Here is a 72,089-nt window from a genome sequence, read left to right on the forward strand (position 1 = left end):
TTTTATTCTCCCCCACCCCCACCCCCCCCCCCCGTCACATAAAATCTTCGCTCCTTACGCTGACATATAGCTGCCTATACACAGCAAACGCGGAGTGGGGTCGACTGGTGATTGAGAATATACAATTTTGCTCCTTGATAATTCGTTGGAATGATTGCTTCGGCGAAACTTAGTTGGGGCGCCCTGGATAATATGCCTCTGAATCTACCAGAAAGTGTAAAAGTTAGTTTACATTAAATACAAATATGTCTGACCTATACATTTCAGTGAAAACGTACATGACCAAGGCAGAATGATAATGCTGCGCACGTGGCGCCCGATATAGGGCTTCATCTTTGAGTGAAGAATAATCTCGGGGATACCCATTATCATTCGCATCGTTGACACTTTCTCTCGCGATCTGTTACTTACAATTTACATGTATTTGCCATAAAGACGGACAAACGCATGTTACAAAAAACACAAAATTTCGGGAAAAAATGATATCCAATCCAACATCTTCACACTGGTCACTGCACTGCAACTCCCGATTACAAGTGGTGCAACTTTCCAACCAATCGACTTGCGCGCCCTGGAATTCCGGAATTTACATATTGCAATACAGTATGACAGAGGTGCATTTGTGCGAACACAAAGGCCATGAGCGTAAGTTAAAATATAGTTTTGACTAGATCTAGCCCTTGAAATTGACTACATTGTACCAATCCAGTAAATATAACCATCAAAAAAAAAAAAATCCGGCGAAAATAGGGGGGGCGCGCGCCCGGGGCGCCCCCTCTGGATCAGCCACAGCTAAGCAACCATCACACCTCTAGCAAAGTTGCAGTTAATGATATCACGTGACCGTATAAGCAGACAACCTATGACCTTGGCTCCAGGGGAAAGATGGGGACGAAAGGTTTATATTCAAGTGGTCTAATGCCAATCGTCCAACTACCAACTCGTCTATTGTCATGTGGTCTATCATCAGTTAGTCCGCTATCCACATGGTCTAAATACAATTTCGTCCACTCACCATTTCGTCTAATAACCAGTTGGTCCAATCGCCATTTATTCCATACAATTTGTTCTAATTGGAAGTGATAATCGGGCGAAATGAAGGAAAATAAAGTGGATAATAGACCAACTGGTTGTGAGAAGAAATGGTCATAGACGAACTGATGATTAGACGAAGTGATGATTGTACCCAATGGTTATTGGACCAAATGGTTGTTAGACGAAATGTCAATAAACGGAATGGCATTAGACCAAATTAAAGTAGACCATGTGATGAGTGGACGAGTTGGCAATGTTTGGGTAATTGCCATTTGCTTATTTATCCAATGAGATAACGTGATCATATGCGCACTATGTGCGCGTATTTATGTCGCACTCATAGGCCCGTATTCTGAAGTCGGGTCTAACTTAAACTCAGGTTGAAAGTTGTGGTTTAAGTATGGACAGCCAATTGTTACATAAATCACTAACAGTAGAGATATCATACTTCAGCTAATTTGGCTCTCAAATCGTTTATAATTCTCTAGGAAGTAAAACTAAATGATTGTCTTCACCATTGATGAATCAGGAAAGAGCACAGTAAACATAAGAAACATACAACTTAATAAAAAATTTTGATACTCTTGGCTTCCCATACTTAAACCAAAACTTTCAACCTGAATTTAAGTTAAATCCGACTTCTGAATACGGGCCATTGAGTTAAATAACTCTATGGTGGAACTTAACTCTCAGTGAAACAACCCCTAGTTGAATTACACGATTTATACATCATACCTTTGGCGGTTCAGCGATGTTGATGGTCCCGGCTGCTTCATGCTGCTCTTTCAGGCTCTTGTCCTTGCAACGTGCGCATGCGCGTGAGTAGGTATAGACAGCGTAGAGAGTAATAAGAAATAGAGCACCTCCGACACCGCATGCGATACCGAGTATGATCGTCGTCGACAACATGATCGTCCCGGGGTCGACCTAAATGAGATGAAAGAAGATAATTGTCGATTAAATTTGGAGAAAGTATCTTCCGTATATCCAGATATACTGAAGATATACTTATTGCACGCCAATAGAAGGGGCCACGGAACCGGGGGGAGCAAGAAGGGGGTCGTTGCTTGGCCCCTCACCTTTTTAGTGAACGAGTACAAGAAACTTGAAAGTTACTATGATGCAATTGTAATTTCATGCATGTTCACCCCCCGTCCATAAAAAAAGAAATCGCTGCCCCCCGTGAAGAATCAATACGTGCGCTATACAAATTGCAGCATTAGAGTTTATTGTAACGAGTAAAATTTAACGAGTGAAATTCTCTTATTTTTTTGTCGCTTATTCGTTTTATTTTCACATTTTGTGGATAACTCGTTTTAAGTTTGTCTGCGTCCGTCTCGATTTTTGTATATAGTTGTATATATAGTTTGTTTATAATTAGCATTGAAACTAAGTTGAGGGGCTTGCCTTTTTGCAAGCTTTTGCTTTTCTTGGCAAGTCCCTCCGTTCATTTCTTGTTTCTTTTCATTGCTAAAATTACTGCAACAAATTGTAGTTTTGATCAAATTATACTCAACATTTGTTACGAAATGTCATTTATTTGTCTGTAATATCTATTATATTGAATATGTATTGTTACTTTGATTGTATTTTGAAAAAAAATGTTGAACGGAAATAAATAAATCAATATCTAAATCTAGTAAAACTTGGTGCGCGCCATTTCAAATGGCACATTTTTTAAAATTCGATAAAAACACAAAGAGTGGGACTTCCAAATTGCAAAATCATAGGAAGGAGGCGGACGCCCACCCTGTCCCCCCCTCCCCCCCCCCACTCCCTGCCGTGTGGTGCCGCCCCTGCCTTTTTTTCTTACTTATCCTCCCCATCCCTCTCTATCCTCGAAATCACCATGTCTTGCATCGTCAATGGTCGACCCGACTCCGTTCCACACAACAACCTGTCAATCTTACTGGCCGCGGTAAGTGCTAATAATTTACTAAATTGCATTTCCAAATGATCTTAAGGGGCAGGTTCGCCCTGAATAAATTCATGTTGTAAAAATAGCAGAAAAATAATAACAAATATTGGTTAAAGTTTGACGAAAATCCACTGAAGATTGAGAAAGTTACTTGAAGATTTAAGTTTTAGATTGGTGACGTCATAAACGAACAGCTACCCCATGTGTTATGTAATATAAAATGCACAAATTTGATTTTTTTTTTTAATACTTCATGATGACTTTTTTTTGAACCGGTTGAAATGAGTTGTCTATTGATAAAATAAACTAAATAATAATCACAATTCTCATTCTTCTTACAAAATGACATTTCATTAATCATGTTGATTTTTTACCTTACGATATGTAGGAGAGCTGCTTGCATATTACATCACAAATGGAATAATTAAAATACTGATAACTTTTTTATTCTTTGGTGGCTTTTTCTTAAACCTTCGGCAATATTTCTTTATCATTTTCTGCTATTTTTACCATAAACAAAAAACTCTTTGTCAGGATGAACTTCCCCTTTAAACTTAACTCTTTCAGTCCCATAAGGTCGATTGTGTGCAGATTAGCTAATTTGCTAATGGTTTCTACCCGGAGAAGACTTGACATATGGCCCAATATCACTTCCGATGTAGGCCTTTAGGCATACTTTATAGCATAAACAATAACATTTAACATAATAACAATTAGCTCACAACGCATTATGCTCTAATATATCATAATATAATATAATACAAAATATATTATAAGATAATATTTTGTAATTCCCTAGACTATATTGCTTAAATTCTGAAAACGTGAATAAAAGTAAATTTTTATTTGAAGTTGAAATTACTTGAAAAAATAATATAAACAGTTTTGGAGGATTGGAAGACTTTATTTTGGAGTAAAAACCAAATAGATTTTAACCCGTAGCCAATCGTACGACAGCTGCAACTAGAAATTAGATTTGAACATTGGTATTTATGACATTACACAGTAGGATATTCCATGTCTCATTCTTAACACCAAATTCTAATACTTTATATTCCAGAATCGGGTCACAGATCAATCGTAAGGTGATATATAATGATACATTCACACCTAACCCACCGAATCCAAACCGGCCGATATACCGTAGTAGATATCATCGGTCTGGAATTGGTTTCGTTGGTGTGAACAGGTGTGTGTTTCATAAGGCTGTTCGTAAGTTAAGAGCGACTTTTAGAACGACTGATGATCCTTTCTTGTGGAATATCGTATATTCATTGGCGATGGTTAAGCGCGTAAGAAAGGTTCACCCGTCGTTCTTAAAGTCGCTCTTAACTTACGAACAACTTTATGAATCCGCCCCCTGGGCATAACCTAGTCGGTGGCATGACAGTTGCTCCTGCGACAATGCTCCGGGTTTTAATTTCGTCTTAGCATTGGCAGCGGAAGCCAAAAAATTTAGGGGGTGTCCACCTGAATTTTTGGGATGGACACAGGAAAATAATTGGACAAGCGCCCCCCAAAAAGGTTCTCAACCTAAATTTTAGGAGTTGCTAACCAAAAAATTTTTGACAAAAAAAAAAGGTTATCAAAAAATAATTAAAGGGGGGGGACCGTCCCACCCACATAAAATTTAGGGGGGAAACGTTCCCCCCGCTTCCGCCGCCTATGCGTCTTAGATATAGGGTTAGGGTTGCAATAGGGTTTGGTATAGGTTTGGGGTAAGGTTTAGGATAGGGTTTAGTGTTAAACCCAGGATTAATGTTGGTCATTCCATTAGTGTGCGGAATTTAGAGTGGAGCAAATGTCATGGAGCCTACAAAGTCACGAGAAAAGAGATACCCCGTCAAGGCGAATTGGAGAAAGGGGAGACGTGTTTCTGTCTTTGATCAATCTTTGGGGGAAATCAATTACAGTTGGCATTTCGAAGAAGCTTTCCAGTAGTTCGGGCATTTTTCTAAGCTTGTGCCGCAATAGATAATGGCTCGGATCGATTCGAAAGTAAGGTCTGTGTATTTTACAGCGACTCACCCATGGCAAGGGACTAAAAGGTTGCTGACATATAGTTCAAAACATAAGTTCATTTATTATTCTTTATGATATAGAAATGTGCTTTCCTCCAGCATTTCAAAAGTATGAAACAAAATAAGGTCATTATACATTTATTACTTGGTGTGAGGACATAGAAAAGGGCAAATTATATGCAAACCAGACAATCATAATATGATTTTTCACAAAAAGTCATGGCACGTTGAAGGAGGACTCCCAATTTAGTACCCGCGGTCATATTTTGTTCTAATAAACAAGAAATATGAGTATAATTTTTAGGCGTAATTATTATCATTATTTTTTCAATTATTATTATTATTATTGTCGTCATTTCATCTTCATCGTCATCATTATCATCATGAACGTTTAAAAGGGAGGGTATTGGGGTAGTGTCATTCTTTCTTATTTATTTATGTTTAATTTATGTATTTTCTTTTCATTTCATCAACACGTGACTTTTACTTTCCCCATTTGTTCGTCTCTCCCCTCTCGTTCTCTAGCCATTCCTTGCTCTTTCTCCCTCTGTGTGTGTGAATATATATGTATATATATATATATATATATATATATATATATATATATATATATATATATATATGTGTGTGTGTGTGTGTGTGTGTGTGTTAGGGTGTATGTGTGTACATATATTTTTTTATAACAACTGATTTCATTGTTTTCTTTTAAAATATTTTTATGATTCATGATTATATTAAGTTAGTGAAAAAAGTGAAAATATAATGTAAAGTATTATATGTGATTTGAAATGTTAACTTGAAATGTTATGTAACTATTTGTTCATGAAATCAGAATAAGAACAGTATTCGAAACAAAAACAAAATATTTGTCTCTGGCTCTCTCCCTCTGTGTCTCATTTGTCTCTATCTGTCTCTACCCCTGTCTCTCTCTCTACGTGTGTGTATGAGAGTGTGAGTGTGTGTGTATGATGTGTCTCTTCTATCTTTCTCCGTCTTATCCCCCCCCCCTCTCTCTCTCTCTCCTCCCTCCATATCTCTCTCTGATATAAACCAATGTTAACAGTCACGTGTACGATTCATGTTTACAGGAATCGAGGCATCATTCGATCCTTAGTGTATGTTCTGTACCTTAGCTAGTGACATTGATACTATAAGCCCCATGGGCTTCGAAGCAACACTCGACAAACCATTAAAGAACAAGAAAGTTGAATGATTTCGTAATTTTCATTCAAAACCATGAAATTTACTTCACGCTCTATACTTGTATTATTCCAGAAATAGAAATTTCACAATTCTAAGCACCATCTTCTAACAGAATGGCTTCAGATACCGAGTTTTTCGATACCACTTTATATTAGGCCTGAACATCAGTCTTATGAAATGTAACAAAAGGTCGCTTGTTCTTGATAAAAAAAAACAAAAACAAATCATATTTTTACATAAATGCGTACGCCAATTATTACACTCTTAAAATAGTTGGGCAAAAATAACCAACCCTGGGCAACATACTGTCCACACAACTGTTGGTTAAAATTTGCCCAAAATGGATAATAAAAACTAATAATTGGGCAATAAATTTTCTCAATTGGATAATAATTGTCCAGTATATATATAAATATATTTGATACCAATATCATACCATTATACATTACCCAACACAGTGGATAGTATGTGGCCCAACATCTTAAGTATGTATACACGTTCAGAATGCATGAAGTAAATGTAAGAAGATATTGCTTGTGGCTAACTTGTATAAAGCGAGCATAAAACAGAATGATTTTAAAAACTGATTATCTTGTCTTTTTATTGAAATATAATAAAATATTATAACAACACTGTACGATCTGTTGTTGGGTGTGTTTAATACACATGATAATCCTCACATCAGCACGTTCAGGTTTGTAAGTCACAATTCTGGCTGATAAATTTCCAGAAACAAAATAATTGAACATTAGAAGGGAATAAGCCAGTTCGTAGTTCCTTTCTGCGCATGATCAAAATATTCTACGCATGATCAGAAGAAGGTCATTTGTACTAAAATGACATGGTGCTTTAAAATCTAATGAGATAAGCACCAACTTTGATGTCTTGATTATTCATATATTCTTTTTAATTGTCGTTCTCATTTATATCCACAAAAAACAACAATGCTTCCACGAACGACTGGTATTTCACAGTTTGCAAAGTACATTGTGCAACATGCTAAGATATGCATTCAAAGTAGGAATGCAACAAATGCCTTCATTAAGTGTTCATTTGTGTGCTATTCTAGTCACCTGGTCTATTCAATTTCTTCATCCTGCTATGTAAGGCAAGCTTACGTAATATCTTGCTTTGAAATCTGCCTATCATGATGGAAGAAATGAAAGGTCATTTGACCAAAATTGTCCATGAAGTAACTACGAACTGGTCTATAGAGAATTTCGAACTGAAGTGGAAAATCGTCCCCGATCCATTGTTTTCCACTTTAAAATTGCAGATGTGTAAATACCGGTTTACATTTCACTGTTTGCCCTCTTCGAGTTGAATGTGAGAGGGGAGAAACTACTTAAGTGACAATATACCGAGAAGGGTTATGGCGTGTATACTGTACTATGCCTACCGGCTGGAGTCACCTTCGGACAACTTCGGAGGGCTTCGGATTGGCACTATTCATGCTATTCGGAATAGATCTTTTTCGAACGCCGGACAGATGAAAGGTGGTTATAAGTTCTGAACAGGGCAATTTTGACGATGTAAAAAAAAGGGGGAGGTAAAGAGGGTTAAGTGAAAAATTGCCAAATATAAAGCATTTTTGTTGAGGAATTGGGTAAAATGCTTGTTCCATGGCTGGATTTTAACGCAACGTCTCGTTGCGTAATATTTACGCAGAATATGGCGTAATAGTATACGGGCCTTCATTGGTTGATCATGCATATGGGCGAAACAGATTCTAGATGGACGAATGCTCTATTTAGTTACCACCAAGATGAATTCGCATATACCGACTGGCCCATAGTAGCCTTTCTTTCTCTCCCTTCATTCCCCCTCTTCCTCTGAACACTGGAAAAACTGTGGTGTCAAAACTGACACCAATTGGTGTTAATAGAGGACCACACCCTGAGGTGTTAAAATAACACCCTAGAGATTGAACATAACACCAAAGAGTGTATATGTAACAACCATAGGTGTTGTAATAACACCTATAGGTGTAAAACTAACACCACCAATTCAACACCGATGTAAAATGACTGGTGTGGTCCTCTATGTACACCGGTTAACACCACAGTTTTTGCTGTGCACCAAGATGAATTCGCATATACCGACTGCCCTCTAGTATCCATTCTTTCTCTTCCTCATAATTCCCCCTCTTCCTCTAAACCCATTTCTCGAATGACATCATGCGGACTTGGCAAATAATTGAAGCAAGTTATATATAAAGTGTCGTCTCACTTGCTCCAGGCAGAAGCACTCTCCAAGACAAGCGGAGACAATCGCTCTCAATAAATTAAAATGAAAACAAACGTCCTCGGTCCAGACTTCTAAGATTTGAAAAGGGAAGGTTCAGTGCTTACAACTTGAGTCTTAAGTTAGGTCATATTGGTACCGTTTTTTGTTTGAAATATTACTTCTTATTACTTATCTAAAAGATTATGTGAGTCAGACATGAAAGAGAAATACAAAAAGAGAAACGTAATTTATTTCTTAAGTATTTATCATTTAGTGTCCTATTATAAAGTGATGGGCTTTATAGAATAAAAAAGAGAGTCATAAAAAAGGTGTTGTTATGGAATTGATTTGACTTCACAGTGCAGAATTGATTGCTGTAAGTGTGGTGTTGGCTCCAACATGTCCAATGTAGGGAATGTTGATCTGGCTGCTGAACCAAATACCAGCATTTCAAAACGGAACACCAAATCGTAGGTAGGTTTAATTTTTAAAAAAGAAGATTTTTTAGCTGTCTGGAGATGTCAATTGAGTGCCATTTCATATCTGGTGCTGGCCTAGTCCCAACGTCAGTATTGGTACACATTTGATTTGAGTTCCCTCATGGAAGAGAAGCCTGTGTGTGGAATATGTGAGTGCGTGTGTGGAGCATCACATGTGGGGTTATAATACGTATATGGGCAAGTGAATTAGTGTGCGAAGGTGCGTTACGAGTGCATTTGTGTGTGTGTTTTTGCTCAATGTAATTGGGTGCGTTGGGGGTGTGTGTGTGTGTGTTGGGTATGTCCAGGCGGGCCTGTGTGGCGGTGAAGCTTAGGCTATGTATGGATGTGTGTACTGTGTTTTTATGGACACATTTTTCAGAAGTGACGTACACTAAACATAAGAAGAGTTCAACTTGACTAGAAAAATCCTAAACCGAACATCTCTTTATTCCAATGCCTTCAGACTTGAGCAATGCCATAGTATTGACAGTATTGACAAAAAGGGAAAATCTGAGCATTTCAATAAAAAAAAACTCCGGAAGAATCTTATTATGGTCGGCTTGGAGAATATGTAAACGCGTCAATACAGGTCGGTTCATGGACGTAATCTATCGTCGCCACTCCATATTCTGTGCGCTCTGCAAAATACTGAAATAAGCAGGAACTATTGTGTGAGAAGAAGCCTTGAGCATTGCGTGCATCCCCTTCCTTTCTCGCAATTTTAATCACTAGTCCTACAGTCACACACGATAAAACGATTACAAAACGATCGATAGTATATCACCGTAAATAGCGTAATGGAGGTGCCGTGGCCGAGTGGTCTAAGGCGCCTGGCTATACATTGTTTTGTTTTTTTATCTTTTTATCTTGATGTATATAAGTGATAAAATTATCAAATGATGCAATATGTCTTCTGCTTGTTTTTTTTTTTTTTTTAATTCCAAAAGTAAATTTATTAGTACTGTATAATACATTGCCTTGTGTTTTAACGATCTTTCATCTTTTTAAATGCTTATATATAATCACAGAGCCCTGAGGTAGACCAGCTTTTAATGTTAATATTTTGCATATTTTTATCATGTATCTTGCCATCTGTAACTCGTAACACATTTTCGTATTTTTACCTTGTATTTATTCCCTTTTTCTGTATCTCATAATGTCCTGTTACTATGTTTTTCGTGCATAGTATGTATTTTAATGCTGATCAGGCCACTCTGTATAAATATTCGAGAATAAATAAATAAATAAATAAATACATGGAAAGTCCGGGGTTCGATCCTCGGCCGCGGCATATATTCCCATGAGCAAGGCATTTCATCTACAATGCTCTTTTATCCTGCATTCAAATAAATGGAAATGCTTTATGCACTATTGGTAACTAGGTGTTCACTCGTTTGAATTAAAAAAAAAGAAAAGTAATAGATTTGTTCGATCTGTGCCCCGTCTTACAAAGAGTTATACGATGATCCAACCAAACTGGGCGTTGTGGCGTACGCCTGTAATCCAAACTATGTGGGGAAGTTACAGATTGATGCAGAGGTTGAGCCCTGGTCATGTCTTTCGGATGGTGACGTTAAAGGTCGGTCCCAGACGTAAATAATCATATCTGATTGATACACGTCTGACAAAACTCAAATACACACGCTCACAATTAACCTAAATTATATGGAAATCCATCTATGTCATAACTCTTTGCACAGGAAATTTGCAAAATGTCCTTTGTAAACAAAGAGACGCATATAGAATTGTCAAGAAAATTATGAATACGTGAATAAACATGTCTAGAAAATATTTGGATTCAACATGCATTTTATAATTATTTTGACGTTACTGGCTTTCCATAGTTGTGGTTGATCGGATCAATGACAACCTTTATAAGACGGGGACACTGAAGCCGGTTTGGCCGGTGTTGCCGGGTGTGGTGACGGAAGTCTGACCGCTACTTCCCGTGTGATGAGGTTCTCATCAGCAGCGGGCCGAGTTGTGAGGGGATTAAGAGCAAATATTGAAGGAGTAGTTGAAATCTTGAGACATCTTGATCTGATATGAGGTTGGGGGTGGAGAGAGATAGAGAGGATGAAGGCAAGGGGGAAGCTCCTTGATGAAGGCGATGGAGGGGCAAAGGAGGGAGTGGAAGAATGCAGAGAAAATGGATAAAGAACGAGAGAGAACGGAGACACAGAAAGAGAGAAAGAAAGAAAGAAAGAAAGAAAGAAAAAGGAAGGATGGAGGGAAGGAAGGAAGGAAGAAAGAAAGGAAAAAAGAAAGAAATTGAGAAAGTAAGGAAGAAAGCAAGACAGAAAGAAAGTAAGAAAAAGGGAAAGAAAGAAAAAAGAAAGAAAGAAAGGGAGAAAGAAAGAAAGGAATGAAGGAAGGAAAAAGAAAGAAAGAATTGGAGAAAGAAAGAAAATAAGTAAGAAAGAAAGCAAGAAAGAAAGAAAGAAAAAAAAAGAAAAGAAAGGGAGAAAGAAAGACAAAAAAAAGCGAAAAAGAAAGAAAGAAATAAAGGGCTAACCTAAAGGTGCAAAAAGCGATAGGGGAAGCAAACTGACGTTGCATGATGAGAGGGGGAGAGAGAGAGGGGGGGGGGGTACAGTTAAAGCTGGAGTAGTGGGAATGGAAGTTAATGAGAGGGAGTGATAGAGAGAAAAGCAGGGAGGTCGATGGATAAAGGAAATAAAGGAAAAAAAAAACACACCTGTTTTGGCAATATTTTGCTAAATACCAAAACACAACTAAACGAAATCGAGAACTCAAAGTCGAGAGCAAACCCATTTACCCGCCAAAAACGCAGACGGCAGAGGGTATGATACGGTAAATCATTTCAAGAAATTTATTGAATAAACAAATCTGTCAGATTGCGGTGGTACAATAATTAATTTGCTTTGAGTGTTTACAAACAAAAAGTTTTTAGTGATGGTTTATGAGTGGCCTATTCTTTTACGTAAGCCTTGAATACTACACATCGCTAAGAAGCAAGTTAAATTTGGAATATAATTCTCCTCAAGGCGATTTGCTAACATTGATATTACTTTTTAAAGTCTGAATTTGAAGGTCCATACTCAATGCTTGTGACTGCCATATGTTTTGAAATTGTAGGCCCGGCAAAATGTACCCTAAACTCATCATTAAGTGCTTCAAAAAGTGAAAAATAAAGCAAGTGGAAAGACCATCCTATTTTTTATCATATATGTATAATATATGCGTTACATTATTAAACTCATGATGCATTCATTATTTCCATATCAAACTCAACAGAATTCAGGAGTCATTGAAAAAAAGATCTCACTGAAGAAATCAATCGACTGAAAATTGCCGATAATGTCAGAACTATCGTCGAGCGGGTTTTTTTCCAGTCATAAATATGCGACCGTTCGAAAGGCATTAAAATAATCTTCACGATGGGCTCTTCAATCTTGAAGTGCCACTAAACAGTCATCTATAAAACCTCATAATCCACCATTTATTCCAGATTGATTCGGACGTTTAGAACGCGTAGGCGCCAACGAGTGTGAAAATACGCGTCTCCATCCAACTTGCCGTGGGCAGTTTTTCCCGCGTTTTCATTCCGATTTACGTCAAAAATAAAGACGTAGGCCTACTTACTAGTCAAGCATTCAAAGTAAATTTTCTATCTTAAAAAAACAGAACTTTAGGATGCTAAACACGATCTTATAAATGATAAAAATAAAGATAAAGGACAATATACGTGAGAGCACCACAATGACTACTCAAACGTGTGTCATTACTTGCTATAATAATAGGTTCTCTGACGGGTGTCTGGAAAGCGAAGACCGAAGACCGAAGACCGGGGACACGTATCACACTCGTGTGAAAGCGTTTGTAGTTCACGCACGAAGCGTGTACAAAGCAGTGCAAAGTGTGTACAAAACACGTGCGCGGGTTAGAATGGACTTTGGACCTTGCCCCCTACACATGTTCTCCCATTGACATAACGCATGTCCCCGGTCTTCGATCTTCGTTTTCCAGACCTGTTGTTGGGTGTCTGGAAAACGAAGACAGAAGACCGGGGCCATCGCATCCGTCTAGCTAAAATAAACCATTATTATATTCAGATCAAATTCAGGAATATTCTGATATTGATATGTAATGAATTATGATTGGTTAATGATTAATTGTATGGATATCGTAATGTGAATGATAATTGATTGAGCAATATATCGCGCTCAGCTCAGCTGGCATGAAAATTTTATACCATTGACATAACGCATGTCCCCGGTCTTCGATCTTCGTTTTCCAGACCTGTTGTTGGGTGTCTGGAAAACGAAGACAGAAGACCGGGGCCATCGCATCCGTCTAGCTAGAATAAACCATTATTATATTCAGATCAAATTCAGGAATATTCTGATATTGGATATGTCATGAATTATGATTGGTTAATGATTAATTGTATGGATATCGTAATGTGAATGATAATTGATTGAGCAATATATCGCACTCAGCTCAGCTGGCATTAAAATTTTATACCATTGACATAACGCATGTCCCCGGTCTTCGATCTTCGTTTTCCAGACCTGTTGTTGGGTGTCTGGAAAACGAAGACAGAAGACCGGGGCCATCGCATCCGTCTAGCTAAAATAAACCATTATTATATTCAGATCAAATTCAGGAATATTCTGATATTGGATATGTAATGAATTATGATTGGTTAATGATTAATTGTATGGATATCGTAATGTGAATGATAATTGATTGAGCAATATATCGCGCTCAGCTCAGCTGGCATTAAGATTTTATACCATTGACATAACGCATGTCCCCGGTCTTCGATCTTCGTTTTCCAGACCTGTTGTTGGGTGTCTGGAAAACGAAGACAGAAGACCGGGGCCATCGCATCCGTCTAGCTAAAATAAACCATTATTATATTCAGATCAAATTCAGGAATATTCTGATATTGGATATGTAATGAATTATGATTGGTTGATAAGTAAATGATTAATTGTATGGATATCGTAATATGAGTGATAATTGATTGAGCAATATATCGCGCTCAGCTCAGCTGGCATTAAAATTTTATACCATTGACATAACGCATGTCCCCGGTCTTCGATCTTCGTTTTCCAGACCTGTTGTTGGGTGTCTGGAAAACGAAGACAGAAGACCGGGGCCATCGCATCCGTCTAGCTAAAATAAACCATTATTATATTCAGATCAAATTCAGGAATATTCTGATATTGGATATGTAATGAATTATGATTGGTTAATGATTAATTGTATGGATATCGTAATGTGAATGATAATTGATTGAGCAATATATCACGCTCAGCTCAGCTGGCATTAAAATTTTATACCATTGACATAACGCATGTCCCCGGTCTTCGTTTTCCAGACCTGTTGTTGGGTGTCTGGAAAACGAAGACAGAAGACCGGGGCCATCGCATCCGTCTAGCTAAAATAAACCATTATTATATTCAGATCAAATTCAGGAATATTCTGATATTGGATATGTAATGAATTATGATTGGTTGATAAGTAAATGATTAATTGTATGGATATCGTAATATGAGTGATAATTGATTGAGCAATATATCGCGCTCAGCTCAGCTGGCATTAAAATTTTATTCCATTGACATAACGCATGTCCCCGGTCTTCGATCTTCGTTTTCCAGACCTGTTGTTGGGTGTTTGGAAAACGAAGACAGAAGACCGGGGCCATCGCATCCGTCTAGCTAAAATAAACCATTATTATATTCAGATCAAATTCAGGAATATTCTGATATTGGATATGTAATGAATTATGATTGGTTAATGATTAATTGTATGGATATCGTAATGTGAATGATAATTGATTGAGCAATATATCGCGCTCAGCTCAGCTGGCATTAAAATTTTATACCATTGACATAACGCATGTCCCCGGTCTTCGATCTTCGTTTTCCAGACCTGTTGTTGGGTGTCTGGAAAACGAAGACAGAAGACCGGGGCCATCGCATCCGTCTAGCTAAAATAAACCATTATTATATTCAGATCAAATTCAGGAATATTCTGATATTGGATATGTAATGAATTATGATTGGTTAATGATTAATTGTATGGATATCGTAATGTGAATGATAATTGATTGAGCAATATATCGCGCTCAGCTCAGCTGGCATTAAAATTTTATACCATTGACATAACGCATGTCCCCGGTCTTCGATCTTCGTTTTCCAGACCTGTTGTTGGGTGTCTGGAAAACGAAGACAGAAGACCGGGGCCATCGCATCCGTCTAGCTAAAATAAAAAACCATTATTATATTCAGGAATATTCTGATATTGGATATGTAATGAATTATGATTGGTTAATGATTAATTGTATGGATATCGTAATGTGAATGATAATTGATTGAGCAATATATCGCGCTCAGCTCATGCAGCTGGCATTAAAATTTTATACCATTGACATAACGCATGTCCCCGGTCTTCGATCTTCGTTTTCCAGACCTGTTGTTGGGTGTCTGGAAAACGAAGACAGAAGACCGGGGCCATCGCATCCGTCTAGCTAAAATAAACCATTATTATATTCAGATCAAATTCAGGAATATTCTGATATTGGATATGTAATGAATTATGATTGGTTAATGATTAATTGTATGGATATCGTAATGTGAATGATAATTGATTGAGCAATATATCGCGCTCAGCTCAGCTGGCATTAAAATTTTATACCATTGACATAACGCATGTCCCCGGTCTTCGATCTTCGTTTTCCAGACCTGTTGTTGGGTGTCTGGAAAACGAAGACAGAAGACCGGGGCCATCGCATCCGTCTAGCTAAAATAAAAAACCATTATTATATTCAGGAATATTCTGATATTGGATATGTAATGAATTATTATTGGTATAATGATTAATTGTATGGATATCGTAATCTGAATGATAATTGATTGAGCAATATATCGCGCTCAGCTCAGATGGCATGAAAATTTTATACCATTGACATAACGCATGTCCCCGGTCTTCGATCTTCGTTTTCCAGACCTGTTGTTGGGTGTCTGGAAAACGAAGACAGAAGACCGGGGCCATCGCATCCGTCTAGCTAAAATAAACCATTATTATATTCAGATCAAATTCAGGAATATTCTGATATTGGATATGTAATCAGTTATAACTGGCTGATAAGTTAATGATTAATTGTATGGATCGTGATGCATGATAATTGATTGAGCAATTATATCGCGCTCAGCTCAGCTGGCCTTAAAATTTTACTACCATTGACATAACGCATGTCCCCGGTCTTCGATCTTCGTTTTCCAGACCTGTTGTTGGGTGTCTGGAAAACGAAGACAGAAGACCGGGGATCGCATCGATCCGTCTTGCTAAAATAAACCATTATTTTATTCAGATCATACAAATTCAGGAATATTCTGATATTGGATATGGAATCAGTTACGATTGGTTGATAAGTTAATGATTAATTGTATGGATATCGTGATGTGAACGATAATTGATTGAGCAATATATCGCGCTCAGCTCAGCTGGCATTAAAAATTTTTCTACCATTGACATAACGCATGTCCCCGGTCTTCGATCTTCGTTTTCCAGACGTGTTGTTGGGTGTCTGGAAAACGAAGACCAGGGATTTTGTCTAGGTAATTACCACTTATAGCGTGCTACGGACACGTTTTCGTGCAATTGTACTTCGTTTTCTTCAAGTCGACTTATAAAAAGTTATATGTCGCCATGACGAGATATGATATCTTATAAAAGGTCATATAGCCTATGTGGACATGGCATGATTAAGTTTCTCGCCAAGTCGATGGCACTTAAACGTGTAAAAGGGATGGTCCGGGCTGAAAATATTTATATTTTAATACATACAGTAGAATTCACTGAGCAATGTGCCGAAAATTTTATCAAAATCGGATAGCAAGTAATATTAAGTCATTGAAATTTAAAGTTTAGCAATATATTGTGAAAACAGTCGTCTTGAATATTCATTAGGCGGGCTGATATTGTCACATCTCCACTTTCCGTTTTCCTATGTTATTAAATATGACCATAATTTTTACATTATTTCATACTTGTGCAAATGATATGTCTCCCTTATAATGAAATAAGTTGCAGCAATGAATATTTGATGCACTAAATCAGTTGCCAATCTAATTTTTCTAGTTCTTGGATGAAAAAATTGAATAAACCTAATTTCACATACTAAAATACAAAAGAACAAGTGGAGATGTGACATCATCAGCCAACCTAATGAATATTAATGACGACTGTTTCCACAAAATATTGCTAAATTTTAAAATTCAATAACTTTGTTTATATCCGATTTTGATGAAATTTTCGGTATTGTACTCAGTGAATTCTACTCTATTCATTAAAGGCATTGTTTAACTTTGTGAGCAGCCGATTTAAAAAATTATCAAACCAAGATGAAACATGTGTACAAGTGCATGTATTAGAACTAATAAACCCTGAAAACAACCATTATTGAGAATGAAAAGCTAAAACTACAAGGCAAACCCCGATTTTGTAAATAGGCGTCTTATAGACGCCTAAACAGTACACATAACTGTATGGGATGAAATCAAGATGGTGTTTCCGGTCACTTTATATTTCAATTTTTGAAGCACTAAATAATGATTTTCGAACGCAATTTTTTCAGGGCTTCATTTTTGTAACATATCACAGACACAGGTGACAAGTGTGACCTTCTAGCTCAGATTTTTTAAAAGTCAAACCAATGTTAAACAATCACTTTAAGCTAAACATACTTTCAGCCCGGACCATCCCATTAAAAACTCCGTATAAAATAAACCTAATTGTAATAGAAAGCAATGTCATCGACCTAAGACAGGTGGCAAGCGCGCCCTTGGAGAATGTTTTCCATACGGTCGGCGAACATGAAACACTAGTGTGTCGCTTGCTTACTACTTTGCGGTTAAACCCGAGACGTTCCCACGCGTACATTTCGAGACAGCAACATTCAGTACGCGTTTGGAAGAAAATTACCCTGTTTACACGTGCATCGGCTTTTGGTTCAGAACCAAAAGCCGATGCAGAATTGGCTTTTGGTCTATCTTGCACCGCAGAATCGGCTTACCCTCTCTGGGAATCGACGGGCAGACGACATTTGGATCTCTTAGTCTCGCCTTCACCTCTTGTGGGCGAGACAAACAATGAGAGAGAGAAAGAGAATAAAGAAACAAGAGGAGAAAGGAAAAGGACGTAGAGTGAACAAATCTAATCATCCTGAAATAGGGCCTACTATTAAACAAGTGAGAAAGGGGTTAGAAATAAAGAGATGGCAAAGTGAAATGGAAATTTTAGGCGGGAAAGGGATGGAAAAGAGGTCAAAATAAACGGGATGTGAAAATGCTAACATGAAATCTGAATAGAAAACAGAAAAACAAGGGGGAAAAGAAAGAAATTAAGAACACAACAGCTAGTGGCTGTGTCAGGGCGGGGGGCTCCCCCCCCCCCCCTGAGATTTGCTGTGAAAAAAAATTGGCAGAGCAAAAAAAAGAGAGAAAGAAGAAAAGATAAAAGGAAAAGAAGAAGAAAAGATAAGTGGAAAATAAGAGGAGGAAGACGAGTGAATGAAATAATGTGAGGGGAAGACTTCCCAAAAAAAATCTTCCATGTTACTATAAAAAAAAATCTTTGCTTTTGCTTCGCGCCAGAATTGCCTTTTCGATGAGATTCGTATCTTGCTCAATACATGTAGGCTGATATGGAGCAAGTTTTGAATTTATTATACAAAACATAATTAGCTCGGACATCGAGCTTTCAATATTTTTTTCATTCACAAATTTAAGTGCTCTGTAAAATGTCCGTTTTATTGTCTACATATCAGCATTTTTTCTAAAGCTCACGCTGCGTGGTCACATTGTTTGATTTGCCAAGTTCCTATTGTCTATAATGTTTCATTAAAGAATGTATTCAGAAAGCCCAGATTCTAGGTCTAAATCTAAAACATGCGCGATAGCCTGCATGTTCTTTATTTAAAATCTATTTGAATTATCCAGTTTCACATCATAATATCAATAATTGTCTGCTCGCGCCTCACGATCGCATTAGTAATGATACCCAATTAACTATATCTTATTTATTATTTACAAAATATGAATAGTGTCCCGCTTTTAGGTCTGAAATCTCTTTTTTTTCCTCTCGCGCTTCGCGCTCGCATCCATTGATTCGTTACATACCTATCCCTTTTATTGATACAAAAAAGTAATTACCATTCTTTTAGGTCGGAATGTTAAAAAAAATGCTTTATTGAAATATATACCGTCTTCGTGGGTACCTATAAACAGTCCTTAACAGGTCCCTTTTCGATAATGCTAGGACAGTTAATAACAATTTCTGCTCGCGCTTTGCGCTTGCAGTAATTATCTAGTTACATACGCATCTTGTTCAGGTTCACAAACATTGCCCAGAATAGTCAATTTTCAGGTTAAAATATATACATGCAATTCTAAAAATTTTCAGCTCGCGCTTCGCGCTCACATATATGGAGCTTAAAATATCAAGATTTGAAGTTAATATACAAAACATATTTTATCTTGGATATCGAGCTTTCATTATTTTTTCAATTTACAAATTGATTTTTTCTTGAAAGTGCTATGTAGGTCTAAATATTAATATTTTCAGCTCACGCTGCTCAGTCGCATTATTTGATTTGCATAGGTCTACTTCTATATATATTCTTACGTACCGTCCTTAAAATGCATCTTAAACGAATGGTTTACTATCATGATTGCCAATTTGTTTAGAAAAAACACTGTTTTTGATTATGTCATATTCTTTACAATTGTTTACAATTTAGTAATTTTGGTACTTAATTTCCTTCTTTAATGTTGCTTTCATCCAAGAGTAAAACACAAAAAACACCTTGTAATTTTACCATTTAGGGCCTAAATGGTAAAATTACAAGGTGTTCTTGTTTGTATTATCTTTGCATAAAGTTTTTGAGCTTGCTGGAATGTGCACCAATCGTTTCATAATTTTTAGCTTCTTATTAGTTGAATTGTTTTAAAATAACAGGATTATAAGTCCTACTTGACAGTGTTAGTCATAGTGTTGATAGATGCGTTATCGACTTTCAATATATTTTTACCTATAAAGGTGTCTTTTTACGTTTTATCTATTTGCCTGATTTCTTTCCTGAAATTGAACCCAAAATAAATATTAAAAAAATCAGATCAGTTGGAATCGGAGATATTCAACATTTGTGATTATTATGACTAATCGTGTTCAATTGATCTATGAAAACTTAGTATGAGGGCCAGTTTACACATTTTCTGATGAATATACGCATAGCCAAACGGGAGATTTCGGGTGCAAGACCCCCCCCCCCATTTTTCATGATGCAGAAGGCGCCGCTAAACAAAAAAAAAACCGAAGAAAGAAGAAAGTGAGAGAAAAGGAAAAAGAGCAATATCAAAGAGAAATAAAAATTATCAAGGTAAGATAATGTAGAAAATATTTCAAAAAACCTGTGCCACCGACCAAAACTTAGAAAGGGTCCCGCTTCTAACATTGATGCTGGAGAGAAGGGATGACTTTATGGGGGGAAATTGTCCGGGGGATAATTGTCCTCGATGGTTTTTGTCCGGGGGCTAATTGTCCTCGAGGATAATTGTCAGGGGGGTAAGTGTCCTCGGGGGGCTTATTGTCCGGGGGTAGTTGTTCGGGGGGTAGTTGTCCGGGGGGAATTGTCCGAGGGTGATTGTCCAGGGGGTAGTTGTCCGGGGGTAGTTGTCCGGGGGGTAATTGTCCGGGGGTAATTGTCCTCGGGGGTAATTGTCCGCGGGGTAGTTGTCCGGGGGTAATTGTCCGGGGGGTAATTGTCAGGGGGGTAATTTTCCTAGAACCATTCACACAAATAACCATAACTTATCCGCAGCCAATCATAGCAGATGACGTATCCAAGATCAAAATATTCTTGAACTGGTGCTGAATATTATAGGCCTATCTTAGCTAGACAAAATTATACGCGATCCCCGGTCTTCTGTCTTCGTTTTCCAGACACCCAACAACAGGTCTGGAAAACGAAGATCGAAGACCGGGGACATGTGTTATGTCAATGGTAGAAAAATTGCAAATGCCAGCTGAGCGCGATATATTGCTCAATCAATTATCATTCACATCACCATGATCACGATATCCATACAATTAATCATTAACTTATCAGCCAATTATAACTGATCCAATATCAGAATATTCCTGAATTTGATCTGAATATAATAATGGTTTATTTTAGCTACACGGATGCGATGGCCCCGGTCTTCTGTCTTCGTTTTCCAGACACCCAACAACAGGTCTGGAAAACGAAGATCGAAGACCGGGGACATGCGTTATGTCAATGGTATAAAATTTTAATGCCAGCTGAGCTGAGCGCGATATATTGCTCAATCAATTATCATTCACATTACGATATCCGTACAATTAATCATTAACCAATCATAATTCATTACATATCCAATATCAGAATATTCCTGAATTTGATCTGAATATAATAATGGTTTATTTTAGCTAGACGGATGCGATGGCCCCGGTCTTCTGTCTTCGTTTTCCAGACACCCAACAACAGGTCTGGAAAACGAAGATCGAAGACCGGGGACATGCGTTATGTCAATGGTATAAAATTTTCATGCCAGCTGAGCTGAGCGCAATATATAGCTCAATCAATTATCATTCACTTTACGATATCCATACAATTAATCATTAACCAATCATAATTCATTACATATCCAATATCAGAATATTCCTGAATTTGATCTGAATATAATAATGGTTTATTTTAGCTAGACGGATGCGATGGCCCCGGTCTTCTGTCTTCGTTTTCCAGACACCCAACAACAGGTCTGGAAAACGAAGATCGAAGACCGGGGACATGCGTTATGTCAATGGTATAAAATTTTAATGCCAGCTGAGCTGAGCGCGATATATTGCTCAATCAATTATCATTCACATTACGATATCCATACAATTAATCATTAACCAATCATAATTCATTACATATCCAATATCAGAATATTCCTGAATTTGATCTGAATATAATAATGGTTTATTTTAGCTAGACGGATGCGATGGCCCCGGTCTTCTGTCTTCGTTTTCCAGACACCCAACAACAGGTCTGGAAAACGAAGATCGAAGACCGGGACATGCGTTATGTCAATGGTATAAAATTTTCATGCCAGCTGAGCTGAGCGCGATATATTGCTCAATCAATTATCATTCACATTACGATATCCATACAATTAATCATTAACCAATCATAATTCATGACATATCCAATATCAGAATATTCCTGAATTTGATCTGAATATAATAATGGTTTATTTTAGCTAGACGGATGCGATGGCCCGGTCTTCTGTCTTCGTTTTCCAGACACCCAACAACAGGTCTGGAAAACGAAGATCGAAGACCGGGGACATGCGTTATGTCAATGGTATAAAATTTTCATGCCAGCTGAGCTGAGCGCGATATATTGCTCAATCAATTATCATTCACATTACGATATCCATACAATTAATCATTAACCAATCATAATTCATGACATATCCAATATCAGAATATTCCTGAATTTGATCTGAATATAATAATGGTTTATTTTAGCTAGACGGATGCGATGGCCCCGGTCTTCTGTCTTCGTTTTCCAGACACCCAACAACAGGTCTGGAAAACGAAGATCGAAGACCGGGGACATGCGTTATGTCAATGGTATAAAATTTTCATGCCAGCTGAGCTGAGCGCGATATATTGCTCAATCAATTATCATTCACATTACGATATCCATACAATTAATCATTAACCAATCATAATTCATTACATATCCAATATCAGAATATTCCTGAATTTGATCTGAATATAATAATGGTTTATTTTAGCTAGACGGATGCGATGGCCCCGGTCTTCTGTCTTCGTTTTCCAGACACCCAACAACAGGTCTGGAAAACGAAGATCGAAGACGGGGACATGCGTTATGTCAATGGTATAAAATTTTCATGCCAGCTGAGCTGAGCGCGATATTTTGCTCAATCAATTATCATTCACATTACGATATCCATACAATTAATCATTAACCAATCATAATTCATTACATATCCAATATCAGAATATTCCTGAATTTGATCTGAATATAATAATGGTTTATTTTAGCTAGACGGATGCGATGGCCCCGGTCTTCTGTCTTCGTTTTCCAGACACCCAACAACAGGTCTGGAAAACGAAGATCGAAGACCGGGGACATGCGTTATGTCAATGGAGAACATGTGTAGGGGGCAAGGTCCAAAGTCCATTCTAACCCGCGCACGTGTTTTGTACACACTTTGCACTGCTTTGTACACGCTTTGTGCGTGAACTACAAACGCTTTCACACGAGTGTGATACGTGTCCCCGGTCTTCGGTCTTCGGTCTTCGTTTTCCAGACACCCGTTCTCTGACTGTATGAAAATAAACATATCAAACTAATGATAACCTGTTTATAGTATTTTTCAATGTACATGTTTAAGTTACTTGGTTTATTCATCATATCACCCATCTAGGGGTCTGGACTAATTTTATACGTATATTAAGTTTGTGAATGGAAAGAAGGTATGCATGCCTCAGGATATTTGACAACGACGCGTTCTTTGTTGTTTTATAACTTATACAATGTATGTTTTGGCTCCGAGCTATTTAGTCTCTGATTAATATTAGGATACAAATTAAAAGGTGCTTTGGCACCACTTTCACGAAACAAATAACAAAATTGATTGAAATATTGGTGATATGTAACAAAAATGCAGAGGCGTTATGAGCCAAGAAAATTGAGCGCGCCAGATATTGTGTATCGGGAAAAATTGTAAGAAGTTTGGAGCGAGCGAAGCGATCGAACAAAAATTTAATATTTCCTTTTACAAACAAAAACAATTTTTATGATACATCCAACATAATATTTAGAGAATTATATAATTTTCACTCTTCTCTCTTTCCTAATATTTTTTTCTTGGTCTTGATCTTGATTTTTTTTTTGGGGGGGGGCAAGCGCCCCCTTCTGCATGTAAGCCACTGACAGAACGTTATATTGTCAATTGAATATGGTTCCCATTCTCGTTTAATAATAACAAGTCCCCTTTGTTTTACAAAAAAAAAGAATCATGGACAGTCCTGCAAAGAAAGTGTTTATAAGTCATGCCTGTGTGTAATATCCTAGGGAGCTAAAAACATCATGCATGTACATATACACATACTTTTTTGTTTTACCGAACACACTATCGCACATCCCCCAACACACACACACACACCCTCACACAAGGATATACAATTCATAGTGTATTTATGTAAATATGAAAAATTATACATGTTCAATAGCATTGGCAACTGTTTTTATTTGAATATGATAATAATAAACCAATTTACATTTATGTATACACCTCATGCTTGCAAGTTATAGATGTACATTGCCTGCTTTAATCTCTTTGCACTGTAACAAGGAGTATTTTGGTATAGAACACTTTATTTCTGGTTATAATTTATGTCATTTTCATTTAATTAGTGAACATGATATAATACTACAACTGATAAAATGTTTAATGGTAAACAATCTACTCGAAATATCCCTTCATTACTTTATTATTCTTATCAAATTAAGGTAGTACTTTAGTCAATAATTAATCTCCCCCGCCCCCTCCCCCATTGGCCCTATCGGACTGACCAACTAAACAAAAAAAATGAACAGAGACATGATCTTAATCATGAATGCAAACATATGATAAAAAAAGAAAGCAAAAGCGGGGTATAAGAATATTTTAAGCTTATAAAATCAGTAGGAATTTAGAGTTGACAGAAAAAAAAGAAGTGCTCATCGAATGTTGGCTGGGGACTTTTGTGTTTGTAATTAGTTCAAAATTTTGATGGAATTGAGTAGTTCTATGTTGGGAAGAATTATTTGATTGGTTTACTATAAAATAAAGTATATACGAAACACACAAGCATTTTCATTTGCAATTCTGCCACAACGTTGCAGTGCAATCAAAACACCGCCTTAATAATAACATTTAATTTAGACGGTTCATATTTCATTTTAGATTCTGTAAATGTCTGACCTTTATCAGGTTCATAAGCGAACATACGGAAAATTCCCACAGCTTTCATAAACACTCGACGATAATGTGCAAATATTTATTCTGAGCTTAGAAGAATTATTAAACGTTACTCAACGCCGTTGAAAGTGAAAAGAAATTGTGTATGAAAATTTTCTTTTTGAGTTAATTTTTTACAGTCCCACGACTCTCACTGATGACACTAATACTGACTCAAGACCACACGAAACCATCAAGTTATTTTCAACGTCATCTAATACTTTATTTAGATGTTTGCTTGCAGTTATACGACGGCGACATATTTTTGTATCATTATTTAAGCCAACTGTTTATCATCAAACCCAAACTAAACGACCTTAATGAAATTATTGATAATAGATTTCTCTGCCCGATTTCGTGGCACACCAGACATTGATATAATCATGGACCTATAGGTCCTGCAGACCGTCCATGATATAATATACGCACTTGTCCTCGTACCTCTTACCTGAATATTTTCCTATGATAATAACATGTGCATACATGATGTACATTTTATAGTGCAATAGTGTGTGATGATTTAGAATATCCATGGAGCTATTAGCTCTATGGAATATCGCTGTATTTGAATATTATACACGGAAAATGCAGTCTGATTTTTTTTATAACTCGTATATGTGTTAAACATCTTAGACAGCAAAGTTTATTTGTAATATTTTATCTTTGATACATTAAGTTCTAGAGTTCTCAAGGTTAGTTAAACTGTTTACCTACTATAAAGTTCAAGTAAACAGCGTTCCGCACAAAAATAACCATTTTAACTGCGTATAAATACATTCATCATGATTTAAATGAATTATATGATATTTCTTTTTTTAAATATATTTTCTGAATTGTTAACGTGAAAAGAAAATTTGTATTCAAATTTTCATTTTAGATCTGTAAAATCCGTAGATCCATTACCCAGACGTTTCATATTATTTTATTTCTTTCCTTCTGTCCTTAGCATTTCTTTCACTTTATCTTACTACTTTAAGCACTCCCCTGCCCCACCCCCTTGGCCCCAGCCACGCATATTCAATATTCGAGGATTCAACCACTTAGTGAGTCCAATATTAGGTGTGGATATATAATCAAGCGGATTGATTTAGACTAACCATGCAAGATGGCGAGACAAATATTTACCTACCCTGGTATATTTCTAGAATGATGAATTGTTATGATAATATATACTTGTCATCACACGTGGCACATAACGGATAAGCTATTTAAACACGCCTAATACTTTGAACTGGATATAATTGACTTTACATTTATACTTTAACTTTTATACACTGTTAGAAAATTTATCCTTAAAATAAAAGAAGTTCCTGCAGCAGAGTCTCGAGAACACATGTAATCTACCCTTTCCCCATTTTAAACAGACCTTTTCTGTTAGAATGCAGAAAAAATTCCTGTTTTATGAATTTACAGAATGATTCTATTTATTGCTTTCTGTAGTCTTCTTTTTTTCTGTAAAATCATGTTTTTTAACAGTGTAGGTTTCATGATACTATGAGCCTCGGCCATAACATTTACATTGAATCACATAAAGATCTATAATGCATAACGTATTTAATTACTTTATTCCTTCTAAATATTTTATGATAGTTCATTCAAATCGCGGCATGTAGCCGAATTACAATAATTCAGCGATAAAATTGTCGCAAAGAGTAAATTATAAAATAAGACATAACGTCAATTACATTTATCACACAGTCATGCAACGTACCAACAAAAATATCACATATCATAACATATAAAATATAGTATATTATGCGAGCATATCATTAAGGGGCTTAAAGAGTCTTACAGACACCACTTTGATAACAAAATCCTAAACATTGTGATCACAAATAATGGTTAGGAAATTGACCAAAAATATTGTTTTAGTACCTTTCTATCATTATACAACTTTCTTGCGAATACTTCTATTACTACTGCAAAAACTATAGTTTTTTATATAGCAAAAAATCTCGACCCACTTTGCCAATCCACAGATAAAAAAAGAATGGATGCGTTTCCAGTCATATGAACTCTGAAGATGACCTATTTCAAATTTGAAGGTAATCAAATTCAGGCACTTTTGGTTTACCCAGGTGTTCTTGGTGTAGTCTTTACTTGCTAGTCTTTACTTGCTTGCTCTGTTAGGGATATTTCTGTGTATGTATGGGCTTTGTTTGGGGGTTAGGGGGGACCGACAACATGGTTTTCAAGTAATGGAAAAACAGGGTGGGGGAGATTTCTTTTAAAAAAGGAAAAGTAATATAATCAAAGATCTGGCTCGTTAAGCTCCATATTTAAAATATTCAGTTTTATTTTTTTATTATGATTTATGAAGTGGTCTTACAAAATGGGACCTTCATCCTACAAGCTCTGTATTTATTAGGTCTCCTTCCCTTTTCGATTTCATGCTGTTATTGTATGTACTAATTAATTAAGTACTATATGTTGCATATGTTATGCAAAATGAATTATCACTGCAAATATGAAAATATTGAAAGACAAAATGAAATAAATGTATTTTATGAAATGAACTAAATTGAATGGAAATCTATGAGTATTTCGCAATAGCTCCTAACTGAATTTTTGGAGATCACTCCTTTCACATCAAGTGTATTTTATATGTATAGGGGCAGAGATTGTGTGTGTGGATGTGTGTGTGTGTGTATAGTATACGTACTTGTGAGTGAGGATGAGAGAGGTGTGTTTGTTTATCATTAAGATTCCCATTCAAGGGCATTTAGCATAGGGGTCTTTCAGTAAGGCCGAGGAGCCACGAGGCCGAGGGCCCACAAGGCCGTCAGTCTACGAAGCCTTACGATGCAGGAGTGTTTCTTTTAATTTTGATCTGGGATTTTTACTCCTTAATTTTGTCAATTGTAATGTATTAATGTATCGCGTGGTGACCCCTTTCATAAGCATTGCTTCTCTGGGGTCTCCGAACCATCTATTTGTTTGTTTGTTTTTCTGATACTTTGTTGATACTGCATATTGTTTTGTTTTTATCCTTTTGATGGTTGAATAAATAAATGAATTAAATTGAATTGAATTGAATGTCTTTTTCCAAAGAAAAAATATATATACATGTATATAGCCTGCGCAAGGAAGGGAAAGATGTTCTGCGCAAGCGCATATTTTTGCCAAATGTGCTCGTTACATACATTGTCGTCGTAATATGAACCTAATATGTAAAGCTGTCTGCTAGAATGAAAATGAGAAGGGGGTTATCAGAATATCAGCTATAAATTCGAAACCTCAATACAAAATGAGGCGGCCCATGCCCGGGGTCGGGCAGCGAATTTGATGAGACCTAATTATGTAGATGGGAAGTCTAGACTGTCCTTGTAGATAATAATCTGATGGTGTTTCATTTGGCCTGATTTGGTTTGAGAATATAAGCGGTATGCTTCAATCCTTTGTGACATTAGAAAATAATTACATTGCATTATTCATTAATCAACGTCTCTGGTTGTACATAAAACATATGCTTCACAATAAGATATAATTCTCTTGCCAAAACTCCGGGTAAAATATCAGCTGATGACCGATGGGTGAATAGCCACAAATACTTACTGGTCTTGGCTCCACCCATTATGTGCCGGTCCACATAAGTTACATTCGAGGAGTGAAGTTATTGGTAATATTGATAGCTATAACAATAGTAATAATATCAAAAAATTGATTCAATAAATAACAATAACTGCATTAGATGTGGTAACCTTAATAGAAATAATCATAATAATAATGTAAATAATGATTATAATTAGTATTATTGCTATCATTGTAGTAGTAACATTAGATATATTTAAATAATTAACAGCAGCAAGAACAATAACCGCTTGGTACATCGGAACGACGTCTCTGAGCGCTTTAAAAATATTTTGTCTTGGTCATCAGACACAAACCATGCTAACTTGCCTGAAAAACATATGCACTTGATATTGATAAAGTTGTATATATTTAAAGAACGGATTTGAATAAATCAATTTTTGACACTATTTTGAGAAAAAGAGTCATTGATTTCTTTTTATGATTTTTTTCTTTTCTTGAAACCATCTGTTAACTTATGGTTAACTCGTCTTCATCGTTTGTAATTACTAACGTATCAGCTTGGGCCACTGACATCTAGACATCTGACGAGAAAAGGGCCAATTCAATATTTATATTCCATGATCAAAACAAGAACCAACCCCTTAATTCTCTGATATTGACCGACCAACCTTTGTCTAACTTGCATGTATCAATTCGGCAACGTTAGCAAGCAATAATGTGCGGCATGTTTAGTCGCTCCAGGCACGTCTCTACAGCGTTGGGAGTAAGCTGAACATATCGATTGCGCGGTAACATCAACCAGGTATACCCTATGGTGGTTTCAAATTCACAGAATGTCACGAAGGGCAAAGACATCGAGCAAACTTAAGGGAAATTAATCGCAAGCGAGAAATTGTCCCTGACGTATATGAAGGGAAATTTTGAGAGCCTGATCGCAGGCTAAAGTGTCATTGTGATAATAACAAGTAGCGAAATAATTAACAGTAGAGGTTGCTGTTTAATTTTTATGTCCCCCCCCCCCCTCATATGGAATCAAATCCATCTTTCCATGATTGAATCTTGTAATTTAATACTCAGGGTTCAACAGTGCATCAATCAATCACTCTAAAAGACAAAACAAAACATGCACAGGAGCGTTTGAAAAATCCCAATCTTTTCCAAAATGAAGATATATTTATATATATATATATATATATATATATAACCTTAATATTGCACCATATTCTTCTTCAAAGGATGTATCCTACTAATAACATCCGTTCGCTCACTTGTACCAAAAGCATAACCTTGATTTTGTTTCAAACGTGTAATGTCTAACAAACAAATATCATGTTATTACTGGTTTCACCCACTGGCGAAATGGATGTACTGTCCATATTGGATAACCATTGATGTATTGCCTTGCGACAAACACATATCTTCTTTACATTTATACTGATCATTTATACGGGGAATTCATATCGTCAGTATCTGTGAAGACTTTTTTTCAATCTGAGCACGACATGGAAATTTTGCCCCGGGCACCAACCTTTCAAGAGAAAAAATATATCCGTGAATAAAATTCATCGCTATTCCTACCCCGTTCCTCCCCTTGTCTATCTCAAAGAAATTTTAACTTTACATGAAAGAAGCAAAATTCGATCATCGAAGACGATGACCGATAGCAGATTGTTTTTGTTTTATTCGATTTGAAAATGGAACAGTTTTGTAGTTTATTTTTGCTTTCTCTCCATGCTTTACCACAACATAACAGGAGAAAGGTACTAAAATAAATTTTTCATTGCAATCGAAACAAAATCAAAAGGTATCAAAAGGTAACAAAGGGAAAAAAATTAAAAAGAAACAAAAAGAAGAAAAAGGGGAAAAAGATGAAGAAAAAAGAAGCAAAGAAGATACAGAAAAGAAACGGAGAAAAGAGAGAATAAAAAATAAGAGAAGAAACAACAAGAAAAGCATAAGAAAATAAAAGAAAACACAAAAAGAGAAAAGAGGTACGGTAGAAAAAAAGGAAAAGGGAAAAAAAGGAAAAAAACTAAAACTTTCTAAAAATCGGGTGAAAATAACTCAAAATAATACCGCACAACCTTTTATATGTGCTTTACGCAAAAAATCTAACCTATGCTAGAATAGAAAATGTAAGCAAACGTCAATCAAATCACGAGACCACGCCCACATGCCGTCCTAGCGATTCTCGCCAATGACGTCATCAAGCTACCAAATTCAACTTCTGTAAAAAAAAAAAAAATCCGTTATACATCGACTCTCATGTTTTTTTTTCCTGAATTAAACTATCAATCTTATGTCATCGTAAAATCAAAATTATACTATCAAAACTTCACACTTCGACAAAGTGTCTAATAAAGTGTGCATCGCTATTCATGTTCATTTCACATCCACTTTCTGTACATGACACACCATGACACACATACCTATGTTCGTCACGCATACTGTGAGAGCGCTAATTGCAACGCCGCACATGTTCATTACAGTTCAAGAATCTCTATACTATACTTTTACTCAATTATCTAAGAACCTATAGAAAATAAAGTACTTTAATCATCAACCTTACTTCTTTGACGACATTTCCTGTCCAACTTGACACAAAATAAGAAACATTTTCCCTCAAACTTCAGTGAAAAAAATAGAATGGTATCTGCGATCAGCATGATTATCGGCAAAACGTAAGCAGAGATTTCATGGTGGAACGAAAGTGACAAACTTGCAAATACAAGGAATAAAAAGCACTGCAAATAACAATTTACAAGGTTTTCCCTGCAAACCACCAATGTTATATGCAACCATCATGCAGTCACACCAATGACTCTAGTCAACTGGGCCGTCGCCAGTTGCGCCAGGTAGTGCCGGTTCGCGCCAATGCAAAGCTGCTGCAAAATGCATGAAATTTCTTGGCACCATTACGCGCTACCATGCGCCACCCGGCGCCAGTTGGGAGGCAGTTTGAGCAACTGCACGCCCATAAACACCTTTTTCGCTGACACTAGACGCCACAGCAAATTTTCTTTGGCGCTAACTGCCACCAACTGGCGCAAACTTGTGTCATCCCAGTGGACTACCAGCATAAAGGAGCCGATAATCTTTCATCGGTAATAACATCATTATGTTTGATCGTTCTGGAGTTGGTTTTTGCTGATGTGACTGCCGCAACATAAACATGCTTGGTCATATTTTTAATTGATTGATTAATTAATTAGTTAATTCATTCATTTATTTATTCATTCATTCATTTATGAAATGCAGCTTCATTAGATCAATGATAACTCATTTCCAAAAGAAATCATATTGCGTATCTACTATAGTAATTAAATTTAGTAATAATTACTTATTTCAAATGCCAAAATTACTCTTGATACATAATTTTTTTTAATTGGAATTTTGATAAATGGATTACCGCTTAGTCTGCGTCTAAATGTTTTCAATTATCATTATAGCAGTTGCTGGAATGATGTGTTTACTGAACCTCATTAAGAATTACCTCGGGAAACACATGGTTATGTGCATTGGGGGTTAGTGTAGGTAAATAGAAATACAACTTGTTCGGTACGAAATTAAAGATTCCTTATCGCAAACTCGATCCATTTCATTAACTGTACAACAGCAATATTCATGGATCATATAAATAGAACATGTAATTTCAGCTGCAGATTTCGAATATCATTTCTATTTAGAGGTAGTGTATAGGCCTTTCAAATCGTGGATGCCATAACAATAGCGATTCAATCACAGATCACATTTATTGTCAATAACAAAACAACTCTACGTCATGACCACAGTAAAAACAAAGGTTATCTGTTTTAGGTCAGTGTAGTTCATATATACCGTTTGATCTTGCCGATTGCAGCTTTAAAACCCAACCTATTGATCTACATAACTCATGAAGTGGCAACAATTTTACTGACTATAAAACTGAACTTGCGATTGAATTTCATAAACAAGAACATGACAACGATGATGATAAACATGGACGAATTGGAATGGGCCCTCGATTAAGCCGAGTGAGCGATGAAAGCAATAAACCTCAACATATTGCAATAAATTCATAAACGATTCGATTTCATAGAATGGCGATTTCATTTCAATAGAAAGATGATCTACGAAATCAGTACGCAATTATAGAGGAAAGTGGTGGCGCCGTTCACACCAAGAAATCCTCCACCAGACCGATCAAAACTATTTCGTTAAAACCGATGGCATATCATCGGTCGGCTTTGGAGTCGGTTTCGGTGGTGTGACTGTATACATGGTATAGCGTAAGATTGCGACCAGCTACTTGCGGGGGGACGTACACCAGCGCCAAACGAGTTAAGTAACAATTTCTTTCTTTATGTTTTAGCCATATTCTTAGATTTCAATTTAATTTCATTCTGTCGACAAGTAACAGCGAACACCCTGCAATCATTGCGTAGATGGTCGATCGATTTATACTCTGTCAAATCAGTCTTTTGTCACTTTTCAATCAAATTTCCACCCATACGTAAAAGTACATCACCCTCGGGTTTCAATCTTCGCTGTGTATGTGCCCCGGGGGTGTTTCATAAATCCATGCATAAAGTCATGCGTGACTTTGCGACCGAACAATATGAAGCGCCGAGTGGTGGGCTAAAACTTTATGATGACGTCATATCATAGTATTATTATTGTGGATTAATAAATTATTTACATTTAGCCACAAAATAAACTTTGAACTGATAATGACATGTTTCTAGTAGGCAAGTGTGAATGTAAATTCAAAATCTGCATATGTAGACTGCAGCCTGACACCATTAAAAAAGTGAATATATATTTGAATCATTTGGTTTTCTGCAGATCAATTTTGAATTGATTCATACCCATACAACTGACTTTGAAATAAAGCACAAAAATGTTTTTTAATCAACAGCAGTCGCCTAAACCCAAAAAATGTTGAAAAGGGCAATACCATAACACCATTATTAATTTTAAAAAGTCAATTAGCTGTAAATGATCATGATCTCATGTTTGAAATATAGAGGATTCCATTTCTTAAGGGAGGGGGTGAGCGTTGGGACTTCCAATTTTTACATTTTTAAATTTTCAGATTCCAGGCGTTGGAAAGTTGCATTTAAGCTATTCAAATCGGTAGTACAAGCCTACATCCTTATTTTACAAAACTAAACTGCAGTCAATAGATGATAAATGATATTGCATTTCTAATCACTTACACATTTCTTCAACTCGAATTGGGAAGTAATTTTCGGAGAAGGATCTGTTAGACCCTACCGATTTGTATTGCAGCATCGTAATTATATTTAAACCAAGGAGTATACCCCCAACTCCCCGTTTAAACTATATAGAAGGACTATTAGGGGTGTGCTTTGGGATTTCATTCACTTCAAGAGTACCGATTTCAATGATTTTCTGGTGTGAGGGCCTTTCTAGGATGTCGCATCCCGGGAATACGAGAGGGGAAACGTTAACCCTAATTGCCAAGGTTTGTCTCCTAACAGCCTCCGTAGAATCGGTCACATGATCCCGATCTAGTGACGTCACTAGAAAGTACAGCGTGAGGGGTGTTTCAGAAACAAGACGTGTTCATACGAGAATAGGCCTACCTGTGGTGGACCAATTTATATGACATTATTAGGGCATGGAGGAGTTTTCGCTCCAGGGGGGTGTTTCACAAAGATTTAAGTATGACCAACGAACGTAGAGGGCAGCAACACACAAGCGTGTTGCTTTTAGGAAGGTCCACTCGATACGCGCATGCGATTGAAGTCCGCGCACAATTTGGTAGGCATGCCAACGAAACCATGAAACGACGCACTACATTCAAAGATTAATAGCAAAATAGAGGTAAACTAACAGATTGGGACAAGGCTAAATTCCAGAAATAGAAATACAAAAATATAAAAATGATTGATAAAAAATTTACTACATTTTGAATTAAAAAATATTACCACATTTCTTTCTTGTGTTGCTTTAATTCTTCAGTAAAACGGCCATCAAATAAACCAATCTGCTAATTTCACCCGATTTAGTCAAGCTCATTTTGTGACTGCTATTAAGCTCCGCCCCTCACTCAGCGCACTTTTTTAGTAGATTGTAGAGTTGATTTTTTTTCATTTCCTCATTTTCAACATTTTTACTTGAAAGAATTTTACAGCAAGTATCACGCTTCAAAATATTCCAAATTTACTCCTTTATTTTTCCTAAAATATTACGTGGTGGTGAAAACAAATTCATGACTTTCGCATATCAATATGACAACAAATATACGTGAGGTTGAACATTCTTCATTTCAATTTCGCTGCACCACATTAATGTACCTACACAATCCAGCGGCAGTGCCATAGCTTGAGTGTAAGCGCCATGGCTGAACGCGCCGGCGCGCCCCGACCTGCCGGTCGGTGCGGAGGTACGATACGATTGGCTGGAAAATTTTGTGCATGCTATAAATTTTGATGAAATTATAGAATGAAAAAAGCAGCTGTGACATAAACCTCCGCCTCTTGATAGTTCACAAGTCAAGGCGCGTCAAAACATACTACGGCTCGAAACTGGGCCATGTTATTTTGGTCTGTTAATTTGGTCTAACTTTAGACTAGGACTTACCTGGGCTTGAGCTTGGCTGGTGTCCGTATTCGGGATGAGTTGCAAAAAGTTTGGTCGGATTTGTGGATATCACATAATTATTTTATATTTTCATGCTCCGATCCACACTGTAAGGGAAAATTAGGATTCTAACCTTGAACGTCTATCGTTGCAATTGGCAGCCAATGCCAAATCAATGACAGATCAAGTCCATATCGTTCAGGTCCATGTCTGGCTAAGTCGAGTAGCGTCGAGATATCCTGCCAATCCTGCTAGTGCGGCCAGCACTGCTTTCGCGCAGTACGCGCACCGATGTGTCCCGGGAAGTTTCGGCGCGGCCATGCCAGAAGATCAAGGTATTGGCTCTTGCGTAGCTTGGTAGGGGCAGCGAAATTAAGCAGAAAAGGGGTTATACAAGTTCATCGTACTATGTATTTCTATTGACGTGCAAACTAAAAGAACTTTGATTACGTTTTTTCTTACGTTTTTCAAAAAATAAATGATTACATATAAAATAATATTAAGCATTATTTCGTGGAGTTTTCAGTATCATTAAAAAATAATGAAATCGAACAAACGAAAAAAAATCAACTCTACAATCTACCAAAAAAGTGCGCTGAGTGAGGGGCGGGGCTTAAGTGGTCACAAAATCTGAGCGGAGTGGACCTTCCTAAAAGCAACACTGCCGTGTGTTGCTGCCCTCTACGTTCGTTGGTATGACTTAAGTCGCACTTAAATGCCGACGCGTACATGATAAGCAATGGGCGATCTTATTGATAGATACGCAGTAGTGCGCGTCCTCATGGCACGATCTGACCAATGCGGTCAAGCCTTTCATACCGTACGCAACTCGGCATTTTAAGTGCGACTCTAAGTCATACTTAAATCTTTGTGAAACACCCCCCAGGACACACGATGAATTCAAGAACATTGAAAATGTATTGCCAAATGACCGTCATGACAAAGCACACCCAAGAAGTCTTTGTCGAAAATCGCTGAATCAAAGCAGCAGATTCGTCCCGCACGTTGGACAGACGATATATTGCAATTTTTCGTCAGCTCCGAAACTTGGGACGAAACTGCTGGTCCCGCTCACAAACTTTTGATTTACACCTCCTAGCTGTGCTTTGTCATTAGACGGGCATTTTCAATACATGTACTGTGTTGTTGAATTGGTCGTGTGTTGCGGTGCAAAAATCCATCATCGTCACACCAGTGAGGCCGACTTCAGACCAACTTCAGACCGTCTGAATATATTACGTTGGTGGTTCATCTAGTTTTAATTTGGAAATAGTTAAGATGCATGGGAGTAAAGAAATGCTAAAATGTCAGAATAGTGATGTTGATTTTTCTTTAAATAATTCGACCTGAATTCACTTTAATGTAAATCTGAAAATATTTTCTTTGTTGTATAGGAAATTGAATAAGACCCTTGGAGGATGAGGACTATAATTATTGTTCGTTTTATTAATTCATCTATTTATTTCTTTTTTGTCTATTCATTTATCTATCAATAAATGTATTCATCTATTTATCTATTCATTTATTTATTTTCAAAGAATGGCAAAAATATACGCCTGGAAAATATCCCTTTGCAATTCATTTTTTCTTCAAAATAAAGTTAATTGAACAAATATGACCGACCCAAAGTGATCCTTGTTTTTGTTTTTTTGTTCAATATGAACAGAAGTATTTTAGACCAATTTGTTTCTTGCAACTAAATCATAGGGAAGATTTATCATGTTAAAAAAATAACACTATCTATGAGTACATTATTCAAAAATAAAACCTTAAGCACTCTTGAATAATGGGCGTATATGTACAAGCTTAAATTAAGCAGCCATGAATTGCGTTATTTAGGTCTATTGAGCTTATGAGCGTCTTTAACTTTATTAGAGTTCATCTTGAATTTGTTTTCTTCTCAAGTGAATGTATAAGGTACGCAAACAAAATAAAATTAATTGTGACATGCTAATTGAACACGTTCGTTCCGATACTAGCATCAATTACTATTTCATTAGAACATTTGTACTAATCAACCAATTATTGATTTAGTACTGCTGATATGTTACATCATTTAAGAATAGTCTGCAATAAAAAAAAATCTAAAAATAAAACATGCTCATCTTCTAACATTCTTCCATCTCCCTCTTCTTATCATCTCTCTCCTTCGTGTCTTTCTCCTTCTTCTTCATCTTCATCTTCTGACTTATTAATTTTGATATAATTATTCATTATTATTATAAACATTATCATTATTATTATTATTATCATCATTGTTATTATTATCATTATCATTATTATTATCATTATTATTATCATCATTGTTATTATTATCATTATTCTCACCATCCTTCATATTCCTCTACTTACTTTTTTTTTCATTTACTTCTTTTCTTTTTCTTCTACTTCTAGTTTTTTCTTCTCCTCTTTCTTCTTCTTCTATTCCCTCATTTTTCTTATTCTTCATTTGTCGTTTTTTTTTCTTATTTTACTAAAAAAATAATTTTCTTCATATTAGAATGTTGTAATATGACTGCATTTTTATTGTCAATACAGTGATACAATTGTAATCGAAGCAATCTGTAATTTTGGGCGTGCTACGATGTTGTCTGATACAATCATTGCTTATCGGGGTCTGTTTTATAAATGACTTATTGTAATTCTTTCATTAAGGTATATGCCATGATAACACGGCTCAACACTTTATCAGCCAATCAAAATGAAGGTACATTCATCCTAAGGGCAAAGTACAGCAATTGAAACTATTATGAAACAGGCCCCGATGTGTAATGATATACGGATTCGTCGTGCATATAACTGAAATAAAAGTCTAATTTGTGCGCCATGTGAGACGTGCTTTGCCTGTCTGCTCATGAACATGTCGGATATATATTTCGCATAATGGCACATTGGGGATCTAATTAAACTCGCTTGCCTGAACACAGTTGTTATAATATTTTGTATTATGCAAATAGAATCTAGTATTACCTACAGTCAACCCTGTTCGAGAAGAAGATAATGTTAATGTTGTCTATGACGAGTAGACATTAGACTTAAAGTGATTGGTTAACATTGGTTTGACTTTTAAAAAATCTGAGCTAGAAGGTCACACTTGTCACCTGTGTCTGTAATATGTTCCAAAAATGAAGCCCAGAAAAAATTGGGTTCGAAAATGATTATTTAGTGCTTCAAAAATTGAAATACAAAGTGACCGGAAACAACATCTTAATTTCATCATCCATACACTTATGTGTACTATTTAGGTGTCTATAAGACGCCTACTTACAAAATCGGGGTTTGCCTTGTAGTTTTAGCTTTTCATTCAAAATAATAGTTGTTTTCAGGGTTTATTAGTTCTAATACATGCACTTGTACACATGTTTCATCTTGGTTTGAGAATTTTTTAAATCGGCTGCTCACAAAGTTAAACAATACCTTTGATAGGTCTGAGAATGTAATAGATAATGAAGAATATTGCTTGTTCCTCGGGGCAGCCACTTGGTTTGTTAAACTACTCTAACAGCTGGCCCATTATAATATTTAGAACATCGTTGTTGTTACTGCCCTTCTCCAAATTCTAAGTATCAAGCTACTAACTAGTAGAGATAATGTCCAATAAACATATGAATAAGTCCTGAATTTCACGTGGTCCTTTTTCTAAATTAAAACATAAGGAAAACTAAAAATGAGTTAGTTAACGATTATTATGTATATAACAATTATTAACAATTATTAACAATCATTATATAACAATAATATTAATAATATTAACAATTATTATATAACAATTAATTATTATTAATTGTTGATACTATTATTATTAATTGTTAATTAATTATCATTAACAATTATTATGTATATAATAATGAGAGAACAACAATGAAATGGTATTTGAGTTTATCGTGGCTTAGTCGTGAACCAGAATAGCCTGGTGGTTAAGTAGCTGCCCGGAAAGCAGTAGATGGCAGGTTCGAATTCCACTGGTTCCAATTTTTTTTCTGACTTATGATTTCCATTACAGATCGAGCATACAGATCTTAAACTAATAGTAGTAATGACGAAAATTTGTTAACAAAATAATGAAATGACCTTTAATTATGGCGTAATTATGTTAACATAATTATACGGTAACTACGCAACGCATTCAGCAAGCTAATATGGCGCCAGAGCGCACTTTTATATGAATTTGTTTGATCATCATATTTCACATTTTGAAGAATAAATCGATATAACTTGAAATTATATTTTCTTTGACTTCTCCGATTATTTTGTTTTGTTCAATGTACTTTGTTAAATATTGATGTATATCATATTCATATGTATATCCCTGATGTGCGTGTGTGTGTGTGTGTGTGTGTATATTATATATATATATATATATATATATATATATATATATAATATATATATATATATATAATAATCAAACTAAATGAAGAATAGTCAAAGAATGCTCAAAAATTTCACTTTAACTATAGTTTCGTCTTTAATTCTTCAATTCTTCAATTGTAATTGAATATATATATATATATATTCAATCACCTCCCCCCCCCAAAAAAAAAAGAAAAGAAAGAAAATGGAATAATAAATGATAGCAATAATGACAAATAAATAAAGAAAAGTTACAATAAATATGAAAATATGAAAATAAGAATACACAAGCACAGAGACAAACACGGCAAAATTCAAATGCAAAATAATATAAAATGATAATACAATTACTTACAATTAATTAATTAATTTAAGTACAAATACAATAAACACAAGTGATAAGAGATTACAAAATGAAATACAATTCACATTCAAAATAGGCGTACAAACTTAAATCAGAAGAAAATGCGCGTGCAAACACAAAAAGTCACAAACAAAAACCACATACAAGGACATTTCCTGTCCGGATCTAAGTATATCTACTTTAAAGACCATCATTATGCTAAAAGTTTTACAACTATGATATAATCACACTACTTCTTTACTTTTGTAGATTGGATGAAGATAATTTTTTTTATAGTTTTTGACTCTTAAGACAGTCTATCAGGGTACCACGTGACAGAAACATCTGTAATACGGTATTCTTCATTCTCCCGCACCGTTCACAATCCCCTAACACACCCATCAAAACCCACCAGACTCACTCACACACACGTCCTCACACTTCCTCTTCTTACACACACACACACACACACAGAATGCAGTCTTATCGAGTGTCGCGCGCAAAGCGGGATATATCCAAGTTATTGACCGAACGTGTATAGCTGCGGGCAAACAATATCCATCTCCCTCCATCCAACATTGATACCTCCGCTCAACGGAGCTATGAAAAATGAAAATAAAAAAATGAAACCATGACCTTATATAACACAAACAAACGATCGAGGCAGGTAACACACACCAGAGATAGTGCCCATTATCCAGCGACCTCATAAGATGGAATATATCGCTACTCTACGGTTAGGTAATCGGTCGTTGTCACGGGTGATATCATTAGCCGGAAGCGAGATTTCCATCGCAAGTTCAAGTTTTGTAAAAATCTATTTCCGCAGTTCTAAGCGGCGCCAAGGGGGGGGGACGACGCCCCAATGATTTTTTCCAAGTAATAAAGACAGAAGAGAAGAAAGAAGAGAGAGAGATAAATGAAGAAATGAGGAAGAAGAGTTTAAAAAAAAGAATGGTATGGGCCGTGTTACTCTATAATGTCTTATAATTCAAATTAGAAAAATATGACTGCCCCTTTTCTTGCCCTTCCCTCTACTTTCAAATTATTCTCTCACCGTCTCTGCCGTACTTTGATGGAAAGCTGGGTAGAAGTAGTAGTAGTAGTATATGTTTCCTTTACAATTTTGTGTAATGGATTGCCCTTACCAATGGGAGAAATTTGACAAAGGCATTTCATAGCTGCGGGGAAAAGTGAGGGAGAGAGGAGAAAATTCATAAAATCACAATTTGGTTGACATTTCATGTTTTTGTCTAGTTTTAATGAAGAAGAAATGCGATCTCATCTCCCGGTTCTGCAGCCCTCGTATTGACCTTATTTTTACTTTATCTGTAGCTATGACTTAATTTATACCCATCTCTCCGAATTCCTTGAAATTATCAATTTTACATTTTAATCTTGTGAATTAGATTTCCTGACACGTCGTCTTGAGATGTTGGGAATGAAAACGAGGGACGGAAGAAGGGAATAGTCTCAAAGGAAATCATCAAGTCATAGAAAACAGTCTTTCTCCAGCAGAAGTCCACCCAACACCCCCCACCACTCCTTTCCCCTAGTATCAAAATTGACAAAATGATGGTGGCAATATTTTACATCGCGCACCAGTCAACATTGCGATCTTTTTTTTCTGAGATAATAATTGCCTATAGATTCATTATTTCAACTGGATATTCTAATCTCTGTTATCGCTAAAATTCATCTTTTTAAACGCTATAATTTTTAACTATATACAATGCTACTGACCGATTTCTAGCGTGCGATCTATTCAACATGTATAGAAAGCACCCCCTCCCCCTCAATCTTGTCCCTAGTCACCCTCCTCTTGGAGTGAACAGTGCATCCTTTATTGAGTGCATTATAACTCATTTAGGAGTGAACTGGACATATTTTCTTATAGACACTTCATCCAGGAGTTATCCCTCGCCACACTCCTAGAGGAGTTTGATTAGCGCTAATATGTGCCCCTTTTCATATAGAGAGAAGGCTCCGTCACTAGGTAAAATGAGTGTGTGTGCGTATGTGCGTGTTGTATGCGCGAGGGTGAGTGATGGAGATGATACAAAGGAATAGACAGTAAACTTTCATCAAACTGTCCTTTATAATGAGTGTGAATCGGAGCTCTAAGTACTCATCATCGAAAATGTCATCTGGCTCGAATTTACATTGCAAATTTGATTACGAGCTCAGCGGTTTGGACATGCTCCCGTTATTATTACTTCTAGACACACCTTGCATACATCTATCTGTGATGGCTTTCAGGGGCCCCGTTGCAGAAAGAGTTACGATCAAATGCAACTCAAAAAATCTTGCGTAACTTGATTTTCAGCCAATGAGGCACCGGTATTCGGGACTTGCGCTTGATGTATTTTGACTTGCGTTCAAACGCAACTCTTTATGCAACGGGCCCCTGGATGTCGAAATCTAATACATGACATCAAACTCATTGCGGTAAACAGTAGGGAGAAATTCAAGTTCATTTGAAAGTAGACCAAAGAAATTGTGTCACTCCACAAACAAAACGCGTACGCGATCGAGACGTAAGTTAAGGGGAATGTCGCACCAGGGCCATGATTGCTCCGATCAACCAAAACTATGGAAAGCCAGCAACGCCAACATCTAAAATCTTTGTTCAAAATATTTTTCTAAACATGCTAAATATGATGTATATCTATACATCCATGGTTGTCTTGACAGTCAAGAGTGCTTCCTTTTTTGTTTACAAAGGACACTGTGCACATTTTCCTGTATGGCATTGATGGTGGGCCCAGGGGGGCTTAGGGCACTTGCCCCCCCCCCCCACAAAAAATTGTCATGACCCAAAAAAAAGGAAATGAAAGAGAGGAGTGTAAATTATAATATAATTTTCTTAACATCATGACCGTAGAAATCTTTCACAAATTGGATTTTGTAATAAAAATGTCGGCCCGAGATTCCATGTCTGGCCTCTTCAAAATTTTTGGTTCATTACGTCACTGATTTTCTTAAAGTTGAGGTTGATCGAATCCATCACAACTTTTTTGTAAGACCGACCCGAGATATAAGACTACGGGCCCAAGAGTTTAGATCCTGATATCAACAACTATACCATGTATACCTCATTTTAATGATTTCGTTGTATCAAGAAAAGTAATCTGTGATATCTTTGTGCCGTCTTACATATAGTTGCGATTGATCCAATTAACCTCAACAACATGCATTAATGTCATAATTTTATCGAAATAAAATTTACACATGTCCTTTTTTAAACAGGGAAAAGCATGCTGAATTGTCAATAATTGTAACGATTAATGCATGATCGTGTAAATGATGCAAATGTAAATGTATAATTAATGTAAATCGCTTAGACATCTTGATATTAAGCGCTCTATAAATACAACATTATTATTATTATCATCATCATAATATCGGTTTTAGAGAACATATTGAACAAGCGTGCATTCTGGATAAAGGCGTTAGTGGCGTTCCGTAGTTGTGGTTGATCTGATCACTAATCGCAAGTCTTTATAAGACAGAGCACAGAAATTCGATTTCTTGATGTTTTATTGATATCAATGATTGAGATCAATTGATATCAAGAAATATGATTCAGCGGCAAAACATCTTGTCACACGTATACATACATACGTCGGAATATATATATAGCAAATATTTTGTGAAGGTGTGACTGGTCCCTTAACAAAAGATCCTCCAAAAAGCAATCAAATTCCGGAAATTAGTTTCCTACGGTTTGTAATCGTTCCCGTTTGTGATATATGATACAGATAATAGAATGTACCCCTCCATTCCATGTTATTTTCTGTGGTTTTTCTTCTTTATTTTTAGTAAAATGTCCGATACTTTTTGTTAGGGGTTGCATTTAAGGCATGTTGAACCTTTTTGTCATTCATACATACATATAAAATTTGTATATATATGTATATAAATGCACACACATAATATATATTGATCGAAATCGCAAAGCATTTTTTTTGATTGACTGATTGAATTCATTTTCGCACGTCACAATTTACACAAAACGAATTACCCCGATATGAACATAGTATAAAGTATTAGTTATAGTCAGTGTCATAAAGAACCAGAACGACTATTGTAAATGTACACCAGAATGGTTATATGGATAATAGTTGTGAAATACGAAGTAGAATGCAGAAAAATATATGCTTTTGGCGTATGAATGTTTCTGAAAAGGCTTTGCGGTCCTTTAAATACATAAGGAATATGAGTTAAATGGATAAATAGTAAAAATCAAATGCATCATAAGTGAAAGAGTAAAATCTAAGTCAGTTTAACAACAAGAGATGTCTTAAACAAAAGGGAATAGAGAGTGTATTGTACAGTATATGTTGGACATGACGAGGGATCGCATGATGCATACATGTATGTACAAATTGAATTATCGTCCCTTTCTAAAAAATTATTAAATCGACCTTGTTTGATTGAAAGAAAAGAGTTTAATGTTACAAGAGTAAGTAAGGATCCACTCTGATCATGATCACGTCCATCACAAATTTCCAGAATTTCTCACTCTCTTATCTCTTGTTAAAAACATGATTTCTACAATTCTACTCTGAATAGCGGTCATTTATAAGATTACAAAGAAGCCAGATAATAAAATAATCCATCAAAATTTGAATCATCCAATGTGTTGTGCAATTATAACCATGGGAACTTCATTTATTGAAATAAAATAAATCATGATTTTCAAAGTCATGATTTTGAATAACCATATTTCGTTTATCTTTACATCAAACATGGTGCAAAGTAAATTGTAGATCAGTTCATAAATCCCAAATATATAGTTTGTTGGTTACAAGGTACTTAGAAAAAATCATGTGCTTTATTGTAGTATAAGGCGCCTAGCACCTGAAACATCCCCCATCGTTTTTACCCAAAACAAAGTAATACAGTAATTCCCTATAAATTCATCTATATATATATACGTACCTCTGTTAAATTAGAGTCGAGTATTCTTTACAGGAACATTTTCTTACGTATCAATTTACAACCTTTTTTGGAATTTTGTAATTGTATTTTTGTATTGTATTGTACTTTTGAATACAATTGTATTTCATTCATGTTTCGATATAGTATGTTTTTCGTTGTTCTCATTTTTGTAAGCTCATTTTCATGTTGGTAAGCTCATTTTCATGTTGGTATTGGTTTTGTTATCATCATTTGTTCACGGCCTTGCTGAAAAGCAGCTTCTAGCTGAAAGCAGGCTTTGTAAAACAAGATACAATTCAGAATATGGAACTATCTGTCTTTATCTGCACACGGATTCTAAATCAAGCTTCCTTTCAAAATGTTAATGCAACAATTTTCTTGGAATGATGTCTTTAATTACACTTAGATTCTAAATCAAGATTGCTTGAAAAATCTCAAAATCTTAATGAAACAATTTTCTTGAGATGATGTTTTTACATGCACCTAGATTCTATGTAAAGCTTTCTCTCTAACTTTTAATGAAACAATTTTATTGAGATGATGTCTTTAACTGCACTTAGCTTCTCAATGAAACCCTCTTTTTCCGCTTGTTTATGACTAAGCTCAAAGCACGTTTTTTTATCCCACCCACACGGTATAAACAATCATCAAGTTCACCCACCTGCTTGGAGTCACTGAGCCAATCTATCCGTCCAACATAGTGTCGTATGTCCAAATACAGCGCCTTAAAACCTCTCGATGTCCAAATCACGCAGTAATCCCGAATTGCCCTGCATAGAGTAACACAGGATACAGCTTGTTTTGCAGATTTAAGGTCGGTTGCTTGCTACCGTAGATAGAAAAATAGAATGTCAGTTTCCCGTGTCTTTCTGTCTCGCTGAATTTACGCCGCATTCAAGTATAAATCACTGAAAATCAACCATCGGACTCCATCGCCTGCTTCCCGCACGCGATTTGACGAGATACACACACTCGTGCATTGAACACACACACACGTTTTATTTTGCGCACAACTGAACGAGAGAGAGCACCTGGCGCAGAAGATGCCGGCTTGTCAAATTTTATTCCACTATTTTTTTCCCGCGCAACTGCCAATGCGCCTTGGATCATTGAGAAGTGTTAGAACCGGGAGGGTTCTGAGTCGTACGAGAGTATTTTATTCCTGTGATTACGTCGTTCTGAATGCCATATGTTAATAGAAGTGGCCTAGATAACACGTATAACAATGGTTCTCGGTCGAATTCGTCGAATTATCCGGTATATATGTCACCGACCAGTCATCCGGTGTTATGAAGATGATGATTACAGTTAATCGAAACACAGTTGAATTGAATAAACTCTAACCTAATAGGCAAATGAATATGCAAATTATTTATAAGGAAAGGAATCCTGATGGATAATAAATTCTATCAATTCTTGACATGCAAAGTATGGTCTCAGGCGTAAACGTCGTGGTTCGAAAAAAAACCTTGTTTGATGAAAACTTATAATGATAGGGGATAATCTAAATGCGCATTATACTAATTTGGTTCTTTGTGAGCCTAATCATTATGAATAAACGAAATAACATTAGAACAATTTAGCAAATAATAGGCCCGATAACAAGAAAATTTGATACAAGAATACAACAAGAGTATGATAATTATAAAGAAATATAATCACATATAAAAACATAATTATATTTTATAGTACGTATATATAAATCACCCACTTTTCTGCTCATTGTATATTTAACGTGTCGTGCCGCGTGTTTGTATTTAGTCAGTATCATTATCACCATTAAAATGTTTGCAATGTCGTGAGAAAAATTCGAGTTTACTCAGCTGGGTTGGATTCCCGTGTTTTAGCTGTATTGCATCCTGGAACTACCTTATCGTCATACAGCCCTTATTGTTCTAATATAATAATAGCTAATATGTCCATTTATATAGCGCAGTTACTATGTGCACAAACTCAACTGCGATTTGATACTTGGTATCATATTATTATTGCCCCGGCCGGAGCTGAGCCGCCATAGGCGCTAAAGCGTTCAAGGAATAAATCATACCGGGTACCCATTTACCTCACCTGGATCGAGTGCAGCACAACGTGGATACATTTCTTGCCGTAGGAAATTACGCCATGGCTGGGATTCGAACCCACGACCCTCTGTTTCAAATTCCGGAGACTAATCCACTGGGCCACAACATAATATGTTTATTGCTTTGAACAACATACTAATTGATATACATTATTACATATACATCCTTGGTATTTAATGATAATACATTATTTTTATTTATACAGCGTCTTACATACAAAGCGCAATTGTAGGCGATGTCTTCTATCAACCCCAATATTTAAATAATGTTCAAGACACTTCAAAAACATTATTTATGTACTGTAGAGAAGAGACCCCCCCCCCGGGGGGGCAGTCAAATATATTGCTGTACACACGCATGACCACCCCAACCCCACCCCCCAAAAAAACGCATTTAAAGGTTTTTTTCAGTTTTGGACGCGGACTCGTTAAGGGTACCAAAACACAGATTTTCAAGAAAAAGGGTGGTTTTTAAAGACTGGTCAATGGTCAATCGCGGGGTCAAACCCATTTAGGGTATGTTTTTTTTCCCCAAAGTTTTTTTAAGACTAGCCAAACGTGTTTAGTGCATGTATTTACCCAAGCTTTTTCCCGAGGTCATGTTTTGGCGACAACTTATTTAGGGGCCAAAATGTGTAAGTAAAACCCGCGAAAAAAAATAATGTTTAGTGGGTTATTTTGCACACAGAGAAAAACTCGTTTTAGGGGTGTTTGTAAATTACTTGGACACGCGTGTTTACAGCAATATATTTGACTACCCCAAACCACACCCCCCCCCTCCCTCCCCGGGATAGACCGTACCCTGTCGAAATGAAGCAGAAATAAAAGAATTAGAGAGGTACATTTATTTTCAATTGAATTTAAACATACATGTATTTCTATATTTCAATAAAGCATACACGATGGATATACAAATTGAAGTATAGTTATTAGGTCCTACTAGCGCACAATATATTTCAACATTTGCAATGTACCATATGCTGATTAGTTGTATTATTTTAACTGAATGAATTTATCACACTTACAAAACATTAAAAAAAAGTAATAGCTTGATCGCTCTGTAATCGGTTTCGTTGACTTGAGTGTGTAGTACATCTCACTCAGAGTAAATCTATAAAACGCATCCTCCGAATAAAGCACTCAATCATCGCCTATCTTCGAATTTCAATCATAATTTTCAGCGGCGGAAAACCACTTTCAATCACCCGAACTCTTTTCAGGTGTGTTCGCGTGCAATCATCGCTAAACTGTGTTATGAGAGTGCTCTAATAGTCGGTTTCGATCAATTAGCCTAGTTTATTGGCTGATACTCTGATCAGGTCCATGCTCTGATAATACTGTCTCGGTAATTCTGATAATGGTTATAATAGATTCCTCCGGTATGGGCGCCGCCCCCCCCCCCACTCTCACACACACACCCGCAACCACCAACGCCAACAACTTCAAAACGCGCCAATACCCCCATTCTGTCTTTCATTGATTGAAAAATCATCTACTCGTGATTTAGAATAATATATAAAGATTTATTATTATTTAAGAATTAGGTTACTTAGAATTGCTGTTTTGTACGAAAAAATAAAGAAAACCTCCATTATTTTCAGTTATTTACAATATGGTAATAATGAATGCATACAGAAAACATAGATTAACAAATGTCGATATTTCCTAATTTTCGGGTTGATTTTGTTTTGTACGAAAAAATAAAGAAAACCTGCATTTCATTTTTTTCAGGTATGAAATACATAACAATGAATGCTTGCAGAAAACATGAATTAAACAAATATCAGTATTTCCCAATTTTCGGGTTGATTTCATTTCAACTCAACAGTGATATTAAAAATATTCCTCCAATAAGTTTGTATTGCTATAGCAGGATACGTGCTAGCAATACACGATACATGATACACGGGCGTACTAGAGAAGATGCCTTCAAAATATATAGAGAATATATTAACGATGGGAGCACTTTAGAAAAAAAAAGACAAGGTCACATTTGGAAGGGATACATCCTTTGGAATATACCACAAAGAGATACACACATAGGATAAAGAAACCGGGAATTTACTTTTGCAAATGGATTGTTGCCATGGCAACCTATATACGTATGCCGTCGTTCGACTTTCAGGCCGGGCAAGGTGTAAAGTACTCGCCCCATTAGTATAATTCAACACATTTTGACAATGAGAGGAAAAATTTTGTCTTTTCAACGTCCAAGGGAACTGATTACATTATGAGGCTCATCTGCTCTGCAATACTTTTAAAGGATCAAAGTTTGGGGATCTCTCTTGCGAAAGTGGATACATGCCTTGGTGCTCACCCCCTACCCCCAACCCCCCCCCCAAGAAAAGAGGAAAATGGAAAAATAAATAAGTAAACGAATAAATAATTAAATGAATGAATAAATAAATAAATAAATAAATGAATGAATGAATAAATAAATAAATAAATAAATAAATAAATAAATAAATAAATGAATGAATGAATGAATAGATAAATGAATATTTTTCAAAGTAATTATCAATTCATTCATTCATTCATTGATAAAAAGAAGGGGATAACTTTACTGACTAGTATTTACTGACTATGTATAAACTGATACTTGCAAATAGCTCATGCAAATATGAATGCACCTCGCCCCCCCCCCCCCCCCGAAATAAAAAGAAAGAAAGTCGCTTGAAAGAGGTTATAGATAATAAACTGAGTGAAACTACTCAGAATAGCTTATTTAAAAATAAAGTCCCAACGCAACCTTTCGGCAAAAATCGGATGTGGGGAGCGGGGGGTGAGGGTCGAACGAAAGGTGGGGTAGCCCGAAAAAGTGACCCGGCGGGACGTCACCCACCCTTTTTGGTGCAAGCCCTTTATAAAATCCTTAGATTGTAAAAATGTAGACAGTTAAGACTGCCAACTGTACTGTTTTTTCATCAATTTCGGACGCATGTTTAGTACATGTCACTATGGATTTAGACAACACAAACAAAAATAATAGAGAACGGAAAACTATTGACTCCAGTGAATCTATGTTTCAATGCATGTCGTTATTGCATCTAATGAATGACATTATGAAGCCATCACTAGTTGCCATGGTAACCAGTAAGTGAAATAGAGATCTGGGTCAGAGCCGTCGAGATTAAGTTGACGAAACAAGAAAATTATGTTTGCTCAAGGAGACGCAGGTGATAGATGAAAAATGAAAGGCGAATTGATAATCCATTTTGATCATGTTGATTGTAAATCAACCTTCAAATTGTGGAATTATAAGGGAACGTATACAGGTGGAAATTGGATTTGATATTGTTCTAGTTGTTTAAATATAGTCTACGTTCAAAGGCTTGTTTTTAAAATTTACTTCCATTTTTGTCAGCTAGATAATGATGATGAAATATATTAATGTTACTGAAAGCAATAACGATAATCACAATCATTATTATACTAATAATAAAAAATAGCGATAATGGTAATAAAGATATTACTGTAAACAGAAAAATTATTGTGTAGAATATTACTTTACACACATATATTAGATTTGAGATACAAGTGAATAATGAAGTATTTTTTATGCATTTTTGTAAACATAAATCTGTAAATAATATCTTTGGATATATTTACTGGTGTGATATCAATCATTTCAATTGTTCCATCTTTATTGATCAAAAGGAATTTGATTATATCAACAATAAAGCTGACAGTAATAAAACTGTGCTATTATTCTTTATCTGGTTTAGCTTACGCATTGGATATATAAACATGGGCCTGCAAACCAGCATACATTCGTATAATTCCGGTTCGTTATTCCGAAGGTTCGGATTTTCCGAAGGTTTGTATTTCCGAAGGTTCGTTATTCCGAAATTTCGTTATTTCCTTTTCTAACTAACGAACCTTATTTCTTTTTCTGAATAACGAACCTTCGGAATAACACAACAAATGTTCGGATTAACGAACATCGAGGTACAGGCAATTTACGTGTTTCGGAATTACGAACCTTCAGAATTTAAGTGTAACCTACAAACCTACCATCGCCGGACATGATGGCACAGTGGTTGAGCCTCACCATGAGCTTGAAAAAATGGGACCTCTTGCCTTCTTGTTAGGCGCTCTACATAATGGAGAAGGGTAATAATAACACTATGTTCTGCAGCACTCGCTGGGAGAGCAGTTTATAACAGCTGAAGTGTCTAACCATTCTGGATAAGAATTGTTATTATCATTATAACACAAAAATTGCTTTAAAAAAATATACTAGCGAGGGTCAGCGATAGAGCTTAACGTTTCGCACAAAAGAGGGCGCTCGTCATGACTTTGAAATATACGATTGATTGGTCAGGAAGAACTGTCGGATCCGGCTTATCCACTTTATTTGAAAAGCAATGCCAATTGCAGTTGGATTTTTCTTCTTAAGGTATTTCATTATGAACCTGATCAAGATAATTATTCGACTGAAGGTAAAAAAAATAATAATAATAAAAGCAAATGCAGGAATCGCTTGTTCAGTCCGTATCTTTTGTACAATAAAGAATGGTGACGATACCCTGAATAAGCACACAAATTGAGGCATTTTATTTTCATTGTTTTGTTTATCCTTATTTATTTTAACAACTATAATCTGCAGAATTTTTATGACATTTTTGCGGAGAAAACAGATAAGCCACGTGGGCGTCACAACAATCAATGAAGAAGTAATTTGTTTTAAATAGGCACGCCCTCTATGATCATTAAGCGATATACAGGTATATTTGTACGTGTAAAGAAAATCCATAATATAAACATTACGCAGAAGATTGTAAAATAAACACCAACCTTGCCCTTTGCACGAACAATCATGTATCACGCGCGTTATTTACTTCGTCAATTATGTATTTGTGTGTACTGATAATCTTATTTGGCGAAAATAATTACTATGAACTTGTAATAGGTGGATGGGTGACAAATTAATATGTAATCCAATAATTGTCGCCGAATGGTTTGTCGTCACATGGACTTTCCTTTCCTACTTACGAAAGTGACTGGCGCGTATTATAATCTGGAGAAATTGAAAAGCGCCATCATATTCAACTATACTACTTCCTGGGCGTTGCCATGGTTGTGGCGTGCGTCTGCAATCCAAGCTATGTGGGGCAGTTACAAATTGATGTAGAGGTTCGAGGTTCGAGCCTTTGTCAAGTCTTTCGAATGGTGACGTTAAAGGTCGGTCCCAGACATCAGTAATTATATTTGATGTCTGGGACCGACCTTTAACGTCACCATTCGAACCCCTTGACAAAGGTCAGTCCCAGACATCAGTAATTATATTTGATTGATACACGTGTAACAAAACTCAACTGCACCCACACCCACATCCACACTTCTTTTTTCTAAAAGTGTGAATTGCCAGACGTTTATTTTTTGTTAAATGAATTTTCAATCCGAAGGACACAAGATTTCAAGTTCTTTTAAACATGATCAGTATTTAAGGCAAAATGCTAGATTTTTTAAAAAAGATCTGCAATGCAGTATCTCAGGAAAGGCTATACAAACATGAGTTTGAAGTAGTCTCTCAGCCTCTCTCTACCTCTCTGTCTGTATATCTCTATCTCTCTCTCTCTTCCTCTTTCTCACATTCTCACACATTGCACACCCAGACTCATCTCCGAGCATTACAGAGTGAGAGGGACAGAAAAGGAAAATGTTATAGGAAGAAAGATATAGGCAATGGGGCAAAGACTGAGAGGGAGGGGGAGAAGGACGGATGGGGGTGATCTACTAAAACGTTCACGATTGAGCACGTTGAGTAAAAAGACACAGGTATTCGACCAGAGGCAATGTATGGGTTATTATAAGTTCAGTTCAATTTATTTTTTTTTCAGTTCAGTTCAATTTATTTATTTTCTCATCAATATAAAAAAAGATATACAATATGTACAAGTATGAAAATAAAAGAGAAACAAGGAAAACTACTTTAAAGTTCATGAGAACTTGTGAGTTGTAGCTCCCAAACAATGACACAAAAAATACATATGAAAATCAAATGAAAAATATACACACAGCATCAGCAATCACCAGCATACATACAAGGCGGACGGGGGACAGTCAGGGTGTAAAATTAGGCAAGTATTTTTTCCTCGATTACCTTGGAATATTACCTTTTTGATTATTCTAAACTCTATCAGAATGTCCAATAATAATAATACAGTTGTGTCCTTATACCAGTCTTTACCAGTCTTTATATTTTGTTAATTAGCCATTATTTGTGCTTGTGCTTTATTTGACCCCCGCCCCCACTACAAGTATTGAGTTTATGGATTGAATATTTATATTCAATTTGAGGGGGGCATCGAATATATTGCCCGCAGGGGCTGCGGAACTTAATTGGTTTTGAAAGTGGGGGAGCGGGTTGCTTTAAAAAATCACAATCAGATGGTTATATTTAGATTATTGTACACGGTTTTAGAAGGGGGTGGAAGTATCCCCTCCCTCCCCTTGTTCCGTACCCCTTCTCACAGGAACCCCCGTACATGAGAGGATGTACTTTAATACCACTGAGGTGAATCGTAGGGAAGCGAAGCTTTTGAAAGTTAAACACTTCATTGTTAATGCGCTGTCGTCTGGTGATCATCTATTAACTCCTTAGTGTCATTCTCCCATTGCTCTAGGGTGTTTATCTGATTAAACATAAACCTGGGTATTCACGGATTCACGATCACAATCAGACTAAAACACAATTTAATATCATCACAGCTAATAATATCAATTCAAATGTTATAATGACTCATTTTCGCTTAATGGAATTTACGGATTTCACGGCTAACAATACCCGTTCAAAGCTAATAATGATACATTAAAAAAAAGCTTAATATAGAATTTACGAATATCACGGTATACAATAGCAATGCAAATCTTATAATAATAAATTTGAGCACAATAAAGTTTGAAAATGGCGTTTTCAAACGTGAGGCAAGTTGTATTGATTTCCATTTATCTACACCATTGGCGGAAATCCCAGGGGGACAGGGGGGTCGTGTCCCCCCTACTCAAAATAGTAGGGGGGGGGAACACAATATCAAATGTCCCCCTACTAGTTTGGGTCTTTGGTGATACTAAGAAATATATCACTGAAAATGGGAATAAAACGTGCGTTTTGGGACGAGATGACCTTTTTTTTTGCTTGTGAAATATATTTTCGTCGAAATGACCTTAAATTTTAGGTAATACCTTTTTTTTTGCTTGTCACATTTTCCAGATCATTGTCCCCCCTACCATTTGGGAGAGATTTCCGCACCTGATCTACACAATTAAGTTGAAAACGATTTTTAAGCTAACGTACAGAATTTCTTCCAACTCATAATAAATTAATATGTAATGCACTTTGTTAAAAAAACGTACATAATAATTTCAGTTTTACTTGTCAGATTTATAAAATGATTTAGTTCGTATCCTGCAGGAAAGAACACAGTTTGTACACATAGAGGACTATGGGAAAATGTCATTCACACTGTTAAAATACTCAAATTCAACAGTGGAAATGTTATGTTCACATTGTGCACACCTCGACAATATGACTGTTCGCAACGTGTTCACATGGTCGACTAAGCACGATTCACACTGTTGAAATGCTCAAATTTAACAGTGTGAAGGAGATTTCTCAATGTGTTCCACAGTGTGGACATACTGTGGCACACACTGTGAGATACTATGTCCTTACTGTTGTCATGGTTGTATGGATATTGCAAATAATTTGTCGGAATAATTTTACAAATAATTTGTCAGGGGTTAATGTTCTCCCTCTCCATTTTTGCTCTAGCATACTCTCTTACCTTTTTAAACTCATTTTATCGGTGATTTGGGTTATTTGGAATTTTGTTTGCTCCCCCTTTATTTGTGTGACGTTAGCATGTCTAACGAGATGAATATGGCGCATAATAGATATTGCATTTATTTACTATTATTATTATTGTTGTTTTGTCATCTATACTATATAGATCATCTTTATTTATATCAGCTATACAGGGACAAGGGCAACCCCGGTTATGTTTGCAGGTGTAACAAAAAGTAAAAGAACGAAAAACGAAAAATAATAAATTCATAAACAGTATAGGGAAGGGGTCGAGTAATTTTTATGTCTAGGGGCTGGACGGAATCCACTAATGCGCCCCAAATCCATATTAGGCAAATGAGGGCATTTGGCTATTTTGCTGTTTTATCAAGCCTGACTATTTTAGCTCGAGGACATTATATTCAGATTTTCCACAATATCTTTGCAAGTCGGTCAGCATAACGTGTTGTTATATCCGACAGTTCAATAGCATCTACGACAAACCTAAATTAAGTTTCATCATATTGCACTGAAAAAATCATTTTGAATTTGGTAAATAGGTATAGAGCTATGGTATAATCATGATAATATATCCTAAGAAACCTTACCATATTAAGATATTTACCCCTCAGATTTGTTGATTCATACCTAAAAATGATTAACCCATCGAGGGACCCACTTAGCTTATGCTATAGTCACACACAGAGACCGAATCCAGATCGTCCGATCAAAGCACTATATGGTATTTCGACTGAAATGCCATCGGTCGGTTTGGAGTCAGTTCTGCAAGTGTGACCGTCCTGCATGCTCAACCGCCCACTCAAGCACGAAGACTATTCGAACATCTAGCAAACCAGTCGACCGCAGGAGCAGACGACACACCGAGCGTGTCGTGCATACAATCACAGCTGTACAGACAAATAAAATTACTCACCAAAACATTGTCTCGCAGGTCTATCCTTTACATCAAGGAATTTTAAAAGAAAGGAGTAGCATGCAACCTCATCATGAGAATCAAACTACGCCGAATTTGTTGGTTTCTTGTTTTCGTATTTCTACCCGCTCAGCTGATGGTCATAGTCGGTGTTCATTTTATCACTCGTAGAGAGGGGAACCTACCACCAGCCGCGGATAAGTCTGCCGATGGGGCGCCGGGATTGTCGGACCATGTGGCGCTGGACAAGCTTGATGAATATTTGGAGGCCAAGAAGGAATTTGAAATGTTGGTGGAGTCAAATTGGAAGAAGGATCGAAGGAAGGATGAGAATAGTCCGCTGAAACAACATGAAAGGAAACTATCTCATATTGTGCGTGAAGATAGCAAACAAAAAGGTAACTGGTTTAATCTTATTTTATTCCTTAATCACGGGGAGGGGGGGGTGATAAGAGTTCCCCCCCCGCAGGGTTCGTGGCCGAGTGGTCTAGGCGCCTGGCTGACATTTGAAAGTCCGGCGTTCGATCCCCGGCCACGAAACCGTCCTGCGCCCGTTACGGTTAGCAAGGAGTTTGATGGACAGCGTTCTTTGATCCTACATTCAAATAAATGGAAATGGTACATATGCATTCTTGGTAACTAGAAGAAGATGAAGAGGAAGAAGGAGGAGGAGGAAGAAAAGAAGAAGAAGGAGGAGGCGGGAGGAGGGGAGAAGGATGGAGAAGAAGAAGAGAAAAAGAACACAATGAATAAGAACAAGAACTCACAAATGAGAAGGAGAAACAAATGCAGAAGAAATGAACATGATAAAGCTGGAGAAGAAACGAGACAAAGAGAATTAGGAGGGGAGCGAGTAGGGCTGGTGAAGAAAAACAAGAAATAAGAATATAAAACTTAGATTGGAAACAAACTGGCGAACAATGATAGAAAAATAAAGACGGAACAGAAAGACGAAGGAAGACGAGAGAAACCCACTTCACAGTTGAGCTTTAAACATTACCCGCCATTTCAAGGTTTCCTTTCCACATTTGAAAATAATGGGAATCCCGTGAATGACTATACAAAAATCAATCAGCTTACAGGCTTCTTCGATAACTTTTGTAAAGAATAATTGAGATCAAAAGAGAAGTGAATAAATAAAGGGCAGGAAATATCGACTGTGTAACTAGCAATTATATCGTAAGTCTTCATAATCATTGTACTTTGCTTCGCGATATAAAGAAATTGTTCTAATACTCTCATCCAATTCCTAATCATTTAATTTAAATCGAATCTGTTTAACTTTTCTTCAAAAAGTTTAATTACTAAAGGGATCCCATGTATTTTTGTTGCTCAGTGCTACAATGATGTCTGTACACAATAGAGGACCACACCGATTCTTTTGCACCGGTGTTAAATTTGTGGTGTTAGTTTTTACACCTATAGGTGTTATTACAACACCTTTGGTTGTTACATTTACACTCTTTGGTGTTATGTTCAATCTCTAGGGTGTACTTTTAACACCTCAGGGTGTGGTCCTCTATTAACACTAATTGGTGTCAGTTTTGACACCAGTTTTTACAGTGTATAAGCTTTCGTAATCTGAGTGTACTTATCAGATGATTTTAAATAACTAGATGTGTTAAAAAGGTGAAACGTTTTTTACAACCGGAGCAAGTGTTTGAGATAAGTAAGGGGAGAAGAATTTCCCCTGGGCAGGGGGAAGGGGGGGGGGGCGAAATTTTTTTAAACGAATAGCACAATTTGAACATTTCTACTCTCACCACCTTAAAAGTAAATCAGAAAAATAAGAGTATGATAAATGAATAAACAAATAGATTAATAAATAAATAAATAAATAAATAAATATATAATTGAATGAATAAATAAATAAATGAATGAATAAATGAATGAATGAATCGATCAATAAATAAACGAAAAAAAAAGAAAGTTTAAAATATTGCAATTGCGAAAGAATATGGTAGAAACAGTTCATTATTTAATTCATATAATCTTTGAAGTGGTATCAATTTTATTTTCGTGATTGTCACCTCTTTATTCTCATGAGCGATATAGTAGCCGTGTTTTCTGTTTTTTTTTTCTTGATATACCCTGTATCACAGAAGATCACCCTAACTGAGTATCGGAACATGTTCACAGCATGATGACTTCAAAAATATGAAAAACCTTGGAAAAAATTATATCAATAAAAGAAATCAGCGAGGGTTGACCTTTCTCACTGAACTTGAAAAGAAATCATTTTGGGTTGCAAACGATATAATGTTACAAATAAGTTGATTTTCCACAGGGTTAGGCTACTTCTGATGTAGGGTATGGGGAACGAACCCCCCCCCCCATTCTTGATGCCCCTCCCCTTAAATTAAAAAATAAGGAAAATTTGCACCAGTATAAGTAATTTCGATACATTACAAATTTGATTGCATCGTTGATCGATAAATCACTAATCCAATTTTAAATATATACCCCATACTACCGTCAATGATCTCACCCCAACCCCCCCCCAAAAAAAAAAACTCTCCGATAAAGTCTTATCACCTGTCAGGGTTGCGTTTGATAGCAAAATGAGAAAAAAAAATCACTTAATCACTTACAGTGCCCTGTATAGAATACTATGTGGTCGAAATGAAATAAACTGCAACCCCTCCCCATTCGCCTCCTTTTTATAAAATCCTAATCGGACTTCTTTTCGCTGTAGGATACAATGCATTTGGGCATCCTTTTCGACTTGCTATTATGGTAAGTTCCCGGTAAGTTTCCGCACAATCAAGTTAACATACGTAACAAGCAATAAAATAATTACTCTTAAAGTAATATTTCCATGTCTTTATTGCCGTCCAATCCAAAGATCATTTGATATAGCGCCTTTTCCTTTCAGTTACAATGTGTACAAAGCGCTGTAAAACAAACAACTTGACCATGTACAATAAATGCATTTTCGTTTAGGCCAACTAATGCACAGGCCACGGAACAGTTTTGAAAGTGTGTGTGTGTGGGGGGGGGGCGGCGGCTGACCATGCAGCAAATCACAATCAAATGGCCAAGCCCCCCCCCTCTCGGCGCTGTGAGCGGGGGGGGGGGAATCTGCGGCCCTTGTAATTTTAATACCAACCATGCCAGATGCTTGGTTTTCAAGGATTGACTAATTGAAGTACCGTGTGCTATCTTCCTGTACCAATGCTCTAATTATAATCATCTGCGTTCAACTACTGCCATCATATGTCAATCTGTCTTGCCACTCACGGCAGTACTCCCGAAATTTCGAAAAACAATCATCAGTCTACCGAAAATTTTTTACCGAAAGGGTGCACGAAATCCTTCAATTTCACTTTGCATGTAAAAAAAATGCCAAAACACCCCTTTGACAAGCTCGGTCTCTTCGCCGCCTCACTTTTGACTTTATTTTTTACTTTATACGCCCCCCCTGGAAAAATATTCTGTTTACGACCACGTTGCAAGGTCCTGGGCCCGTATTCCATAAACAAGATAAGCTTTGCAACGTTCATAGACACAAAGCCTATGATAGATGTACAACAACGCGCTCCAGGGAAAGAGAAAAACAACCCTACGATTTTCACAAGTGAAATGAAAAAAAAAGAGGAAGAATTTGTGGAAGGGGAACTGGGCAAAATGAAAGGAGAGTATGAAAAGAATTATCTAGTTCGTGTGACCCGAAAGAAAAAGCTATGTATATCACGATCGGTCGTTGCCCCACCCCTATGAAAATACATTCCTAAATTGAATAGATTTTGTGGGGGAAAAGAGGGAGGGTCATTCGGACTGTCTCGATTAATTCATATCTTCCAAAAACAAAAAAATGATCGGTCAAATAACGAAGGATGGGAAGGGGTCAGCCACTGGACCCGTAATTATCAACTGAAAAACAATCCATGACTGTATCGTACCACATCTCATGTAGTTATGAAACATCTTTCAAACCATGGCCATACGCAGAATTTTTTTTTTTTTTGGGGGGGGGAGGGCAGGACGCATGAACTTTAAAAAAGCGAGGAGGGAAGCAACCGAGCTTGTCACTGGGGCGTTTTTGCATTTTTTGTAAAGTAAATTTTAAAGATTTTCGCATACTTAAAAAGTAAAAGAAATGCAAGAATTCGATTTTTTTTTTGTGTGTGTGGGGGGGGGTCAACTGCCCCCTGCCCCCCCCCCCCCCCCCCGCTGCGTACGACCAGTTTTCAATCGCTTCATTCCGATCTGCTACTCGACTTCATCAACCAGCAGTTAAAAACAAACTTGTCAATGTCGGATATTTGTTGGCCGATTGACAGTTGGATTGAGACAATTAGGAAGGGTGTAATTGTCGGCAGCTGCCGGAGAGATAGACGAAGCAAAAGAAGGCAAAACTTAAACGGAGCCATTTGCTAAGGAAGTGCGAATTTAAGTCCAAGGATTATGACTGCCATATATAATTCTTTTCGCGTCAATAAGCTTTGATCTCGTTCAAAATGCAATTGAATGTAAAACATGTTAAATAATATGTTCGAATTTTTATTCCCCAAAATATCCACAAAAATAATATTCCCGTATAATTGACTACTTGCGTTGTCTCATTATAAGAACTCTGTGAAATTTAGACTGATATTTTTTATAAGCACTGTCAGGGAATTTACTTTTCACGAATGTAACTCAAGAGATCAATGTAAGTCCACTTGAACTCTTTGCCATGCGGGAACGCTACCGCACTCTGTTGACTGTTTTTAGTGACATTATGCAAATATGAAATAGCATCTTAGATGAGTTGGTGCTCCGTCGAGTATCGATGGTTGGTTAAAGGACAAGTCCACCCCAACACAAAGTTGACTTGAAAAAAAACCCACAGAAAATCCAACAAGCAAAAAGTGAAAATTTAATCAAATTCGGATGTGAAATAAGAGAGTTATGAAATTTTAAAGTTTCGCTTAAATTTCAGATAACAGATATATGCACATCCTGGTCGGTATGCAAATTGGCAGACTGATGACGTTTGTTCTCCTTGTCAAGGGAAGCAGAGTTTTTTATTTCTCCCTGAACATGTGGTATTACCATTATTTTAACAAGTTTATGGTTAAGTCAAGTTGGTCCTTATTGTCAAATCTGTAAAAAATGAAATATTCTATTATTCAAACAATAAAAAACAAAAGAACTAGTGAGTGATGGACATCATCGACTCTCTCATTTGCATATCGAAGAGTTGTGCATGTAACTGTTTTGTGAAAAATAAGCGAAACTTAAAAATGTCTTAACTTTCTTATTTTACATCCAATTTCGATAAAATTTGCAGCGTTATGTTTGTTTGATTTGTCTCTATCCATTCAAATAAACAGTTGTCTGGGGTGGACTTGCCCTTTAAGTATTCGAGCGCTATATGGGGTCCCATTTCATAAAGAATTATATCCATAACTTTTCCTCTTATGATTCTACTATCGAAACATTGTTTTTGATTGGTATACTAAGCCCTGTTACCATGGTAACTGTTACAATGGCATTTATTGCATTCGTGATACGCGAACTCTTGTTTTCGGCTTAATATTTTACGCTTTTGCACTGAGATAACCCTACAGTGTCAAATGCACGATCCGTCACTCTTCGCTATTCTGAAAACGGTTTCTAATGTTTACGTTACCTGGGTAAGGTCATGACATTGACCTACATCTATCAACCTATTCAAACCCAATTTGTGATCGGGGTCAGAGGTCATGATGGATTCCTCCCTGGGGAATCGAAGAGTGACGGCGTGCGTAAGTAGGTGTATATTTAAAGGTCAAGTCCACCTCAGGAAAATGTTGATTTGAATCTATAGAGAAAAATCAGACAAGCACAATGCTGAAAATTTCATCAAAATCGGATGTAAAATAAGAAAGTTATGACATTTCAAAGTTTCGCTTATTTTTAACAAAATAGTTATATGAACGAGCCAGTTACATCAAAATGAGAGAGTCGATGATGTCACTCACTATTTCTTTTGTTTTTTTTTATTGTTTGAATTATACAATATTTCAATTTTTACGAATTTGATGATTAGGACCTCCTTGCCTGAAGCACAAAATGTTAAAATAATGGAATTCCACGTGTTCAGGGAGGAATGAAACTTCATTTCACATGACAGTGACGAGAAAATCAAATTATTTCATATTTCATATAATGAAATACAAAAGAAATAGTGAGTGATGCCATTAGTTCCCTCATTTGCATACCGACCGAGATGTGCATATAACTGTTTTGTGAAATGAAGCGAAACTTTTAAATGTCATAACTTTCTTATTCTACATCCGATTTTGATGAAATTTTCATTGTTATGCTTGTTAATTGTTCTCTTTTTATTCAAATCAAGTTTTTGTTGGGGTAGACCTGCCGCTTGGAGAAGATATTCCGATGGTGATGATGATGATGATTGGTGACTCTGTTTCTGTTTATTGTAACTCCCGTAGGAACTCGGCAGGGCAACTTATCAGTTTCCGAGGAAACATTTTATAATGGCTGACGACGTTATTGACGACAGATGATGGTTAGGATTCTGAGAATGATGATTTTATGATGATGATGTTGATGATGTTGAAGATGATGACGATGATAGTGGTGGTGGTGGTGATTAAGTTAGTGATGATGATGGTGATGATGTTGAAGATGATGATGATGTTGATGATGATAATGATGGTGATGATGATGTTGGAGATGATGATGGTGATAATGATGATGATGGTGAGGATGATGATGATGGTGATGATGATAGTACTATGTGATGTTCCTTCGATACGAATAATTCTAGCCAGATCCTCGAGTGTTTTTGTGCACTGTGAACATAAAATTTGAATTAGTGCCAGTTAAAACATGGAAATATTTCCATGGTCAAAATCAATTATCTGTGCGCAATAAGAATCACTATAACAAGAGGGCCTACGATTAGTTGTAGCGAATGGAGCCCCCTCCCCCTCCTAAAAAACCCCGAAAAGTTGACCCGCCTAAAATGTGACACACCGGGTGACACACTTGATACGAAAACCTAATTTTGCGATAGATTAAGATATATTCAGAAAGTAACATCTTCCTTTACCCCTTTTTCTTTCAACTTCTTTATATTTTTTTCCTTTTTATTTTTCTTGTTGCTGAAACAAAGTTAGGCCGGCCACCCCAGCCCCCATCTGTACGCCAGTGTCTAAAGCATATTTAGAAGTGACTTGAAGGCGAAATATAGGCCTTGATGACATGTGAGGTTATTTAACAATTATTATTCGTGAGTAGTGGAATGTTTCCATGAAATAAGAGGAAAGGAGATCAGGGGCCCGTTTCATAAAGAGTTACAATCAATCGCAACTCTAAAAATCACGCGGAACTTGATTTTCAACCAATCAACAGCGCGCATTTGGGACTTGCGATTGATTTTTCGGCTTGCGTTTAAACGCAACTCTTTCTGCAACGGACCCCAATTCTCGAGTGTCACAACAAGATGCTATGTGATCAAACTTAAAGAAATAGACAAAGAATCCGAAAATCTCTTGTTCGAAAAATCACTTATTTTGTCAGTTCTCGGTTTCTTTCTTGTTTTATTTATATATTTTATGTCCCATCAATCATGCCAAGAGATCAGCCATGCTATGCATGGGCATATAAATATAAAGGAATCAGCACTCTGTCGAAAAATGGGCCGATTCGGTAAATTCTTGCATGCATGGTTTCTATTTTGTAATACACTCAATTCCAATAAAACAAACTACATTTCGTGCATCCATGTCAGACCATGGGTAAAATAGAGAAATTAGTTGTATTATGATATATATAATCTAAATTTTCATTTAAACGCATACATTTAATAGAAAAACTTTTACTTTCCTTATATATACTTCGGTCTATGTTTTTTCTTCTTATCATCATTATCAACCAGTGCTATTAACGTGTATAACTTTTACCATTTTGTCCACTCTCGATGTTATGTTAATAGTTATATTACTCTATATTTTCATGTTGATTGTTAAATTTTTTTAAAAGTTAACCTGCAGTATAATATAAATAAAACAAAATAAAGAAATGATAATAATAGATCATATCAATAATATTAGGGGCCTAGTAGCCAGGGGCCCCCAATTCGAGAAGTGTGAATAAATAGAATAACATTAATTGAATTTCTTCCTTTATTTTTATAAATCTTCATGAATGAAGCATGGATAAAGGTAAAATAAAAAATAAAGCAGAATTATTTCTAAGACATGTATATGTATGTCTGATATTTCAGCGGAGGATCGAAAATAGAACATAAATCTAGTATCTACGTAATTGAAATTATTTAGACTCTTCCTATTTCATTAACCCCCATACATCACATATAAAATAAGATAGAATCGAAGAAAACAAGTATTCCTAATATTTGGCGATGTTTGTAGTTTGGCCTTTATCGGAAGCAGAGGAATAGAGATGTAGATCAAAGCGTCTACGGTGTTGACATATAGAAGGAAACGTGGGGAAATGTGTGTAGGCGATGATCCTAATACAAAGGTACAATTCAATCGACGTGATAGAGCGCAGAAGACAGTTTCAGTCTAATGAACATTTATGCACGAGTTTACGAAAAGCATTAATATACTCTAAATGAAAAAGAGCTAATCTAGTCCCTAGTCACTCTCCTTACGGAGTGATACATGTAGTAGAGACCGATCCCTTTGGAGTGAACTGTAATACCTTGTCGAGTGAATTATAGCTCCTGGAGCGAACTTTGCTTTTTTAACTTTCACTCCCAAAATATGCAATATCCACTCAAGAAAGATGCAAATCTCACTCGAAAAGCAGTTATTTCGTCTCACTCCTAGAAGAGTATAGATCGGAGCCAGATTAGCTCTTTTGCAATTAGAGATAAGGGGAAAAGGGATGGTGCTTTGGCAGTTCAAGCAAGTAATTTCATTAAAACATTTGCGAATAGTGATTTTGCACTTAACCCCAAAGTATTTAGGTTAACAGGGAATAGTTTCAAGCAATAACGTAATAAGCCAGAAATAGGGCCTACTTCGGTGAGGTCAGTCACTATGGATGGAGCAAAAAAAATGCAAGAAAGCGAGGCGAGCGACCAAAAATGCATTTTAAATCCAAAAGTCAAATTCTTGATAGTTTTTTAATTCGACGTATTTTAGAAAAAAAAGAACGACGAGCACATCGAGCACAAAAATGAATAAGTATTGGTTATGTAACTCCATAATAGATAGAATGACGTGACGTCATGTTCAAGACGTCTTGTCCACTCCCCCCATCTATTATGGCTCCGCCCCTGTGTAGGTAAATTGGCTCCATGACATTTGCTCCGGCGACAATTGCTCCACTCTATAAATTCCACACACTAATGGAATGACCAACTTCAACCCTCGATTTAACACTATACCCTACCCTAAACCTAACATGAAACCCTATTGCAACCCTAACCCTACATCTTACACGAAATAAAGCCCTGAGCAATTGTCGCAGGAGCAATTTTTGTGTCACCAGTTAGGTCAATAGCATTCGCAGTAAATGGATCTTAGCTATCATCGCCATGAAAACATAAACAAATGCTGACAGGAATTATAAACACAAATCGAGGGTGGTCCTGTGCCGTACTTTGTCAAATGGTCGTTTGAAATATATATATATATATGTATGTATAAATATGTGGCTATCATCGGGAGAAAAAAATGTATAGAAAACTCATGTCGTATGTGCATTTATTTTGTAAAGTTTTACTTAGATGCACCCCACCCCTATTTTATTATTTTGATCTTTCTCCTATCAGTTGCAATCCTTAGAACTTGTCAGGAGGGTACTAAACAGCATGATATGACCTTATAATTTATTTCGATTGATAGTATATCATTTTAATGTCATTTTTATTAATATTATTTATTCTATTGTGTAATGATATACATGTACATTGGTTTTACTTTGTAAATATGATATTGTGAGTCTTCGGACTTTTGTCATGTAACCATTCACAATAAAACCAGAATTGAATTGAATTTAATTTAATAGAATCCCTGACGGTCATAAGCAGTGAAAAATGGGAGTAGAAGAGAAATGAAGAGTTACAATTAGGGGAGAAAGAAGAAGGAATTGCTTATACAAAAAGGTATGGGACATTGATGTCTTTTTTGGTCCTCCCCTCAGAAAAATAATTTGCACCGGCCCTAATTTTACTACAGATTGTCTCATTATCTCGACATTTAAAACTACGCCTTAGTAGAAGTATTAGGCCAAGTACATGATCTGAATTTCGTGATTTATCAGCCAGCCGATATTATACACATACATTGGCATTTATCACCTAACCGAATTTTCTTTCAATATACGATTAATACGTCGCCCCGCCCCCACCCCATCAAAATCCTTTGGTGTCAGCCCTAATTTTCCTACAATTTTCTCATGATCTTTATAATTATAACTTATTTCAAGAGATGTATGTTAAATAGTCAGCCTACATTAATTTGAATTTGGAAAATATTTTTTCTCTCAAATTTTAGCATCCAATCATCGGACATCGTTACATCGGATATTAGTCTAGACGCAATATCGTAAATCGTCTCATCTCATCTTCGAACCGACTTTTCTTTCAACTTGCGAATTAATTGCGATCTAAAATTATCCATCTTACACTTGCGTAAGGCTGTGGAAGATTTACTCCCTCTCTCGATGTTAACGATGAGGGCTCAGTCACACCAATGCATCCAAATCAACCCGATTGATTGCATGCCAATGGTAATCACGTAATTCGACTTTTGTCGATTAGGAGTCGTTTTGGCAAGTATGACTGCGGCCTAAGCAGACGAATGGGGTGTATTACGCACGTACAATGTTCTCTTGTTTGAGTAATTAAGGGAAGCAGTCAATGATCTCGTCTCTCTACGAGTAACAATGATGTAGACAATTCAAGGAAAGATGTGCTTTTCATGAGGAGTGGCGTAGCACATAGACCCGGGCATAGAGATGTGGTTCAAGGGGTGGGGCGGTAGCCCATGTGGGAAGGGTGTTGAAGGGATGGATCGAATCCTTCAGACACGCTGGAGTGGGTGACCATATCTCTTTTCGAGTTCTCGTCCAATCCCTCACATCCTCAATTCTGCAACCGATCATTCTGTTTTATTTGTGTGCCACCCCCTCCTCTGCATATCGGTTTTGCATTCTTTTTTCCCCTTTTTTTAGGGGGGGGGGGGGCTAATCTGGTCCCTAACCACACACCTCTCAGAGTGAGATGAGGGACCAGTCCTGATGGAATAAGATTTCAATCTTTCAAGATTTATTTTCAAATCATTTTTGGAGTGAAAGTTTGCATTACTCACCCCACACACTTTTACTCCAAAAGAGGTAAAATTTCACTCTCGAAAGATTGAAATCTCATTCCATCAGAATTGGTCCATCATCTCGCTATGAGAGGAGTGTTATTAGAGATCAGATTAGCTCCTGTGCATGTTGAGAGTATAGATCCCGACATGGAGGGGTAATAGAGGGGGTTAAGGGAGTGGGGTGAGTGTAGCCCCTGGGGTGGAACATAAAGAGAGGGTGACCTTCCATATCTCTGTTCGAGTTGTCGTCCAATCCCTCCCATCCTGTTTTCTGCAACTGATCACTGTTCTATTTTCTTTTACTCTGTTCCCCATTTCTTCGGTTGTATCTGTATTTCATGTGCTTTTCTTCTCAAAGCACCTAATGTGAAACTTCGATTTCAGTTTTCTATTTTTTTAATCTAAATATGAGCTTGAATTCGTTATCTAGATATTAACTTACGAAGCAAAAATGAGGAAAGTACGCATTAAATAAATAAATGAATAAATCAATGACGGCTAACCCCCCCCCCTAAAAAAAAGAACAGCGCACTTCTTAATTTTAGTTTCTATACATCCCATCTCCGGCCCCTCCTATCAGAAACATAAGCATGGTTATGAATAGGTGTGGGTATATTAAGTCAGATCATTACAGAACATTTCATGTCCTAGTGAGAATTTTCTTTACTTTACAATTACTGTATGAGAAGACCATGTCGACTCAGATATAGATATATTCGCTGTTAGTCGACAAACCATTTATTATCTACACACAGGCCTATGAAGAATTGTGCTTAAAATATCGAAGACAGGCTAGTAACATTGGTTGGGTATGGATAAGAGACTACACTGAGTCACAAATCATGTACTTTGCCGGTTGCGGAAATGAGTGAACGATTTAGTGATGGACATGTTTATAATCATCAACAGACTTGACATTCTATTTCTGTTTAGTTATTGTCAGTCAAAGTCATATTGATTGCTCGTTTATGAAAATCATAAAATACGTAATTCGTTGGGTTCAAAGTGAATTGGGTAAAATAACATTAGGAGGGAGAAAAATCAATAAAACATATATTAAAAAAAGGAGGGAGAAAATTCCGGATAAAATATATTAAATGCATAAAAATTGGATTGTCTGCCGACAATTTGACGAATGATGAATGATTCGAAACGAGCCAGGCATGTGTCTATTTGAATGACATGTCATGAATGATGTGGAAACTCCCTATAGTCTCCGGCAGGCACAGACCCTGATTGAAATTTTAAGAAACAAGTTGGTCCTGACTGTTGACACAAGTTATTAGCACAAGTGCAACTCGCTGTTTTAAAACGAGAGTTTCGTGCAAAACTTTCTGACAGAAATAAAAACGAAAGAAAATATAGGAAAGAAGAAAGCCGATTTCCATCTAGTCTCTCAGAAGCGAACGTATAGGCCTATATTTTGGGGGCTAGGGGCGGGGGTGGGGTAAGTCATGCCTCTTATACCTCTATACATCCGCCCTTTACTAATATGCAACTTAATCAGTAAAGGTAAATCAATAGGAATTGTAGGCCTATTCAATTATGCACCCAGCTTGTTAGGCCTATATGCGAACTGGATTTCAGGGCCCCGTCTTACAAAGAGTTGCGATTGATCCAATCAACCACAACTATGGACGGCCAGCAACTTCAACATCTAAAATACACGTTTGTTCAAAAATATTTCATAAATAATTCATGATGTATTTTCATACAGTCATCGTTCTCTTGAAAATTCAATGTTGGGCTCTTTGTTTACTAAGGAGATTATTATGGAATGAATAGATTTCCACGCAGTTGCGAATGATACGATCAATCGTAACTCTTTGTAATTAAGACTAGGGGGTGTTTCACAAAGATTTAAGCATGACTTAAGTCGCACTTAAATGCCGACGCGTACATGATATGCAACGCGCGATCTTATTGATAGATACGCATTAGTGCGCGTCCTCATCACACGATCTGACCAATGCGGTCAAGCCTTTCATACCGTACGCAACTCGGTATTTAAGTGCGACTCTAAGTCATACTTAAATCTTTGTGAAACACCCCCTAGGATTTGAGCTAGGATTTATTTTAGTAGACCATGTGGAATGAACACAAGACGGACGGACCTTAAGACAAAGTGGATATATTTTATTATACAATTAATTAGAATATATCTGAATGGTACATCACAATGGGCAATTTACCGATGGGGCTTACTCAGCTCCACAAGTTCAGAACGATCTAAGGACACCATGTCAAATATAAATCGACCATGCACCTGACCGCACAGGTGTGCCAAAAAAACAAAGTCATTCTTCCGTTTCCATGTTAGACAATTGGATTAAAGCAGAATCCTTGCCAAGAAATTATCGGTTAAACGGTTTAAGGTCAGACGTAATCTTAAACCACATAGGTCCTGAAAACCTAAGCACCGAATATGATGTTTTAGATATCATGGGCAGTTCCCCTTGCATTTATTGTATTTTTTGTTGTTGAAAACTCCAACGTTCTCTATAGTATGTATAGAAATGTAGAAATCATCGTCAATTGATAACTCTGGCGAATGCCGTTGAAAGCAAACGTAACTGAGCTTGTAAATTATTTTCCCCCTTAAAACTTATATTTCAATACCAACAAATGAAGAAGATAGGAGGTGCCATTTAGCGAATTTTATAACTGCATTTTGTCAAATTTTGAAAAAAAGGGATGACTGAATAAAGAAGAAGAACGACGGAAAGAAGAGGTAAGAAAGAGATGGCATCACCTGGTAAATATGCAGTGCCCCCCCCCCGTCACAGAAATAAAACGAACTCTTCCAGGGGTGAGTACCGCCCTCAAACTGTTACCCTTACCAAACCCCTTTGCGTGGCCCCTGCTTTTTCGCACATTGCAAAGTACATCAAACCTATCCCTGTTGAGTGCAATCATCATGATCATGGAAGATTATTCCTGGGGCCAGTGGCAGACCGTGACCCCGGGGAGACAAATCATTGGGGGGGGGGCACGGCATTGTTCACAAACAATGCAGTGCCCCCAATGCTTTGTCTCCTCCGGGTCACGGTCCGCTATACTGCCTGGGGGGGGGGGGGGTGTTTGTTGGAACATATTAGCCAGTGATTCCCATTGAGAATTTTATCCTGGGCCAATCAGATACACGGATTTCAGTGGCTTATAACAAATCGCGAAAATCACAAAAGATGTATTTCGTGAAATGCTCTCCTGGTTTTCTTTCAGCAGAAATATTGGTTAAAATGACTTGGTTACGAGTTACTCACAAGTCGGTGCGGTAGTGAGCCAAACCTTCTGAGGGGGAGGGGGGGGGGAGGGGCAGACATTGCGTAGGCCTATGGGACAATAAAAAATATTGCGAATTCGCCCCAAAGAAAGATTTTTGTACTAAAAATTTAACCAGTATCATAACCACTAGATCACCGGTTATGTGTGTTCAAGCTATCCCGGTTTAACTTGGGATATATTTGACATAACATTCATATAATAGTATTGTATTACACAATTTGTCCTTTCCTTTTCTTTATTTTCCTCCTTTTTTCTTGGTCGTGTTAGGGGGTCATATGTCCCCAAGTCTGCAATCTGTGCGCCAGTGTACCCGTTAAGAATGATATATAAAACGTCAAGTACTCATGTAATATCATATTTATATCACATGACGTTAAGATCCCTCATTCAAAAAAGTAACAAAATAACCTAGCTTTCATGATCATTCGTCGCTCATGACCTTATCAAGAATTTTATGCTAAAATGAAATGACAAGTCATGATTTAATTTTAGTGTGAGTTCATGTTTTGCCTTCAAAATTTAGCTGTTTTTAGCAGTGCAACCATGACCAGTAATTCGTGAATGACTATTGCATAAGTAAATTACCAATTAGTATTTTGCCTACTCGTCCACCCATCACATGGTGTACCTTCATTTAGTCTAATGCCATTCCGTCCATCAACATTTCGTCTAACAATTAACCATTTGGTCAAAAAATCACTCATCTGTGAACATTTCATCTCATAAGCAGGAATAGTCTAATACCCATTTTCTTTTCATTCATTTCGTCCAATTACCACTTTTAAAATGCAACAAGACCAAATGGTACATGTTTATAGACTAAATGGCTATTGGACCAACTGGTTATTAGACGAAATGGCAGTTTGAACCTGTGGATAGTGGACGAACTGCTGGTAGACCAAAATGGTAGTAGACGATCGAGCTGGAGATTGGACGAATTTGCACTAGACCAATTGAAAATAAATCATTACAGTACAGTAGTGATAATAGTGATGATAAAAATGTGATGACTTTTGACAGGAGATTTTTAAAATTTATTTTCATTCATTGCTGCAGATAATCAAACAGCCAACATAGTCCCTCCAATCAAATCGCAAACATCGAGCCTCATCAACCAAACAAAAGCTGCTATCGATCAACTCAAGAAGACACGTGATCGGCTGTTCAGCTCTGCCATTGGTCCATCGAGTGACAGTCAGTGTATGATACCGAGTATGGACACGCCCCCATACACGTGTAGAGAGTTTATACAATGGAAGTGCCAGATGGTTCCAACGTTTAGCACGTACGATCCAGTTAACAGGTAATATTATTATTGGTTGATGGTAAAGAAGAGGAATAAAATCAGAGAAAGGGTGATGAAGAGAAAAGAGATTAGAGTCAATGAAAAACTATTGAAATTAACAAGAAAGGAACACAAGAGTGCGGAAGGAGATAATGGAGGAAGGGAAGAAGAAGAGAAAAAGACGAAGAAGAAACGAAGAGAAGAAGGAAAAGAAGAAGAGAGAGAAGCAGAGAAAGAAGAAGGAAAAAGGAAGAGGAGAAGAAGACGAAGAAGAATAAACAGAAGAAGAGGAAGAAGAAGAAGGAAATGAATAAATAAATAAAGAAAGAAAGAACGAAATAAGGAGAAGGCGAAGAAGAACAAGAAAGAGGAGGAGGCGGGAAAGAGAAAAGAGAAGAAGAAGAAGAAGGAAGAGGAGTGAAAGAGTCCAGGAAGGAAATAAAGAAAAACAATTTTTAGAAGAAGATGAAGAATGACAGGGTGGTGATTGTTTTGATATTTCACGATGGAAAAATACGTTACTAAAGGCACCACGAAGTCCTTAACGTGTTCATTGGTCTCGAGGATTTTAGTGATCAGTTAGACATTTGCGCCGTATGTTATTCGGGAATTCAAGAGTCTGCCCACGTTCATAAAGTCAACTGAGATCCGATTATATAGCAGTAATCACTGAATGTGTTTTTCCTACACGAAACATTAACGTCAATA

The 72,089-nt window shown here is 36.6% G+C and overlaps 1 protein-coding gene across 1 annotated transcript in view; it reads right to left on the minus strand.

Moving 5' to 3' along the window:
• The window catches only part of LOC121406117 (synaptotagmin-5-like), a 15,031-nt gene extending 13,073 nt beyond the window's left edge, over positions 1-1,958 (minus strand). Inside the window, exon 1 of the mRNA XM_041597137.1 lies at positions 1,771-1,958. Within this exon, the coding sequence (XP_041453071.1) occupies positions 1,771-1,944 (174 nt within the window). The 5' untranslated portion in view covers positions 1,945-1,958. The remainder of the gene's footprint in view (positions 1-1,770) is intronic.
• Between the last annotated feature and the right edge of the window lie 70,131 nt (positions 1,959-72,089).

Source organism: Lytechinus variegatus, chromosome 19 (genome assembly GCF_018143015.1).
Source record: "Lytechinus variegatus isolate NC3 chromosome 19, Lvar_3.0, whole genome shotgun sequence".
Classification (NCBI taxonomy): Eukaryota; Metazoa; Echinodermata; class Echinoidea; order Temnopleuroida; family Toxopneustidae; genus Lytechinus; species Lytechinus variegatus.